Raw genomic sequence first — 72,089 nt, forward strand, 5'->3', positions numbered from 1 at the left:
ATTTTATATATCTCGTGAAGCCTGCAGGTTTTTTCACAAGAATGCAGCCCAGACCCGAGACCCCCACATAAATGTTCTATAGATACCAGATGATGTCTTAAGGGCCCTAGTGGACAAATCCTGGATTTCTATGCGTGGATAGCCCTAAGAATGATGTTAACTCCAAGCTTCTTGTAATGGTCTTTCTGCTCGAACATGCATGTTTTTGATCAGTAAATTGTTGATGTTATCTTGCAAGATAAGTGAAATCTTTGGATAGTTGATATTTTAGTTAAGAAATGGCTTAAAGGTATTACACACAAACTTACAGGGAAACATTTCAATTCTGGTCTTGTACAATCCAACATTTTGGTTTGGTTCTCTGTTCACCTAGGTGCTTAAGCAATTCACATCAGCCAGTGATGTTCTGTTTCTATCTTTTTTTCCTCTTTCTATGTCACTTTCTGTCTTTTTCTCTCTTTCCTGAAGAGTCTATACCAGCAGCAAGATGACTTGCCCATCATGCCAGTAGACACTTATGGTTATAGTGTCCGTGAGTTATCATTACACCACTGAGATAAATCAGAAAGATTGTGCAATATAAATTGTCTGCCTGTCAGACAGAAAAATGGTTGGATTATAAAATAGGCAGCTGATTCGCTATCCCCAAAATGAATTTATATCCCTGGGTTTCTACTTTTTACTTTGTTCTTTCTATCACTCCCTTGTTCTGTCTATCTTTCTCTTCACATCTTTACAAATTTGATTTGTTCTCTCCATCTTTCTATTTCTCTCTCTGCTTCACTTCTTTCTATCTACATTACAAACATCATGAAAGGCAATGTCATTACACATGTAACACAGAACCATTTTACAGAAGACATACACAGATTGATTAGACAGGTTTTATATCTGCTTTAAGCACTACACAGGGAAATAGCAGATTCTCCATTATCAGTACAGACCTTCAAGCTCTCACTGTCCCATGTTGAGGTTTATGTAACTTACTATGTATACCGATTACTACTATGACTGAATTCCAGTCTGTCAGCTCAGTAGCAATGATGGGGTCAAGATTAAACAATGAAAAGTAAACCTCTTAAGCTATCCTATAGGAGCTACGTACCATCTGTACAATTACAGAATTTTTACAGGATATGTGCACCATTTATGCCACTTCTGCATCCATCTGAGAACTTGGAAAATGAATGCCAGCCTCTCCATCATTAAAATATCTAATTCAGTAACTAAATATTAGCTCTGCTAAGCTGGACATGTCAGTTGATCTATTTACTGGAGAGAACAATGAAAATACAAAGAAAATTGAGTTGTTTTACCCAATTACACAGTACAAAAGGATAAAGTATACATTATATTAACCTTGTAAAAAAACTCAAACTAACTGATGTATGAATTGTTAACCATTAAATTTATATGCATCGTATTCATTTACACATCTATCACTTCTGCCAATCCTTTTGTGTTTTACTGCCTCTGAGTTACTTCTTTATATCCATTTAAGTCAGATTTAATTGTTAATTAAATTTAATTGTTAATTTGTCACATTTAATGTAAGTTTCAACATCCATCCATTGTTTTTTGTTTATCTATGTCCTTTCACAATGCTACACATTCTGCTACTTCTCTCTCCTGCAACCTATCTGCCTGTATTTATTCATCATTTTAGCCTTTCAAGCTAAAGTATCTAATTTTAGTTGTCTTTTGATTCACCTATTCATGTCGCTCCACTACCCTCTATCGATCTATTTTTCCCCCTTTTTTTTAATCTGCCACACTAAAACAAATCTCTGGATAGTTCAAAGATGCATGCTTAAAAGCTGTAACCTGCAGAAAAACAGTGAACACTTCAAATCACTTGTTAAAATAAGCTTGAACAAGATCATTTAGTATTCTATGATGAACAAACTATAAGCAAACACTAACTGCCATCAAGCCGCTAATATTGACTGATTAGGTGGGGAAAATTAAACCCCTTTCCTTACCTCTCGGAAGGACATGTTGAGTGCCAAGGAGAGATGCTTCTGGTGACTGATCTCACTCCAGAATATGTTTTCTGAGCTGTGTCTTTTAACAGAACCACAAGGGATCCTCAAAGAGCTCAAGAGTAATAGACACAAACTGGCAGGCCTATTGCTCTCAAAGGAAACAAATTAATCCATTTAATTTTCCAACCAACTTCCTCCTCCTCTGTCTGTAGCAGCCTTCCGTGTTGTAAGACGATGGCTTGTGCTGTGTTGGTCAATTCTGTTAAATTTCACCTAGTGTGGCTGAGGAGCTCCACTCCGACACAGCAGTCTCTGCCACATTTGCTGCAAGGAAGACAGTGGTCTGAGAAGGTGCAGAATTTGCTAGCCTCTGGTTTCTCTGGGCCATCTTCTCAGCCAGCTGAGCTTTTTGATTCTGTTCACCTCTTCCAATGCCCTTCTAAACAGACAACCTTCGGAGGTCACGGCTGTCAGTTCCTCAGGGTAGTGTCCTCGGCCCAACCATCTTCAGCTGCTTCATCAATGACCTTCCTTCCACCATAAGGTCAGAAGTGGGGATGTTCGCTGATGATTGCACAATGTTCAGCATCATTTGCGACTCCTCAGACACTGAAGCAATCCACGTCCAAATGTAGCAAGACCTGGACAATATCCAGGCTTGGGCTGACAAGCGGCAAGTAACATTCATGCCACACAAGTGTCAGGGAATGACCATCTCCAACAAGAGAGAATCCATCCATTGCCCCTTGATGTTCAATGGCATTACCATCACTGAATCCCCCACTATCAACATCCTGAGGGTTACCCATTGACCAGAAACTGAACTGGGCTAGTCATATAAATACAGTGGCTACAAGAGCAGGTCAGAGACTAGGAACCGTACGATGAGTAACCCACCTCCTGACTCCCCAAAGCCTGTCCACCATCTACAAGGCACAAGTCAGGAATGTGATGGAATACTCCCCACTTGCCTGGATGATTGCAGCTCCCACAACACTCAAGAAGCTTGACACCATCCAGGACAAAGCAGCCCACTTGATTGGCACCCCATCCACAAACATTCACTCCCTCCACTACCGATGCACAGTGGCATTGCAGGAAATCACCAAGGCTCCTTCAACAGCACCTTCCAAACCCACGACCACTACCGTCTAGAAGGACAAGGGCAGCAGTCAGATGGGAACACCACCATCTGGAAGTTCCCCTCCAAGTCACTCACCATCCTGATTTGGAAATATATCGCCGTTCCTTCACTGTCGCTGGGTCAAAATCCTGGAACTCCATCCCTAACAGCATTGTGGGTGTACCTACACCACATGGACTGCAGCGGTTCAAGAAGGCAGCTCACCACCACCTTCTCAAGGACAATTAGGAAAAACAAATTGTCTCCCAGTTGTCAGTGTCAATGTCCGGCATCTTCATATCTCACCTGCAGGTGTCCTTGTAGTGGAGGCATGGATGTCCAGGAGGTCGTGACCCAGTGGCCAGTTCACCGTACCAAAGGTCTTTGGGTGTATGGTCATCATCCATTCGATGAACAAGGTCGAGACAGCGCAGGCATCATTGGCTTAGCAATGAGTGTATGCTGATGGAATCAGCACACTCCAAGACCTCAGAGTTGGTGACCTTGTCCTGCTAAAAGATGTCAAGGATATATCTGAGACAGCAAAGATGGAAACCGTTCAGCCTTTTCTCCTGCCTAGAACATGTTGTGAGAGATCTTGTGGCACAGTGGTAGCCCCTGCCTCTGGGCCAGAAGCTCCAGATTGAAGTCACACCTCAGGACTTGATGGCCATGGAAGGTGCATGCATAACGTGGCCAAACAGGTTGATTATCAGCCTGTAAAATCTTCCAATACACCTGATGGCATGTGGTAAAGAGCAGGAGAGTTTCCTAGTCAGCCATCCTGCAGAAGGCAATGGCAGTACTTTGTCAAGCATAATCATGGGCCAATCCAATGGAAGTCCATGGTCACCAATGCTCTCTTAAGGCATGGCACCTGAGAAGGAGGAGGAGAATATATGTTGTCTGGGTCCCACCATTGTAGAAGAAAACGCTGAGGACACAGGCTTGGTAAATTCATATTTTGATGTTCTCAGTTAGGTTGCTGTTGTTCCACACTCTCTTACTCAGCTTGGACATAACAGCTTTTGCAATGCATGTGTTGTTAGATCGTTGGTGATTGTGGAGCCTAGATATGTGAAGCTACCAACAACGTCCAGCATCGTATTGTAAATGCTGATATATGGCGGTATGGCAACATCCTGGACCATGACATTTGTCTTCTTGATGCTGGTCAAACCAAACTCTTTACAGATGTGAGAGAGTCTGTCCATTTGCCGCTGAAGGTGTTCCTCAGTATGGGATGCTAGTGCAGCATAGTCAGTATAGAGCAACTCTCTGATGAGGACTTAGCACACCTTTGTCTTGGATCTCAGGCAAGCAAGGCTGAACAGCTTTCCATCAGTTTTAGTATGTAAATAGATACCCTCTGTCAATGACCTTTGCCCCATCCCCCATCCCCCAAGCTGTTAATCTGAATAGGATAGAAACGATTGCAGGACACAGATCAGCTAAATACTTTTATAACCTGTTAATGTTTAGGGTAACATTAGTGTAGCAGAAATTCTATACAGAGAGCACACAGTTGACAACATTTATTATAATTAACAGTGCAGTACGGAACTAGTAAGAAACAATGTAATGAAAAAGATCCTGGTTCACAAATCCACTAAGAACCTGGAAAAGGACAAGACTGGTGTAACTTTCTTCTCATCCCTTTGCTCTCCCATCAAACAGTCCTTTTCACATCTTTCCTTTTCCCACCAAAAAGATGCCACAATCTACAGTTCAGTCTCTGTCAACTCACACTCATGTCACTTCATCAAAGCAGCTTCCAAACCTTGCCAAGAACAGTGTCTGTATGTACAACAACTTTAGTGCCATCATCATTTTAAATACAGCTTATACCATGTGAATGTGCCCACTTCTTACTGTGTTTTCCCTTGGTGCCAGTGAATGATGTTTGCCCTAATCTAGTGCCCCTCCTAGATGTTACCTATGTGCTCTGTGTGCATGAGGTAGCTGGCTACTGCATTCCAATATGAGTCTCTTGGGTGGTCTTGATCTTATAACTCCTGAGTTGGACTTACTGTGGGCTGCACTGCTTGTCCCATTGCATGGGCACCCTGGTCCTCTGAGGGGCTTGGCAGGAGGTTAGATGTGTTGCTATCTTCACAGATAGCAGCATCATGTGAGCAAATTTCTGCTGTGCCACTAGTACTGGATCCTGGTTCTGCATGGACCATGACCTGCAGGAACGCAGGCCTAATGACATTGATCAGATGAGTGAAGCCATATGTGATACTTGTCCATATCCCATACCTACACATTTGGTGGTGAGAAGATACAGTAATCTGGCTCAAAAAGCAGAAGTCTGTGCAATGTGGCAGAAGCTTAAAAGAAGAAAGAACATGCATTTATATGCAATTTTAGAACATCGTAAAATGCTTCACAGCCAATCAATTATTTTGGAAGTGCATCATTGTTACTCTGTAGGTACGTTTGGCAGCTAATTTTGCACACAGCAAGCACCCACAAACAGTAATGTGACAATGACCAGATAATCTGTTTTAGCAATGTTGGTTGAGGGATAAATCTGCTCTTCTTCAAATAGTACTCTGGGATCTTTTACACATACCTGAGAGGATGGATGGGGCCTCAGTTTATCACCTTATCTGAAACATGGCACTTCTGACATGTGCTACCCTGGAACCTACAACCTTCTGAATCTGAGGTGAGGTGAGAGTGTTACCCACTGAGCTAAGGAGTTCCTGAATGATCACAGGGGCAATAGCTGCTGAGGTGCTTTGGCCACACCCATTACTGTCCTTGAACATGTGCTTCCAGAGCCTTTCACATGTAACCAGACATGCTAGTACACAGGCTGTCATAGCTTTCCTGTGCAAAGGAGAGATAGCTGAACAGGATGGTAAGGTTCCGTTGAGTGCAAAGATTCAAAGTAAGTACTCAAGTGGGCATCAGGGCTCTTCATGCCAACCCCATGGTTTTCATGACAAAGAAGGGTTTGCACAATGTTGAGATGATATCTGAGCATAGAAACATCATTATGAACATTAGTGACTGTCATCCAGGAAGCAGCCATGACATCTTTATTGTGTGGCATTTCATGGTGCCTGCAACAACAACAACTTGTATTTATATAGCACCTTTAATGTAATGAAACATCCCAAGGCGCTTCACAAGAGTATGACACTGAGTCACATAAGGAGATATTAGGTCAGTTGACCAAAAGTCTAGTCAAGGAGATATGTTTTAAGGAGTGTCTCAAAAGAGGAAAGTGAGGTGGAGGGGCGGAGACGTGTAGGAAGGGAATTCCAGAGCTTGGGTCCAAGGCAACTGAAGGCACAGCCACCAATGGTGGAGCAATTAAAATTGGGGATGCACAAAGGCCATAATTAGAGGAGCGCAGATATCTTGAAGGGTTGTTGGGTTGGAGGAGAGCACAGAAATAGGGAGGGACAAGACCATTAAGGGATTTGAAAACAAGGATGAGAATTTTAAAATCAAGTTGTTGATTGACTGGGAGCCAATGTAGGTCAGTGAGCACAGTGGGTGATAGGGGAACAGGACTTGGTGTGAGTTAAGACAAGAGCAGCAGAGTTTTGGATGACTTCAAGTTTCCTGAGGGTAGAATGTGGGAGACCAGCAGGACTGCATTGGAATAGTCAAGTCTAGAGGTAACAAAGGCATGAATGAGGGTTTCAGCAGCAGATAAGCTGAGGCAGGGGTGAAGCTGAGTGATGTTACGGAGGTGGAAATAAGCTGTCTCAGTGGTGATGCAAATATGAGGTCAGAAGCTCATCTCGGGATCAAAGGTGACACCAAGGTTGTGAACAATCATGCAACATTCTGTGTTCCCCAGCCAAATGTGCTCCAAAATCTTTGGGAAATCCTTCCCTGCACTTGTAGTCTGTTCAAAACAGGGGGCGGAGGGCAGGGGTGGGGTGCTTAGATTGCAAAGTTCGGTGCGAGCTGCCTGCAACCTCCCCGAGACACGTGTACAGCCCCAATTTTATTGTGATTGCAAAATGAGTGTTAATGTTCGTGATATTGGCAATACCTTAAAATGGAACTTAAAGCAAAGAGATCACTCATTCCCCAAGCTTCTCAGTTTGAGGTGGCTGAGTGAGTCATGATTAAGATGAGAAGTCTTGAACAGGGGAAATTGTGTTAAAATGTAGATTTAAAGCCAAATATTGAATTAATGCTCTGTTTTCTTCAACCAAAAGCAAGCAACAAGCAGCCATCGCCTCCTTTGAAGTACACAAATACATGATCAGTGTTTGATCTGCCCTGTGCTGAATCACATGGTTCTAATGAAGTACAGCAAAGCCTGCAATGTGAATGGAGCTCAAAAATAAAGGCTTACATTGCAAGGATTAGGTACTGTCTTAGAAACTCTATTTAATTACAATTATATGAATTTGTATTTGTCGATAACCTCTATGTATGTTATAATAAGAGCAGATACAGTGAGTAAAGGCACACTCCGATTTTCAGGAGATGTGAGATCTGCTTGTGGGAGTGACTGTTGACATTGAACCAAGGGATCCAGAAATGTAACACTTCCATTCATGAATTAGCTGTGCAGTTTGACACTACCTTTCAGCAAACGTAATGCAATTCAAATGTTTTTTTCTAACCTGTTACCAATTTAAATGAGTTTGCCAATAACACTTCACTTTAAATCTCTTTTCCCTTACAAACTGACGGGTCTAATTAAGGTTCCTGATTATTATTGAATAATAATTAGCTATACAAACAATTTTCACATAATATGACAGAAACTAATTCTGGCTGGAACTGAGTGTGTACCCACCTATTCCTAACCAGAGTGATCATATGGAGATAAATTGGGATAATTTCTCAAACTGAAACTTCTCCCCTATAGACTTTCATTCCCTTTTTAAGTTTATAATTCTGATATATTTGGACACAGGATACGGTGCTGAGGTGAACGAGCTGTGTGATAATTACAGAAGAGGTTCAAATTAGTTTGTGATATCACTGTCTGTGAGAAGAGATGCTAGGCACTGTGCTAGTTTTCAGTCAGGGTCGATGGGCAGGGATAAAAGCATTTTGAGGACAAAGGAAAAGGAGTTGAAGGTCTGTACAAATTGTTTTCACTATGTTTGTAGCCTTCTGAAGTACTGTACCATTGAATGTCATGTTGTCATGGTGACAAGGTATTTTCATTTCAAAGCACAGGAGAAGCTCCTTCTCTCACAAACTGCAGTTACCCTGGCAACTGTTGTCCACCTTTTTTTTAAATTGAGATTTAGAGAAATATCCACTGAATTTACAAGGGAGAGAAAGCACTGCTTTATGAATAGCAACCCTAAATTGGCAAGCTCATTTAATAAACATGAGCATCAAATAAAGACTTGAAGTATCATGGTATCAGAAGCTATGCTCAGGTTTAACATTCAGCCAACCAAGGGCCCCTTCAATTACTTGGATGTGATAATTAGACACAGACTGCGAATTGGCAACTGCAGGGAAGGTGAGCTCCTTCATTGTGCCCTTCACTGACTGACAGTAGTACATTTCATTAAAGACTCATGAGCAGTTTTAGACTTCTGTTCCAAATCAAGTCCGCTATTGCTCCTTCATGTTTCTCATTATCCTTCTACTTAAGGCCATTTGTTTCCATGAATCCTCATTAGGTGAGCGAGGGTGAGTCATAGCTTATTACTAGATTAAACTATCCGCCTAATGTACAATAGTTTGAAAACATGAAAACACATAACTTAGTCCTCTTTATGGTATTAACTAGAATTACCATATTTTGCCAAGTTCAAAAATGAACAAACAGATTAGGAGGGGGCGGACTGAGATCTTGGCTTAAGGTCTGAGGTTTGCTTTGTGCTGAGGAAAAGTCATTGAAAACATTACCAGTTTTAACAAATAGCCACTCCCCTCGCATCATAATACACAGAAGTAAGTGGAAACATAAGGTCTGTACTAAAGGATTAAACAGGAAATGCTGAAAGCACTCACGGTCAGGCAGCATCTGTGGAGAGAAATGGAGTTTATGTTTCAGAGCCATTTTTTGTTTATCTGTCCATTACTACCCCCTTTTGGCTTGCACCATCATCCCATTGGAGTTCTGATGAAGGATCGTTGACCTGGAATGTGTACTGTTTCTTTTTCCCACAGACACTGTCTGGCCTGTTGAGTATTTCCAACATTTTCTGTTTATATTTCAAATTTCCAGCATTCACTGTATTTGCCTTTGTTCTATTTTAAAGAGCCTTGGAATTTTTTTAAAAATAGGCATCATATAAATTTCATGTGGTGGTTAAAAAGATGATTTTTGGTCCATTTACATTTCTTGATAGCCCATTAAAAACTGAACTGTCCAGCCCATATTAGATGGTGGCACTCCTATGAGAAAGGTGTTGTGACATCAAAGATTTACTTACAACATAATAAGAGATACATTATTGAATATGTGATACTTGATGCACGTTACAAATCTCAGCTATTATTGTTAATTTGTGTGGTGGGAAGTCTAAAATATACTGCACATTCATTCCATGGTCACTGTCACTATTAGGCATTCATCTTGGAAAGCAGCACTTGAGATTTTTTTTTTCCATTAAATTTATACATCTTTTCAAATGGTGAGAAAACAACCTCCCTGTTTGAGACATTTTAGAAAAGGTTTCCAAAAGTGAAATTGAAATAGAAAAAAGGGTTACATGTTGATTATGGCTTATTTCAATCCTACTTTTGATTAATATTTCTAAAGCACAGAAGGAAACCATGAGAACAAACTCTCAGTGTGGAGCTACCTACCCTCATCGTGGGCTATTTTTAAAACTACGCTCCGCTTTAGAACACAGACCACAAGAGTCTAGCATTTTGTCCGTTGGCTACAGTGATTGCCTCATGATACAGAACCTGAAAAATGGAGACGCCAAGATTTAGAGAATTACAGAATGGTTACAGCACTGAAGGAACCAATTCCACCCACTGTGTCCATGCTGGCTCTCTGCAATAGCAACTCACCTAGTCCCACTCCCCCACCCTCTCTCTGTAGCCCTGCAAATCTTTTCTCTTCAGATAATTATCCAATTCTCTTTTGAAAGCCACTATTGAATTGCCTCCAGCAGACTCTCAGGCAGTGCATTCCAGATCCTAAACACTCACTTCATAAATGTCACCTCAAGTCACCTTTGGTTCTTTTGCCACTCACCTTAAATCTTGTTCTTGATCCTTCTGCCAACAGGAACAGTTTCTCTCTATCTACTCTGACCAGACCCCCCTCATGATTTTGAAAACCTCTATCAAATCTCCTCTCAACCTTCTCTAAGGTGAAGAGCTTCTCTGTCCTTGCAACTGAAGTCTCTTATCCTTGGAACCATTCTTGTAAATCCTTTATGCACCCTCTCTAATGCCTTCACATCCTTCCTAAAGTGTGGTGCCCAGAACTGGACACAATACTCCAGTTGAGGCTGAACCAGTGTTTTATAAAGGTTCGTCATAACTTCCTTGCTTTTGTACTCTATGGGCCGGATTTTCGCTACTGAGATGGTTAGCTCGATTTAAAAGGCCCCATTACATGCAATTTTCACTCTGGGAAGGCAAGTGAGGGATTGAGTCGGGCCCACTGACCCTGCCACAGAGGCAGGCCAGTGCTGAAGCAGGCTGGTTAGAAGGCCTGCCTTGGTTTTCTGAGACTTCAGCCTTGTATAAAAGGCTCTTAGACCCTGTAGGCCTCACCCACCTCTCCCAATCCCCCTAATACCCCCATGTCCCCTCCATAGCCCATCATACCCCCCATGCTTTCTCATACACCCATGCTACCTCTATGTGCCCTCTTATCCTCCATGACATCTCCATGTCACTCACCCAGTATCCACCATGGGCAGACCTCGTGGAGATGAAAAAATTTAAACTAACAATCTCTCACTCATGCACACTTGATACTGAAAACTCAGCCAAACATTCAAAATGGGCTCAGCTGTAATAACAACCCTTGGAAAATGTCAACAATGCAGTCCATTGAAACTCTGGGAACAGATGGCTAATAGTTTTTCTAAGCTATACCAGATGGCCTGTGAATCAATGCACTCCAGGAGCAGATGTCTGCTTTTTTACTCCAACTGAAAGCTGTAGCCTGTTTTTTGACTTTTTCACTTTTGAAGGGCTGGGGATTTAAATAACTTCCAATCATGGCACCTAAACAGACCTTATTGCCCTTTAAGCGGGTAAATCCGTCAATCCCACATTGCAAGTTAAGGCCCTTAGAACAGATAAAATGGGGTCTGTTTGAACTTAGCACTAATTTTGAATGGCCCTGCTGAGTTTGGGTTTCCCACCTATGTAATTCACACCCTGCCCCTTTCCCCTGCAAGTAAAAATGGGATCTCCCAGAAATGGGGGTGGGACTTCTGCATTCAGGTCCCACCCACCATTTTTAAAGGTCTCTGGAGTCAGCCCAGCTCTGTGAAAATCTGGCTTTGAGCATCTATTTATAAAGCTCAGGATCCCAAATGCTTTATTAACTGCTTTCAAAATGTGCCCTGCCAACTTCAGTAATTTGTGCAGATATACCCAGGGTGTCTCTGCTTTTGCACCCATTTAGAATTGTGCCCTTTATATTGTCTCCCCCCATTCTTCCTACCAAAATGAATCATTTCACACTTCTCTGTATTAAATTTCTTTTGCCACTTGTCCACCAGCCTAAGTCCTCTTGACGTCCATCACTATTCTCCTCACATTTCACAATACTTCCAAGTTTTGTGTCATCTGCAAATTTTGAAATTATGTCCTATACACCAAAGTCCAGGTCATTAATATGGGAAACCCACTGTATACATTCTTCCAGTCCAAAAAACAACTTCACCACCACTCTCTGTTTCCTGTCACTCAGCCAATTACTAATCTATGCTGCTATTGTCCCTTTTATTCTATGAGCCCTAACATTGCCATCAAGCATATTATGTTGCACTTATCAAATGCCTTTTGGAACTCCATGTGCACCACATCAACCGCATTACCCTCATCAACCCTTTCTGTTACCTCATCAAAAACTTCAATCAAGTTGGTTAAACATGATTTGCCCTTAACAAATCCATGCTGGCTTTCCTTATTTAATCAATATTTGTCCAAGTGACCATTAATTTTCTTCTGAATTATCATTTCTAAAAGCTTTTCAACACCAAGGTTAAACTGACTAGACCTTTGTTGCTGGGCTTATCCTTACACTATTTTTTGAACAAAGGTGCAACAATTACAATTCTTCAGTCCTTTGGCACCACCCATGTATCTAAGGAGAATTGGAAGATTATGGTCAGTGCCTCTGCAAAATCCAGCCTTTCTTCTCTCCGTATCCTCGGATGCATCTGATCTGGTCGTTCTGACTTATCAACTTTTAAGTACATTCAGCCTTTCTAATACCTCCGCTAGCCCACCTAGTGTCTCAATTACCTCCTCTTTCACTATGATTTTGAAAGCTGCTTCTTCCTTGGTAAAGATAAATGTAAAGCATTCATTTAGTACCTCAGTCATGCCCTCTGCCTCTATGCATAAATTTAATTTTTGGTCCCTAATTGACTCCACTCCTCCATTTGCCACCCTTTCACTATTTGTCTGTCAATGTTTGGCTTCCATTTTATATTAGCTGACAGTCTCATCTCATACTCTCTCTTTGCTTCTCTTATTTTTCACTTCCCCTCTGAACTTTCTATATTCAGCCTAGTTGTCCCTTGTATTATCATCCTGACATCTATCATATGCACCCTTTTTCTGCCTAATCTTACTCTCTATCTCTTTCATCATCCAGGGAGCTCTGGCTTTTTGTCTTACCTTTCCCCCTCATGGGAATGTACCTCGACTGTGCCCAAACCAAATCCTCTTTGAAGGAAGCTCATTGTTCCATCACAGTTTTACCTTCCAATCTTTGATTCGAACTTACCTGGGCCAGATCCATTCTGACCCCATTGAAATTGGCTCTCTCCCAATTAATTATCTTTACTTTGGATTGGTCCTTGTTCTTTTTCACAGCTAACTTAAATCTTATGATACAATGATCACTGTCCCCTAAATGTTCCCCTACTGACACTTGATCTACTAGATCCACCTCACTCCCTAGAACCAGATGCAGCAATGTCTCCCCCTTTGCCGGACTGGAAACATACTGACCGTGACAATTCTCTTGAACATTTGTTAACCTTAAAACAGAGGTGAAAGTTTACTTTACAACGTGAAGTGGCTATAATATAAAACTGTCTCTTTACTGGTGTCCATGCTGCTTCCACAGCTATGTTATGTGCTGACTGTTGTCATGGAGCTGATTCTCAGCATCAGCATCTGAAATGCAAGGCCACCATTATGAACAATGAATGGTAACTATCACTCACAGATCTGCTGTGCTGGCTGAGCTTTGAGTTCCAGCATGAACAAGATCAGCAAAATCCCAGTGTTTTTAACCACCTCTTGATAAACTCAGTGTTTATCCCCCTTTTGCAAACAGAACAAAGAAAAGTTTTTAAAAATCGCATCAGCTAAATCCAGACACACCACTTTCCTCTGACCCTGTGTGTCATCCCCATTGTTCTGACAGCTCTGATTTCTGGAATGATTTTTTTTCCCCTCTCTGCTTAAAGTCCACTGCATTTTTATTTTCTTTCCAACTAGTTTGCTGACTCAGAGAAAGAAAAACAATTGATCCGCTGCGTGTTCAAACAGTTTCTAACAAAAGAAAGGTCTCTGAAAGATTGTTTCCTAAATCGTGCCATGTGCCACTTGTCACATTATATTAAAATCAACATTTTGTCCAGTATGCTGACCCTATGTCATTGGAGTACTCTTAGGTTGCACAGAATTACCGTTAAAGTCACTATATTAATAGTGAGGGATTGTCAAACCCTCAACACTAGGACTGTTTCATGGGCTGAGTTATATTACACATTTTGCAAGAATTCAAAGCTGTTTCAGCTTTGCATCAACATTGATTTATCCATGAAAGTTAGGCTGATAGTCTGAGGCATCAAAAAGAGGTATTTGGACATCATATTGGCTTACTAGTTGAATTCCCAGACTAGTCCTACACACAAAGAGTGGTTACTAGAGGGCTGCTAGTATCAACTGAGCCATATCCAGCAAGAGTGGGGTGAAAACTGGGAGGAAAATATTAAACAGATGACATAGAAAAGTATAGAGGGGAAGAAATGAAATAATAAGAGAGAACAGTAAGTAAACTTGCATTATTCTCCAAGGCACCCTCATTCATCTTTAATGTCATGCATATTCTCCAGATAATTATCCATTCATGTTTATCTGAATGTTTATCTGAGGACCTGATTTCTACGGAAAGCCTGGCTTCACTTTCTTTACATTTGTTTCATTTATTAATTATTAGATTAACAGCTGTTTCTGTCATGAACCACTTGTCAGAGACAGGAAAAACATTTACAAGAAACATGTGTTGCAGACATTTGTTAGTGCTGCTCTGCAGTTTCCCAACCACCAAACATTTTCTCGATTTACATGCAACTTCAAAATTTGATTCAATTCCAAATTGCTTCCCAAAGCAAGCTTAACGTGGAACTGAAATCAGCCCTGAGCTGTATAATGAGTCCCCCAGTAGTATTGACCAGGAGAGTCTCACATTCAATCCCTGGTCTGTGCTGAGATAGCTGATCGGCAATGAAAGTGTACAAGTGCTCCATAGAAAACATAATCTACTATTCCCATTCCTGATCCCTGTTGAGAAATCCACATGTGGACATGGATCCAGAATCGGACTCAGCTGTGATAGAACCACGGTTAAATCATTTGCCAACACTGTGTCCAGTGATTGTTGGTAGCCTATTCATCGCTTGTGTTTACCTCCCTGAATATGTACTCGTAACTACAAAAAGAAAATTGGAACTATTTCTTCTGAGCCACATGATCTTATTCTGGATTCTCTCCTCACTTCTTTGAATGAGAAAGAGAGGACTGTTTTCCATCATTGCTTGACAGAAACAAAAGTGGAGAGTAACATGAAAGTTGGTGGCAAACTATGATATAATGAGAAACCCTTAGTTTTGAGAGTTTCATGGAATCATCCAGCCCAGGAGGAGGCCATTCAGCCTACTCTGCTTGCCATGGCTCTCTGAAAGAGCTCCAATTGTCCCACACACATTTAATTGTTGACTTTATATCCTGTCAGGACCCCTTTATCCTGTCCTTTTCCTCATTCAACATAAGGTTCAAAACAGACCAGAGTCTATGGAGATAGCTGGTGAAAGTGTCTGAATCCCTTGGACTTTGAAAGCTCTAGCGCTTTCCACCCTTCAAAAACACTGACTGAAATACCTTATAAAATTGTACTGTAATCCAGTGTTTTTACATACATGCCAACCATTGGTGTTTCCGAATTTGCTGAATCAGTGTGCAATGGGCACCTTGCTGCTGTATACAGTGGGTGAGGGTTCTCATGAGAACAGGAGTTCCTGTTTACAGTATGCAGCAGCTGGAAGCACTTCACAGGAGGACTAAGATCAAAGCATGCTAAGGGGATATGGATGTCGATAGAGAAGGGAGCAGAAACTGGGAGCAATGTTATGAGAGGAAGAGGTGAGAATCTGGAAATGGTGCTTTTGAGCTGTGGGAGAATTTTGTAAGACACTTTAGCTACCATCAGTGACAAGTAGGGTCAAGTTGCTTTCCTAGTTTTCTGCCAGTATTTTTTAATCAACTATGGTCATGACTGGTTTCTGACAAAGGATCTACACTCAAAAAGGAGTTAAATGTTTAAGAACATGAAGGATTTAGATTGTGTAAATAAAGAGAAACCGTTTCCAATGACTGAAGGGTCAATAATCAGAGAGCACAGATTTAAGGTGATTGTAAAAGAATCAGAGGCGATGTGAGGAAAAACTTTTTTTAATGCAATGAGTGATTAGGATTTGGATGGCACTGCCCGAGTGGATGGTGGAGACAGATTCAATTGTAGCCTTCAAAAGGGAATTAGATAAATACTTGAAGGAGAAAAAAAATTGCAGCACATAGGGAAAGAGCCAGGGAGTTGGACAAACTGGATTATTCTTCGAAAGAGCCAGCGCAGATTCAGTGGGCAGAATGGCCTCCTTCTGTGCTGTCCAATTATATGGTTCCAACTGCATTGTAGAAGTTGGTGTTATCACCAAGGAGAACAGCTGTTAAAAGTCAAGAATCAGAGTGTATCCCCTACAATGACGAAACCAATCTTCTAGTCAAAACAATTACCTCCAACTGAAACTTTGCTTAAACTCCATTGCCAAGCAGCAAATGAAAAATCCATAGTTGTGCTGTCGACCTCAACAAATTTCCTGGGGTAATCTCAATATAAATATTTTTGCTTGTGCTGGGGGTTGGAAAATCTCTGTTGCTGCAGGAGTCTGGTCCCTAAAGTTGCTTAAAGGGACCATCCTCCTCTAAGGCAGAATATAAACATCTGGTCTCTGCCAGGTCTGGCACAAGATGTCAGCAGGTAAATGCAAATTAATCACCCTCTCAGAGGTGCCTCTTCAATTTTACAAAGGTCTCTGGTTGTCCTAACAATATGGGACACCTGTTGTATTACAGGTATTCCACTGGACTGGCTGGCTATAAATAATACTCCAGAGGTTACAAGTAGAGGAGGAAGAACCCAACATTGCAACACAACCACTCATTCCTCACTGAATGACTACCAACATTTTCCTACCAATGACATGGATTCACTATGTAGCTGTGATTAGGTTCCAGGGTATTGATGAAACAATATAGATGATCCAACTTCTCTAGAATATTTGTGCTGCAGATAGAAATGCAGTCCTGGTCACATTCACCTCACCATAATACTTCTATTGTTGTTTTGCTGATAAAATAAGATAGATACTAAAGTACAGTATTAAGCACCATCATTGGTATCATAACAATAGAAGTTTCCACAAATGTGAAAGTCTGTTAGAGAAATTAAGGGGCTAACATTCTATTTATTAAATATCTTAATCATAAATTTTCATACATATGTTGCAGCTTAATACAGGCATAATTATGTCCTTTTTCAACCTTAATTCTTAGATACAGAGTTTATTTAATACACCATGTAGTTAATACACTGTGGTACTTGAAATGTTACTGTGGGATAACAGGTTACTGTGAAATCTTTCTAAAGTTGGCAAATACCTCTGTTAAAACCAAGATCTCACTTTGTAATTTCAAGGCAGACAGCTGACTAATGATAAAAGATGCGAAAAATGGCCGACAGCTACCAGTGTATTCCAACATCAGGTTTCTGATCGGTAGAAGCACATCGCACAAATACATACAATGGACCCAGGGGAAACCTCTAATCTACAACACAGAGCAGAGGTTATTCTGTGGTAAATATCTGATCATCTTCATAGTAGCACATTTATGGGAGATAGTATTGAGATAGATACAGATACAGCTTTTTTTTAAAATCTTATTTAATAGTCAATTAAAAACATTAGCCACTTTTTACAATCATATATTCTCATGTAAATAATTGAAACAAATTTCTGTTAGACAGTTACTCAAAATTATACACACAACCATTTATACTAACTATTGAATATTGAAAAACGTAAGTTAGTACCGAGGGTGTTGGCAACACCCAGGTTGTAAAAAAGAAACAGGGCAGAGACCAGAGAGTTAAAAAAAAATTGTGAACAGCACCATCTTCTGGCAACCCAACTTCCCGTTCCATTTCAAAATGTGTAGAGATTGTAATTAAGTGTGCGGACGATTCCTATGTAAAAGATCCAATTGGCTACGAGAAACAAAACATGGCCAAACCTCAGCAGGATGCAGAGACAAGTCCTGATAGCATGATTGATAACTGCAATCACTTTATGTCCAGAACTATTATAAAATTTGTTGTATTTAGGAGAAAATAAATTGGTTGGAGGTTAAATGAAATCCTAATACACGTTGCAGAGGCGAGAGAGGGAGGGTTAACTAGCTACTGATGGCTGGTCTTCACCCTAAAGTACAATCTCCCCATGTAAAATGGATTTGCAATCATTCATGATCCTTGGAAACAGCCAAGAATACCATCTGTTTGAAATTCATGTGCTGCCTTGTGTTGCCACTTTGATCAGGTATCTTTCTCAAACTAATCTTGCTGCTTTTATCAGAGGGACCTGAAGTTACAGTATAAGTAATGCACACAAGAATTTGCCTTGAGATACAGTAGGCCAGAGAGTCATGAAATAGGATAAAGTAGTATGTACAGTACAATAGCAGGTCATTCAGTTCAAAAGGCCATGTGTGTTTTACTCCACGGGCCATACTGTAAAGATATATCATGTTATACAATGGACTGCTACCCATCAGTGCAGTAATGAGGTGTTTTGATTGAACCAATACAAGTTAAGGAGTTCCGTTAAATCAGGGCTCTGTGATGGCTGGTTAAATGTGTTGGGTTTTGAGCTTTGGAGATATGCAGAAATGATGCTTTAAAATGTCTGCTGTCATGCTTACAGCTGCTTGGCTATGTTGAGTTTCTTTTTCTGTCACCACATCCAGGCTTAACCAATCACACACAAAGAACAGATACCAGACACACATAGGCAAGCAGCTGAACACTACAGAATGGAAGTTTGATTGTTGTTTTGTGTTGAATTAGTTGCAGCTTGGGTAGTGGTGGGACCACCATATTGGTCTGAGCTGCCCCTCAGCCAAGTTGGCGGGGTGGGGGGTGTGGCGGCAAGGAAATCAACCAGTGTTTCCACTTGACTCTTGTTGGAAAGAGCACATGTGAAGTTCAGGTGAGAGAGTGCAGCTGGGTTCAGATGTGAAACCATAGCCAAATAACCCACCAACATTTACCCGTGAGAATCACACCTCAGCAAAGATCACTTGGGCGAGGTTCTAAATTTCAGGAATCCCAGCAAAGGTCAGCACTTTTTGGAGTGATTATTAGAAAATAAACTATTGAGCAGAATTTTATGATAAAAGCAAAATACTGCAGATGCTGGAAATCTGAAACAAAAACAGAAAATGCTGGAAAAACCCAGCAGGTCTGACAGCATCTGTGGAGAGAGAAACAGAGTTAACGTTTCATAAGGGTCATACGGACTCAAAACGTCAACTCTGTTTCTCTCTCCACAGACGCTGTGAGACCTACTGAGTTTTTCCAGCATTTTCTGTTTTGGACCAGAAATTTACGTTCTGCCACTGGTGCGTTTCCAGGCCGGGGGTGGGGGGTAAAATTTGATGTCTCTTTATAGTGACCATCGATTAGTGCAGGTGCAATGATATAAACTAAGTTTCACTTTGTGTTCTTTGTTAAATACATCCCATTTCAAAGGAAACACAAAAGTATTCACAATAAAGCTTTATTTGCATAGTAGTTACATATACAAAAATGTACAAGGCATACAAAATGTTTAATAGACCAGTATAGCCATAATGGACTACAAAGGCACTCATTAAACATTTAAAGATTAAAGATAAACTTCACAGATACATTGCCAGATTTAGCTGAGACATTTACAGTAAAGTATTATAATTTTATGGAAAATCTGAATGTTTCAATTAAGAAATTCTAAATCTAAAATACAATAGTGATTCAGACTACTGTGTAGTTTTCCTTGTAAGGCAAAGATTAAAACCAAAAACAGAATATCCAGGATTGGAATGGTTCGCCTACAGAAACTAGTTAAAGTTAAAAATAGGAGCTGGAGTGGCTCAGTGAGTAGCTGCCTCTGAGCCAGAAGGCCTCAGGCCCAAATCCTGCTCCTGGTTGGTTATGAAAGAACCCAGCCACTGGTGCAGGCAGGCCAATGTGTAATGGTGCCAGACCCCAGCCTGGATAAATGGGAGGATTAGCAGCAGGAAGGGTATCTGGCTGTAAAATCAACCACTAAATCTAAAAATGATGGTTGATATGAAGGGTAATCAACCAGCATTGAGGTGACCCCATGTAATATGGAAAAAGCTGAAGGAGGAGCCAACCATTTAAAGTTAAAAATAATTAAGTGGGGCTTGAATTTGTTGTGTAACTTGTAGGGTTCTATAAGTGCCTAACCAGTATCAAGGGATGAACTCAGGACCCAAATATTTTCTGCCTAAAAAGTGTAGTGGAACAGTTTTACTGATATTCAAATTCAGGTCATTTGCTTATCAGTAAATTATTAACTGGAATTGTCAAGTATTAAAACTCAACCCTGGCTGAGAGGAAAGCGTTTTGATGTTCCTTTCAACGGGGAACAGGAAACCAAGACATCACTAAATTTGTGTCAGGCCATATTTCCTTAATGAAGATTAGCACTGGTGAAAATATGATGCCCCATAGTAGGTTGCAGCGACACCAAACAATAGAGAGATGTAGGACAGGTACTTTTAAAAAAATTCGTAAGCATGGTTTAGTGGCGGCACAAAAGACAAATTCTGGTTAGATCTTAAAAGTTGAACACTCCTGTTTGAATCTGATTCAACTCTAAATGACTTTGGGAACTATATTAACAGGTTATTTTACATTTGGCCAGCAATCCAACTTACAGATAAATTTTTACATCTTTGGGACAGTTAGAAAAAATAATCTTGTCCTTATACCGCAGGATCAGTCATGTGACTGATATACACTTATATACACTTCAGGTCTTCAGTTGGAAAACTGCCAATACCTTCCCTTAATTGTGTGGCAGTAGTCATATTGTTGCCACCCCTGCTTTCTGTTTACAGAGAATATTACATTTAACTGATACAATTCAAGATTGTGAAACTGCAAGAGTTCCGTGATGTTTAAACAAGCAACTCCAAAAAATTTGCAGTAACATTTCTTAAATATTGCTGAAAAGAGAGACATGTTGCTGAAGCATTTCCTCTTGCAATCATCAGGATAAACACAAGAATACCAAATTTCAAACGATCACATATATTTTAGGAGAAAAGGGTGCTGATTGGTTGGCAAGTTGACCTTTGGGGAGCCTGTAGTTTCCCGTTGCTTTCTCCATGGCAACATCTTGGCCAGAGTTGACTTGCTAACCAATCAGCACCCTTTTCTCCAGTAATATAAACTGTTGTGATCTTTTGAAATTTGGCATTCTTGTGTTTGTCCGGATGAGTACAAGACAAAAGGTTTCAGCGATATTCAAGGAACATTTCTAATCTTATCTTTTTCACATCACAAATTTGAGAAAATAAAGCCCCACAAAAAGATCTGAACCAACTGGTTAAAGTGTTAGTGTTAACTATGAGAGTACAGGCATTAGGAGTAGTTTATTCTGTCATCTTTGGCTAGAGACCTTTAAAAGGATAGCAGGACAAAAAAGAAATTAATGCTGGAACTCACAATCAAAAGCGAAAGTCTTCAATGTCAGAGAGCGCATCATTTCTGATGAAAGTGAAAATGTATTTTAAATATTAGACAATTTCTACAGTGATGAAACTGACCATAAGACAGCAGGTTATGCCACTAGGATACTTGTGCTAATTAGGTAGTTTATATAGTTGATTGATCACAAAATGTTCCCTTCTACAAGTGGGACAACTTGAGTATTGCGTAGATAAAGCACAGCTTTTCTGTTTTAGCAAGGAATCACCACGGATATTGAAAAGCAGCTATCCTACTGGTAATATACCCAGAAGCACAGTCAATCAAGATCTTGAAGCGTCCACAACTAAACCTATCTCCTCACCAGAATTAGAGGCATTGATACAGATGAAGAAAAGGAACGAAAATACTGAACTTCATAACAATGGGGTAGGACTTGTTTGCTCCTCATAAACAGACAACAGAAATTGTTGTTGGAGACACTTCTGGCTGATGATGTAGCTCGATTGGGACAAAGTGCTGCAGAGCAGAAATACAGTGTTAGAATCCAAGACAATACCAATTAAAAAGCTTCTGGGGTCAGTTTCAGGCTGCAAAGAAATCTGAAAGGCTATGAAAAATGGAATGAAAATCAACTGCCCCTTCCAGCTAGACTCTTGTAATACACCTATCTGTTCAATGGATGATGATGTAGGTAGCTGGAAAGTTTTGTAAAGTTATTCAAATTTTAAAGGAGGATGAAAGGCAACCTTGTCTTAAAGAAGTGCTGACACAGATTTTTGCTCTGGTTCCTTTAGCACCAGAGACCAATTTTAATTTGAGCCAGTTACACAGGCGCTGTGAAAAAAAATACAAAAATAGTTTGGAGGGGCATGTACATATTGTTGAATGGTTCCAACACAACCAACTGTGCTTACAGTCCAAAACTGAATATCCACGATAAAAAGTAGCATCTTTGCTTCACTCATTTTGGTCTCAGCCAATTTGAAAAAGATTAAAATGGAATTTGAGATGTGGAAGCTCTTCCATTTCCCATGGGGGCTTTTATCTCATTTTCTGAAAGCTATGTATTTATATCAATGTTTTAGAAATATTTTGGTCAACTTGTAACTGTTGCTGAAGTATGTTTGTACAAGTCACAAATCTAGATTGATATGTTCTAATCACAAATGTTATTGTACGGAAGATTGACCTTTCCCTTCCCAGGAACAAAATTCACACTTGATCAAGGGATAAAAGATGCAGAAATTCCTATTTGGCAGTGGTATTACTCACCATAACTTCTTGTTGCTCAAGTATCTTGGCTACTGGATTGGTGCAGTTTCTTTCCCTATTTATTCTCTTCTCAGGTGACTGGAAGGCATGGGCAAGACAGCAGGAAACCTCTTCGTCCAAAAATGCCTCCTGGGAAGGCTTTCGACATCCAGGAAGAACCTGGCTAAACCTCTGCTTCATGCTGGTCCAGAGCAGGGTACTTCTGTCTGGAGGTCAGAAGAGGCAGTTTTGAAAATTCACAGTGCAAATCTTTTGGTACTCAAATATTTTCCAAAAAATCTAGAATCAACTGTTTTTTGGTGAATGAATACTTGTACCCGAGTGGGATATTTTTTGTTTTCAATAGTATCCACAACTTGCCCTTTTATATTTCCCTGGGGGAAGAACCATTTCTCAATTGGACCCATGAACAGATTTTACAATTCATAAATAAAAGTAGTGTGATCAAACTGCAGTAGTTATTCATTGATCAACGATCAACTTTTCTCAGTTGATAACACTCCCATCTCCAAGTCAGAAAGTTGCGCGTTCAAGCGCCAGTCCAGGAGTCAATCTAGGCTTGTACTCGATTGCAGTACAGACACAGCTGGAGATACCGTGATAAATGAAATGTTAAACCAAGGCTCCATCCGCCTGTTTGGGTGGAGTTTAAAGATTCATTAAAACGTCCTGGCTAAAATTTCACCCTCAATCAGCTCCACGAAAACAGCACAGCTGGTTATTCATGTTATTGTTATCATAGGATCTTACTTTGTGCAAAATGATGTTCTATGGTTACCTACATAACAGCATTGTTCGCACTTGAAAAGTAATTCTTTGTATGTGAAGCATTTTGAGATATTGGCGAGATGTACAATAAGGTGCTACACAAATGCAAGTCTTTATCCTTTTAAAAAATGCTGCTTTTGCAGGTGATATGGAATGTTTTAAATAATTCCAGACACCTAGAGGGACTTGTGTTCCTCTTTAGAGATCTAGCTGTTGGAATGAACATTCCAGTTTCTGCTGGACACTTTTAGTTCAGAGACTAAACAGGGATTCAAATCAAATGGGATGAGTGCTATGTATTTCACTCTAAAATAGACACTGTAAATTCTCACAGTGATGGATATTGCAATGTGATTTATTTCAATATCGTTATTTATGTGGAACTCCCAATCACTTTGTAATTTTAATCTTTAATCACTTAGAATTGAAACATTTTCACTAGCTTTATAACCAACTATCAAACTAACAATGAAACTCTAACAGCACAAGTCATTTAATTTAAATTCTAAGTTTAAAAGGATTTTCAATGTGGAAGGCAGGTGCTGAAGGAAGGAGAATCGATTTAATCGGCAAGGTTGTCCAAGACCATAAATAGAGAGTTGCTGTCTACCTTAATAACATGGCATTTCTCATCCTGTCCCATTTGATGCCCATGATGTTCCGAATGCGTCTCATGTGGAACCTCTTCAACTGCTTAATATGTCTGGAGTAGTCCATGTCACACAGGCATATAGGAGGGTAGATATTACGACAGCTTTGTACACAGCAAGTTTTGTTGTAAGTTTGTTACCTTGTTTAAACCAGTCTCATGCATAAACGAGCAAATGCTAAGTTTGCTCTGACAATTCTATTTGCCACCTTGCTGAGGAGATTATACTGTAATAATACCATACAACAATCCTTTCATTATAAAAGCTACCTAACTTCCCAAATCTACATATATAAATGATTCTATGATAAATAGCTCACCTCTGCTTCCACTACAAAAGGGGGATTGGAATTTCAACCCTTGGGCAGTTGTGTACAAGCGTGAAGAGCTATGGAAAATGGGTGTGGGCAATGTGTCCATCATATTCAAAGCCAGCTCAGTAGAAGGAAGCAACATCTCGGACTGGCAGGCAATGGTAGGAAAACTATTTACAGCTCCAGAAACACTGTTAGTCTGTATTGAACAGTCCACAGGCTTAAGTGCTGGCTTGGAAGTCAGGGCTGTACAATGTGAAGGAAGAACATGTTCTTCAGCTTCTTGCTGTTTCAAGGCTGTGGCAATTGGTCTGCTTTTCAAGACGGCACCAGCCAAATTGAGATGTTCTTCCAGGAAGACAGGTGCATTTGCTTCACAGCCATTTTCTATGAGCGTCTCTTCAATCACCTTTACCTCCTGCATCTCTTTCTGAAGCTGTTGTGAAAGAAGTTCAATGTTCTGTAAAATATATTAAAAAAAAAATCACAACATCTCAAGAACCTGGAGGAAATGAAACTTATTGATGATGTAGTACTCCACTCTTAAATCATGAATCGCAAAGGAAGATGCAGAGACAGTGAAAACTCAGCCATGTCATTGTGAGGAGTGGAGAGAGAAGTATTGGCAAAGAGTTGAGCAGCTCTTCTGCCTGTTTTTTTAGCCAGGAAACAGAAGCAGAAGAGGAATATTAGCAGTAGAAATTAAAAACAAGAGAATACTAAAAAAAAAAACACTCTTGTTAGTCCTAGTACCTTAGGTTGAGAGAATTATAAATTAATTACAATAACTATTAGTTCACAGTTTTTAAAAAATAAGGATGCTGGAGGAGAGACGGGGAACAGACAGAGTTCCACTTTTTTCTTTCTTTCCCCACCCACCTGCCATATGAAATTGGGGGGAAAAGGGAAGGAAGTTAATGAGCCTGTGAAAGGAGCAAGGATTTATAACACTCAAGTGATACAAAGTCAACAAAATGCTCTATATTGTAACTACTATTTAAATTACAGCCATTAAACGCTGGTTCTTGTACCTTTAGCTTTACCAGTTTTAAATCAACCAGGCTCGGATCCTGCTTGGACTTTGGTCTTTCCAATTCTTCCTTTAAGCTTGGCGTCTCTGTTGCTTTCTCTACTTCATTTGGATCTTCTGAATCATTAAAAAGACGAAGTACTATCTGATCCTAAAATAGAGAATGTCATACGCATTATATATGCAGTGCAAAATCTCATCACACCTTTACTTTGATGTTATTATTCACAACTTAATGTGCACACTACTAGAGAATTGGGAAACACTGGCGGCAGTCCCAGAGAGTGCACCTCCTAGCGACAGACGATGGAACAACACTGAAGGTAACAGTGTTAGCTGTGGTTTAGTAGGTAATATTCCTGCCTGAGTTACCAGGTTTTGAATTCAAGCCCCTAGCCTGAGTATAAAAATCTACGCTAGCACACCAATGGAGTACTGAGGGAGTGCTGCACTGCTGGAGGTGCTATCTTTCAGATGAGACATTAAACCAAGACTTCACCTGCCTGCTCAGATAGATGTAAAAGATCCTGTGGCACTATTTTGAAGAAGAGCAGGGGTGTTCTCCCCAGTGTCCTGGCCAATATTTAACCCTCAATCAACATCATAAAAGACAGGTTATCACATTGTTATTTGTGGGAGCTTGCTGTGCACAAATTAGCTGCCATGCTTCCTATAATGCAACAATAACTACAAAACTAACTTCAAAAGTACTTCTTCAAGGGGAAACAATGGCTTGATGTTCAGTGGTGGGGGTCATGGTCCAGGGAGAGGTAGGAGGAAGTGTCTGCGAGTTGACGCTCAGCCTCTGCGAGGTAGAGGTCAGTGCGCCAGACAACAACAGCACCACCCTTGTCAGCGGGTTTGATGACAATGTTAGGGTTGGACCTGAGAGAACGGAGTGCAGTAAGTTCAGAGAGAGACAGATTAGAGTGGGTGAGAGGAGCAGAGAAATTGAGACGACTAATGTCACGCCGACAGTTCTCGATGAAAAGATCAAGAGAAGGTAAGAATCCAGAGGGAGGGTCCAGGTGGAGGGAGAATATTGGAGGTGGGTAAAAGGATCTGTTGAACGGGGCGAGGACTCCTGCCCAAAGAAGTGAGCACGGAGACAAAGACGGCGGAAGAAGAGTTCAGCATCGTGCCGAGCCCGAAATTCATTGAGATGAGGGCGTAAGGGTATGAAACTAAGTCCTTTGCTGAGCACTGAACGTTCAGCGTCGGAGAGGGGAAGGTCAGGGGGTATAGTGAATACACAGCCGGGGCTGGGATTGGAAGATGGGATGGGGACAGAGGGACAGACAGGGGTGGAGGGTCCTAGATGGGTGATGGTGTCGATGAGTTGTTGGAGCTTGCGTTCCTTAGCACTTGAGAGAAAAAGTTTCTTGTTGAGGCGTCGGATGAAACGAAGAATAAAATGAAACTGGGGCACGCGCAGCTTAGAAAAAGGGTGCGGGCGGTGCTGCTGGAGGGAGAGGTCGAGTGTGTTCATATGGCGGCGCATGGCACTGAGTGTGTATCTCAGAATGCGACGGGAACAGCAGTCCGAGAAACGTTTTATGTCCCGGAGATACCTGTAATCCTGGGTGGATTCGAAACAAGAGGGATGGAATTTCAGTTGAAATCCACGTGGGGTAAGCCAGAGATGGAGACAGTCACTGAGAAAGGAAATATGGCTGTGAAAGCGGGTTTTAGTAAAAAAGTACTTCATTGGTTGTAAAGTGCTTCAAGATGTCTGGTTGTGAAAAATACTATATAAATGCACGTCTTTCTTTTTCTTTTCAGCTTTGATTTCTTGTGTTTACAAGACTACTTAAAAGTTGTAATTAAGACAGTTAACAATCTAGAATATCAGGAGGTCCACCTAATTTGAAATAAAAATAGGCAACTAATGTGGCCGCTCCTCTTTAATTTTGAGAATGGCAATTTGTACATTTTGTTTGAGAAGTGACCAGCTATTTGGACAATGGTGGTTTAGCATGATATTTAGCAGCCTTACGGATACAAGTTGTTGTTGAATATAACAAATTTAATAGAGAAAAACTTTGAGGCACTTTACAAAGGGAGAGAAAAAGGAATGGATTCCAAGCCACAATAGGAGAGTTAGAACAGGTGACTGACAGCTTGGCCAAAAAGATAGGTTTTAAGACAGTTCTTTCAACCCCCAGTGACATAAATTCTTGTTGTACAGGAGTGGTTAAATTGGTAATGTGCTACATAACAGAGATAAGGTCTCACTATCCTTCACCCACCATTGGCAGATATTCACCGTCCTTTACATGGTTCGAGGCACTATCTTCATCTGTTTTGCTCTTAAGAGAGTGAATATTTGACCAATTCACAGGTTTGTAAGTGGAAACCTGTAGGAATGAATAAAGTTAGTTTGACAAAAGAATCTAGACCAGATTTCTGAATAACACATACATACAGGAGATGGGACACAACAAATTAGTATGAATTTTCAAATCTATTAAGAATATTAGTAGCAACAGGAAAACATTTAACTACTCATTTTGAAGTCAAACCGACATTGTGATTTTTAGTCACATCATTAAGCATGAACACTAATTTTGAACCAGTAATGACCTCCTTTTGAACCTCTAATGGCAATTAAAGATCAAATTCTTTATTAAGTTTCTGAGCCCACATGGTCACTAAATATTCATGATTGGTGGCAGCATTTGAGTACGCAGTATTTTAGAATTTAATTGATTTTACTTCAATAAACTTGTTCTGAACTGAGTTTACAATTATGCTGTAAATGCAATTCAACTAACAATTAATGCAGTGTTCAATGGAAAACACCACTCATTTTACTTAACACAATTAACTGTCAAAAAGAGTTAAAATTTAGACGGTACACTTGAACATGAACTCCTATTTTATTTCCAGCAAGTTGCTTTATTCACCCCAACCGCTTTCTTGTAAAGATGGTAACTCATGCTGATGTATTGTTTTCACTTCTGCAGTACCTCACCTAAATGTGGATTCTTTATATGTGACCCCAGACTGCAAGTGTCAGCAGGCTAGTCATCTTATTTTTTGGGAGTGGGACCACACGTATATTTGTGTTCTAACCCAGTCTGTGCTGGGTTAGCTGATCTTAGCCACAGCACTCAAAGAGACACTTTAATTGGCCTCAGTTGGCCTGGGTAGGAAAAGAAAAATAGAGAAAGGAAGAAGAATGAATCAGTGTGGCTGTGATAAGACTTCCCTACCCTCCCCAACGCACCACAACCCTGCCCCACATACACAAGTGACAATCAAAAGGCTTGAACAGTTGACACTAGGTGAGGGTGAAGATAAGAAATTAGCAGGAAGAGAAAGAAAAGACATACCTTAACCTTAAGATTGAATGCTTATTAATATACAAAGTTTCCAATTTCCTCGGATAGGACATTTTCAGTTACTAATTTATTGTACAAATCTACTACCTTTTGATCATCGATGCTCAAAATGATTTCTATGAAATCTAATACACAAACCACCAGTTCAAATACAACCTTGGATGTGTACTGACCACACTTGTTGGGGGAGCTGGCATATATCTTGGATGCCATAGGTTTTGAGATGATGGAGCCCGAGTACTGCTGAAGTGATGGTTAGGTGGTCGTAACACTCTGTTGGGTGTTTGCATTTCTAGGTCTGAAAAAGAAGTTTTCACAATATTAGTTTCATCTCAGGGCGATACAAATATTGACATGTCTGTGGCACAATACGTTCATATCGCCACAGCAGAATTCAATAAAAATCTGGAATTAAAAGTCTAATGATGACCATTGTCAATTGTCATAAAAACCCATTTGGTTCACCAATGTCCTTTAGGGAAGAAAATCTGCTGTGACATGTGACTCCAGACCCACAGCAATGTGGTTGGCTCTTAAAAATGCCCTCTGAACAAGGGGAATTATGGATGGGCAATAAATGCTGGCCTAGCCAGTGTCGCCCACATCCCATGCATGAATAAAAAAAAACAAAAACTACATTCCTGAATTGCCTCCACCATCTTTGGCTCAGCCAAACTGTTTGCAACCTCTGCGTCTTATTTGATGCTGAACTGAGATTTCATCCTCTCCATCAAAGTCCACCTACTTCCACTTCCACCTGTCTACCAGCCGCCTCCCCTCCCCGCCCCCCACCACCCCCCCCATCGGCCTCAGCTCATTTGCTGCTGAAATGCTCATCCATGTTCCAGACACAACAGATCGGCCTCCTATCTTGCACACTCAATAAACTTAGCTTAAGCTCATTTAAAACACTGCTTTCCATATCCTAACTTGCACCAAGTCTAGTTTGTGAAATGTAGTTACTTTGAATGTTGATATGTATCCTGCTTAGAGTTGAATTACTGGTGGGTACTAAACAGAATTCTGCTGAGCAATTCCTGGCCATTCTGCAAAAGGTAAAAAATGAATGGGGAGTCACCGCTAGGTCACTCATTTGACTCCTAACATTCAGTTAAGGACAGCGCTGGGATCAGGTCACCCTACGTGCTGCGTCATTATCACATCGCTGTTTGTGGAAACTTGCTGTGCAAAAAACGGCTGCTGTATTTCTCAACATTACAACAGCAACTACACTTCAAGAGTGCTTCATTGGCTGTGACTGAGACGTCCCAAGGTCTTGAAAGGCGCAATATAAATACAAGTTTTTTTTCTATCTACCTTTGGCATCTGGTTTCAAAGTGCCAGGACCTCCAGCAGAAACAAATGTGGAAGCAACAGAGCTATAGGATTCACAAGCTCTATCCATCTGAAGAGAGAGATGAAGAAAACGTTATGTTCTAGACTATTCAGATTTTAAGTGGGGAGGGAGAAATATACACAAAGAGAGAGAAAAATGGCCAAATTAGGAGATTGGGTAAATTTGGCAATGGGGATTAAGATTTTAATAGTACCATTTTGACCTGGTAACTTCGCTTGCACAGCTGCCATTAATCTATCTCAGTTTCTTTGAACCAGGCTGAACTGAAACAAGAGGTGCATTTGTAGAATAGCTGGAATGGGGGAAAAACAATCCTCATTCCATATATGCTTTTCCTTCCTTCTCCAACTTCTTCCTTAAATAAAATGTTTTACAATTCCCACAGTTTAATTCTTCAACATGCGAAAAAATTATTCAGTGTTAGGAAGCCAAAATTAATTTGCCTGTTCATTGAGAATATTGCCCATATACTTTGCAAATCGATTGTTCATACACATCATACACTGTTTCCCCTACTTTGCATCTGCCATCGGATCACCTAGGATGCAAAGCTTGAGTATGCGTAGTCTAGGACTGTGCTTCAAACCCAATCTCAGAATTGTACATCCGTTATCCCAAAGCAACAGGATCTGACTGTCTCTATTTTCTTTCATGAAACGACCCATAAATCCCAAGTAATCAGTTAGTGAGGACACAAAGCAAAAGATTGATAAATAGGAGCTATTAGTTCAAAGGAGATTTCACAAAACCCAAGTTTGCCAGAACTTGAAACGGTTAATTTAATTGAGAGACAAATGATTCAGGAACAGGGATGTCTTTCTGCAATTGTACAGGGCCTTGGTGAGACCACACCTGGAATATTATGAGCAGTGTTGGTTTCCTTATCTGAGGATGTACTTGCTATAGAGGGAGTGCAGCGAAGGTTTACCCGACTGATTCCTGGGATGGCGGGACTGACATATGAGGAGAGATTGAGTCGTTTAGGATTATATTCGCTGGAGTTCAGAAGAATGAGGGGGGATCTCATAGAAACCTATAAAATTCTAACAGGACTAGACAGGGTAGATGTAGGAAGGATGTTCCCGATGGTGGGGGAGTCCAGAACCAGGGGTCACAGTCTGAGGATATGGGGTAGACCATTTAGGACTGAGATGAGAAATTTCTTCACCCAGAGAGTGGTGAGCCTGTGGAATTCATTACCACAGAAAGTAGTTGAGACCAAAACATTGTATATTTTCAAGAAGGAGTTAGATATAGCTCTTGGGGCAAAAGGTATCAAAGGGTATGGGGAGAAAGCGGGAGCAGGCTATTGAGTTGGATGATCAGCCATGATCATAATGAATGGTGGAGCAGGCTCGAAGGGCCGAATGGCCTACTCCTGCTCCTAGTTTCTATGTTTCTATCTAATAGGCAAGTAGTAAAACAGTTGCTCTAGTATGGAATTTTTCACTTCATGGTCTGACTCACTCCTGCTGCATTCTAAGTTTGTATCTCCTATAGGGTGAGCAAGTAGAGACAGTGGGGTTAAAGAAATAAATGACTATAATTTCTCCCTCCTTTGGTGATCCTGTGCCACTTGATGGCCAAGATGGTCAACCTTATTCCTAGTCACTTCATGATTAGCTACTGGGAGGGAAAGAACGCCTCTAACACCTTAAGAGTGAAAAGATACCTGGCTTCCCAAATAGTTTGACTGAGATTGCATCTAATATGAATAGCTTCATTTAATAAAGAACTTTACACTGTAAACAGCCACCAACTAGATTAGATATCCCTGTGTTTTGGGGATTGGGGGTGGAGGGTGAAGGGAAGGAAGTAAAGAAAAGAAATTTATAATTCACAAAGCAATCTCACCATCTCAGCACATTGCTCTAGTGAGCCTGGTTGTTGGGGCGGGGGGTGCATGGTGGAAAAGAAATGTTTGCACAAACTATAGTCCTGCTCATTTGTAAAGAATACCAAGACACTTCATACGCTATCACCACTATCCAGAGACATATACAGACCAAGTTGAAGTCCAGGCCATCAGGTTTACATCTGGCTGATTTCTGGGCTGAGAAATGCTGTCTACTGCTAACTTGGTTATATAGTTTGATTGGCTGAAGAATGCTGCTTGGAGAACTTATTTCAGTACCTGTGCCTGAAAGGGAAAGCAAATGGCAAAGTATTAAATCTTTCAAAGCTAAAATAGTAAGTACCAGAAAACACAGAAAATGAATGTACTTTTGCAGTAATTTTTGAACACTTCATAATTTGTAGTGTCATAGAGATTGAACAAAGTCGGGAAGCACAAAGGTACGTAGAATCAAAATACATTAAGTACCTTGGGAAAAATAAAAAAAGACTGGTCTATAGCAGAAAATTAATTCTACGTTAACATAATTTGGGCTTTTGTCTGCAGTCAAGTCAAAATGAGTGAAAGTTTGAAGCTGGTGGCCTGACTGACACCTTGCCCAAATTATGTTATACAACTAGTAAAGGAGCAGGGCTGGAAAACGACTTCACTGATCAAAAAAGTTGCATTCTCTGTTACGGGTGTGGTCTTCATTCTTTCAAAAGTGAAAACTACAAACAAATGCTACGCAGGAGGGAAAAACATGTCCAAAAATAGAGTAGGTCCCTATTCAGTGGGGAAAAAAATCCATAGATACTTTGCCACAGTACATTTGATTCAGTGAATCTGCGTCAATGACATTCTCAAGGTACCTTGAGAACATAATCATCTGCTATAGCTTTCCAGCATCCAAGGGCCCAGAATACTACCTTGTTCAGCTCTCTATTTTTCCCCCACTATTTTGAGTGAAGGTCACATTGGAAAAGGAAGATAGCCTTAGAATCATATATTTTAACTGACTGAAAAGCTATTCACTGAGTTAAAATCAGGCCCATAGTAATAAATATCTGCACTGAGGAGAACTCCAAGTCCAGAAGAGATTCCCTACTGGTACCCCTTGTTTTTCTGAGATACGCCTCCGTTGTGAGACTATGCAGGAGTTGGTCAACATAGATGGGTACTAGATTCCTAAGTGCCAGAATAATGAGTTCACCCTTCCTAATTCCAAATAGAATTCACATTCTTACCAGTCTGGGAAGTTGGTTGGTATTAAAAGGCTAACAATGGAAGGAGCAAGCACAGTGATTTTCTACCAGTGATGCTGTGAATGCGTGTACCAAACCAGTTTCAGAAATGAAGGGCAAGTCTATAAACTGCCATCTGCACATTACACACCACATGTTCTCAAAGAGTCCATGTCCCAGAATACATAGTATATAGAAAGTTAACAGCTTGTCTCCTGCATTTACAAAAGATGCATCAATTGGAAAGTTTGTCAGTCAAAACTGGCCCCAACTGGGTATAGAGCATTAGGGGAATCTTTACAATTACCAGGCTGGAGACAGTAACATAAAGGCACTGATATCACCATCTATGCAAGAAGATTGGGGCATGTCAGTCCTAGCATCAGGCCGCACCACAGTATAACCAGAGGCCTCAGCACCTTCTCTACAACTGTGGTTCATTGTAGAACACTGGTTAACTAATGCTTCTTTTCTGGGTTACATCTAAGAGTAATCCCTAACTGAACCAGATTATTCTTCATGCAGAGATATAGGTGTACTTCTTGAAATGATCAAAACTATCGATTTGAAAGAAGTGCTTGGACGTTTTTATAAATAGGATAGGAAGACAAGATGGAAAAAATCAATTTAAGAATACAAACTACATTTTTGTACATGAGTTTTGTACATAGGCTTTCTCCTATGCAGATAGACAAGTCAAGACAAAACGGGAGAAGAAAACTAAGGAGATGGTTCAAGATAAAGCCATGTGTACAATGGACTGTCATTCCGCATCCAAAGTGCCAAGTTTTACACATGGAATATGGCAATTCTTTACAGCAGGTTACCTCTGGTACCCAGTTTAGCAATGCAGGAGGCACGGCCCCAGGCAAGGGGTAGAGTGGGACGATTGCAGGGCATGTATGATGATCTTCCCATCTGCAAGAAGGGAAAATAAAACAAGGAAATATTACAGTGGTTATACAAATTCTCCGCCACATCTATAGAAAATATAATAGCAGGAAAACAAGCCACTGGATCCAGAAAAATATAATTTTGTAGCAGTTCAAAATTTTGCAAACTTCACTGTTGGCAGGTACCATAGACTGTTGGCAGGTACCATAGACTGTTGGCATGCTCCGCATGCAGTTAATGCACAGCATGCCTATCGAAACATGAACAGTTACACAAAAAAAGGGCGCTGTCTTAGTAGTTTTGTAAATGTTTAAAGGTTATTAGTATACCTCATGTGGCGTTGCTCACATTGAGTGAGACAATTGCTTCTTTTATCCCATGTACCATATATTATTAAATTTATCATTTAAAGAGGTTGCAATAAAAACATAATTTGACTTATTCACAGTATTTAGTCAGTGTTAATGGGATTTTCAGACCTAAGTTCCATGACTGCATGTATATTTGTATTTAACGTGTTGATATGGAGAGGATTAGATTATAAAATAATTTATTATCGTGCTGGTATATTTTAGGGTTTATTGGGGACAGAAACAATGATGGTTCAAAATAAAGATCAAAGGTGATTGGCTTGTAGGATATGGGGGTGGGGAGAGAAAGAGAATGAGAAACATTGTGTGTTTAAATTATTAATGTGTGTATTCAGTAGCCAGCAGTTGTTTGTTGAACTGACATCACAGGAGAAAAAGTTGCAGGAATATAGGGAAGAACAGGAGTGTGGGACCAACTGGACTGCGCTTTGAAAGAGCCAGTGCGGACTCAATGGGCCAAATTCTGTGTTTCTGTCTTTCTATGCTGTACTATTCTAATGATTCATAGCTGTTTTCCAGATTGAATTATGTTTCAGGTATGGGAATCTGGCTTCCCAAAACCTAGTGCCATGTGTATAAGTTCCTGCAATTGATCTTGCCACATATTGACTGGTCACTTGTAAATAGTAAATAAAATTACAGCTGTCTGTAATCATGGAGTTGGCTGATAGAAGAAAACTTCCAAAGAAAAATACATGATATGAATTTGGAAATTTTGGATGTGATAAATTCCATTAGCTCAGACCTCAACTCCCACTTTCTCTTCCACAGGAAGTGATGGCAATCTAAAATGAGTGAGCAGTGGTTCTGGGAGGGGGAAAATAGAGAGGTGGGATGGGTTGGTGCTTCTGGTGGGGACCTTCCTTCAGAAGACCATGCTGGCAGGGCAACCTTCGCATCAACCTGCTTTCTTCTGCAAGACTCCTGTGCCACTGAGGCCTGCTCCGTTCACATAAGAAGGTGCTTGTTGATGGGGTGGTGGAAGAGTGAATCAAGGCATCGTGGAGAGAGGTAGGAAAACTTGTTTGGTGATGGAATTGTGTTAGAGGTGGTGCAAAATGCAAGGCTGGCAACATAGGAAGTGAGGACAATAGTGACCTTGATTTTTTTCCCCCCAAAACAGCTGTCTGCATTACTGTAGTTTTAATATCATAATAAACTAATGTAAGGTGTATAACATTTATCAAAAATCAGACTGTTTTGTAGATTTTATCTAATACAATGTTGGAACGTCTTCCAAGGATCTTAAAACCACCTGGAAAAGGGAAATAAAACAAGTTTATTAAAACAGTTGTTAGCAGGGAAGCACACTTACATTCTGCTGTTTGTCAATTGCCACTTGCTCATGTGCAATTGGAGGGTTAACCCTCAAGAAAACACTCAGTTGAGTCAAGATTCTTCTAACGTTGAAATTAGAGTTTACAGTGCAGATGTCAGACAAAAATGATTCTGGTTCACAATGGGAATTGAGGGGGGTTGATGGATCCAAATCCAGACCTCTCATGAGCTATCTATAGGGTCTTGCAAAGTCAAAGTTTTTAGCAGTTTTAATGGAAATATTAGGTCTACTTGATTACTAGATTTGCATAACCTCAGACATTGGGTCAAGATTTAAAAAAAAAACACAGGATTCTTCAAATATGGTTCACACAGCTTGGAATTCATGGTGAGGAACCATTGAGACATAGCCCCTCAAGATCTGCGGTTCAAGTTGCTTTACTTTCTCATTACTGCATCAACAGCCTCGCCAAAAAGCAGTTCAGTGCTTTTCAGACAATCTGCAGTAAATGTTGTTTACACAACAAAATAAATTGACCTGAATGCTGGATTACTTAAAACAGGCATCAATATTTCAAGAAAGGGAGAAACTGTTCTCACTGGCGGATGGGTCAAGAACCAGAGGACACTGATTTAAGGCGGTTGGCAAAAGAAGCGACGGTGACATGAGGAAATTTTTTTTTTAAAACTCAGCAAGTGGTTAGGATCTGCAATGCACTGCCTGAGTGTGGTGGGGGCAGATTCAATCGTTGATTTCAAGAGAATTCGATCATTATCAGAAGCGAAAAAAATTGCAGGGCTGCAGGGATGAGGTGAAAAGGGAAGGAAAGGGGCTCGTGTGGAGCATAAACACCAGCACAGACTTGTTGGGCCGAATGACCTGTTTCTTTGCTGTACATTCCATGTAATTCCACGTAATTCTTCCCCATTTGGCACACACCCTTCGTAGTTAAATTGAATGCAAGGGAGAAAAAGCCACGGCTCAGGGACTCCCACTTGTGCCGCTCGGTACTGTTGGAATTTAGATAGCTAAAAATGCAGCTTTTCAGCACAAAACACCAGGAAAACTGCATGTTGCCTATCTGAAGTTGTTTTGTATCAGAGTTATTGGGAGCCAACTGGGAAGAACACTAGACCACAGTGATGTCTGTGCCTCAAGATACTTGAAGATCCCAATGAGCCAAGCTGGCTGATCAATCATTGAAGTAATATGAGCTGTCTGACTCAGCCATCAGGTTATGGAGCATGTCACAAGATTGTCTCTATTTCAATCTCCCATAAACAATTTCAAAGGAAATATTTTTCTTGAAGGAATGTAGTTGCCAGTTGATCATTAGACACTGACAAAAAGAACTTATTTATGTACAGCGCTTTTCACGATCTCAGGATGTCCTAAAGCACCCAACAGCCAATTAAGTACTTTTGAAGGGCAGCCCCTGTTGTAATGTAGAAAACATGGCAGCCAATTTGCACACAGGGAGATCCCACAACAAAGTGTTTTAGTGACAAGTACAGGATGTAGTTCACGAGGTGGATAGCATGCATCAGAAACTCCTCTTGATCAGCACAAAAGACCATAACATTTGTAATTAATAGCACATGCCCTTGAATACAGCCTGGGTACATCTCATATCCCAGGAGATGGCAATTACACAAATTGGAGACACAGGAAAAGTGCTCAACTCTGCAACCCAAACAAGGTAGACACCAAGAGCTGAATATACCAGCTTCTTGGTAATGCCTTTCAGCACACATCATCCTAAGTCACCTCATCAGCTATATGACAGATGACCCTCCTCTGTGTAAAGATGAATCAAAGCTTGTGATATGCTAGCCACTTCAGTGTTCTAAATGGCAAAGTTCAATGCCTTATATCAGGCCTATTCTACCAACTCCTTAATACAAGGCTCATTTGGATTGACAGTCATGCCTACCATTAGCTCGACTCTTTTGAGAGAGCCTTAGCTCCCTCTAACAGTTTCCCTTTCCCCAAAAATCTGCTTCACAGCTTGGTCTTGGATCTTGTACAAAAGCCAAAAGAAGCAGCATGCTCTGAACAACGGTGTAATATAGTACAGTAGTGCACAAGTTTGGCAGAGATGCACAAAGATTACAGTAAGTCCTCACTTAAAGTGATAGTTGCGTTTCTAAAAATCACGACTTTAAGCAATTCAGATTTTCCCATTAAAATCAATGTAAAAGCTGTAGTTAGGTCCTACAGAACCTTTCTCATCAGAAAAATAAATAAAACAATATACCCTTTAAGCTGAAATACTTTACATTGCTAAATTCCTATATCGGTAAATGAAATAACTTTTGAAATAACAAATTTTAAAATATGAAAGAAATATGTTAACTTCCTGCTCCCAACTGATCCTGCTTGCCACCAAACCCGCTTCTCAAACCTCCCGCTCGTCACACATCCCGCTCTCTGACCTTCTTGATCACCACGGACCCTTCCTCTCACTAACCCTCCAACTTGCTGCTTTTCCCATTCCCCAACCCATCCTCTTGCTGCCGACCCTCTGGCTTGTTGCCTTTCCCATTCCCCAAGCCACCTACTTGCTGCCCACCCCTCGACTTGTGACCTCTACCGCTCCCTGGCTCACCCTGTCGCCAAACCTCCCACTCCCAGGCTCTCCCTCTCTTGAAGGTCCAGATCCAATCCAAAGCCAGAGCTCCGGGGTTGTGAAAGTGCGGGTCCTTAAGTGCGGTGCAGAGGAGCCGAGCTGGGCCTATTATAATTGATGTTTTTTTTTAAAAATCACTCCCGCTCACCACTTCCCTCTCCTGAACACTCACTGTGATCAAGGGCTTGGAGCTGAGCAGCGAAAGGCAGGAGGAACAGCTTTGACTTAAGTCTTTGACTCAAATCACTTAAAAAAAAAAGTGCCAGCGTTGGGACTCTGGGGGCATGATTGCAGTGAGGACTGTTGGAAATGTGTGCAGCAGACAGCGATATTGTGCAAAAGTAAGCTCATTCCTGGCTTCAGATACTATTGTGCACATTAAAAAAGAAATCGGCCGGGATTTTCCAGCCCTGTCATGGTGGGACCTGCTACAGGAGATTTGGCGACCCAATCAACAGTCCATTGACTTTCAGCGGGATCGGACAATCCCGGCGGTGGGTGGGGCTGGAAAATCCCACCTATCAGTTATAACAGTCCCAGCTCAGCACTTCTGCATGGTCAGGACCCACACTTTCACAATACTGGAGCTCTGGCTTCAGATTGGACCTGGGTCTGGACCTAGGACCTTCCTTGAATGGGAATTCAGGTTCAGGAATAGGGAAGCACGAGCGGAAGAGTCGGGGAGTGGGAGATTCGACGAGAGCAAGGTCCGGCAAGAGGGTGAGTCAGGGAGCGGCAGAGGGTTGGCACAAAGAGGGTGGGTTAGGGAGCGGGAGAGGCCGTTCCAATATGGCGCCAATTGGGTCACGCAGCTTTATGACAGACTGGCAGTAATGACTAAAACGAATCTCGCGACACTAAACGAGAATACAGGCTCCATTAACTGACTGAAGTTAAAGCGAGACATAATGGGGACTTACTGTAGGTGAGCAGCTCTGGTTTAAAATGTCAAAGTTCAAAAGAGGAGTGTTTTATTTTTTCCCTAAGACGACTTGGTAATCAGTGCAAGCATCAACTGAAGACAAAGGCCTATCATCGCCATAACATTTAAATTGCTTACAAACATAGGCTGTGCGATTTCTTGCAGCAATTATTTTTTGCATTCTTTTCAAAGTGACCTACCACATATGGGCTTTGCGCAGGATACTTGCAATGAAGTGCATTGTCCTTCACAGGGGCTCGCATTGCCATGCTAGGTTTGCCAGAGGGGTTGCTGAAAGTATTCTCGTCATCAAGAGTCGATGGGGCATTCCGCAGTGCCATACCATCGTTATTACCTACACCAAGAAAATCCAGACAATAAAATAAAACCTACAGCCATGGTCTCTTTACAGCTTCCAATCTAAACAATGTTTTCAGTTTGAAATAATTTCAAAGTTGTTAAAAATGCTCGATAGGGAAAATACCTGGATTTAGGTTAGACGGCTTATAATTTTGGACATTCGTTTTCATAGATAGTGTGTGTGCCAGGCTGAGTTTGCCATTGATAACATTAAAAGCATTAATTCCAACATTCGATAGGATGCTCTGCAGAGCTATTGGATTACTCTCAAAATCTTCATCACTATTGCCTACAATTGTACAGAAAAATAGTTATTTTAGATCTCCTCTGATGGAAACACTACACACAATGTTACATCACCTTAAAAATGTAGTATATGAGCACAACGCCACATGTTGTAATTCAAGAGGCTCAAAAGAATATCAAACTCACTGCCTACATAGGAACATAATATAAAACAGTTAGGAACACATTTTGTCCCTTTGTTGGGAGAATTCCAATGTGCATAACTTACATTGTAAAATTATTACAGAATATATGAATCTGCAGCATAAATGGCCATTTGTATAAATAATCTAATTTTATCCAGATGTTTGTGAGTGGCAGAACCCTTATGTGCATCGACGGGCAGAGGGATCTGGTCACCACAGGTTACTGAAAGTGGCAATGCAGGTGGATAAGGTAGTCAGGAAGGCATATGGCATGCTTGCCTTCATTGGCAGGGGTATTGAGTATAAAAGCTGGGAAGTCATGCTGCAGCTGTATAGAACCTTGGTTAGGCCACACTTGGAATATTGCGTGCAATTCTGGTCGCCACATTACCAGAAGGATATGGAGGCATTGGAGAGGGTGCAGAGGAGGTTTACCAGGATGCTGCCTGGTCTGGAGGTTATTAGCTATGAGGAGAGGTTGGAGAAACTCGGATTGTTCTCACCAGAGCGATGGAGATTGAGGGGCGACTTGATAGAAGTTTACAAAATTATGAATGGCATGGACAGAGTAGATAGTCAGAAGCTTTTTCCCAGGGTGGAAGAGTCAATTACTAGGGGACATAGATTTAAGGTGAGAGGAGAAAACTATAGAGGAGATGTGCGGGGCAAGTTTTTTACGCATAGGGTAGTGAGTGTCTGGAATTCGCTGCCAGAGGTGGTGGTGGAAGTAGGTACGATAGTGGTGTTTAAGAGGCAGCTTGACAAATACATGAATAGGATGGGAATAGAGGGATACGGACCCCGGAAGTGCAAAATGTTTTCATTGACGGGCAATATGATCGGCACAGGCTTGGAGGGCCGAAGGGCCTGTTCCTGTGCTGTACTTTTCTTTGTTCTTTGTTCTTGTTCTTGAATTGGAAAATTTGTAGATTTTAAAATAGCTGGGGTTAAACATGGAAACCGATACCTTCTAAGTTATAAAATGGCAGATTCAGCATGTGGAAATCGACCTGTAAAATATGCTTGCTGCAAACAACTTTGCAAATGTTCATATGCTTGATGATGATGGGAGCTGCTCCTAATCTCACATCATTTAAAGAAAATAAGAAATTCCATAATAAATGCAAAAGGGAAATGCACGTGGGAAACAACAGTATTCAGATGATGAACAGATTTTACATTTGGTGAATTATTCAGCATTTAAAAGAAGTTTAAAAGAACATGAAAAATGTCCAATGACATACAGCACAGCTCTAGATCTGATGATGTATTCAAACTCCATCAGAAACATGAAATTTGTCATACATGCACAATATCACTTTTTGAGGGTCCACCAAAGAGGATTGTTTGATTGAAAGTAGTTTTAGTCTTTACACATTGGTTAAATTATTTTCCACCTATGGAAGTAATGGGAGGACACAATGAATATTTCACCGATTCTCCATACCGTGATTAGGGATTGTTAGCCAAGACATGTTATGATACCCCACACATGGCAGTGAATTGGAAAATTTGGGTTCACAGAAGATTTTTTGCAGATGGAAACTGGCATCCATCTGTGAATGAAGAATAAGTCCGAGCTAACATGGTGTTCCATCTTTGTGAAAATCTGAGCTGAGGGACCACTTGACTTGTATTTCACTAATCTGTTTGCACCACTTTTCAAGAATATCTACCATAGGAGCAGAAGTTGCATGCAGCCAAACAAAGCAGCAGGGCATTGCACATAGGCAGTGAACAAAATGCCGCAATTTTACCAGTAAGCCCGCCTTGAGCAAATCTGCCATAAATCTCAGTCATTCCACCTGGAGGCAGTGAATGAATGAAACACTTTTGCAGTCACTGATGTAATGCAAAAAAACACAGTAGCCAAGTTGCATACAGCAACGTGATAACGACCAGGTAATCTGTTTCTGGTAATGTCGGTTGAGAGAGAAATATTGGCCAGGATAGAGGAGAACTCCCTACTGTTCTTTGAAATAGTGCCACAGGCTCTCTCAGGTCCACGTGAGAGAGCAGACAGGGACTTGGTTTAACCTCTCACCAAAAGATGGCACCTCCGCCAATGCAGTACTCCCACAGTCACTCTGTGCACTGGAGTATCAGCCTAGATTTTGTGCTCAAGTCTCTGGAGTGGAATTTGCACCTACAACCTTCTGACTCAAGAGGCGAGAGTGTTACCCACGGAGCTTCAGCTAACACCATACCTACATAAAGGCTCCAAGGTCAATATCCAAGGATGTGTGGCACTAATGGGCATGAGTAAAGTCTACAGTTCCTGTTTGCAGCAATAACCCAATGGACCCTGTGGCAGCTTCACTGGAATCTGCTGCAGACTCCCACCTAAGCAGTGGCCAGACACCAATGGGTGCTTCCACCTCAACAGGAACACTGACTGCAGCTCTGGTGACAGTAGGGCAGAGAACAGCTATCACCCTGCAGACCAACTTCCAGACCATGGCAGCTGCAATGCAGGCTGTTGTATCTCAGGAATTTCAGGATCTGATAGCTGTCATCAGCTCAGCCATCCCATAGATCAGTGGGCACTCAGATCAGGGGGCCAGTGGAATGGCAATAGCTGGAGTCCACCTACCTGATACTGTCACAGCAGCACATGCCAGGCCTTCCCTCTCAGAGCAGGCCATTGGAACATGAGAGGTGAGGCCAGGCTGCCCAGGAATAAGGTCCATAGATGCAAATGAGTCAGCTGCCATCAAAAGAAGGCCAGCCATCTTCATGTCCCATGACTCTTCTGTAGAGGATGAGAAGGTCAACCACCTCTTGTGATCCTGCCCTCAGGTTAACCAAGAGAAGCACAGTGTTAAGAAAGAGTAGGTTGGCTTCAGTTCACTTTGGACTTCATTGTAATAAAATAGAACGTGCACTGATGATGCACTTCGTTCCTCGTGGAATTTAGACTCCTGCTGGAAAGGATGCAGTTATTTGGAGCTGATTTATTCACTCAGGAGATGATTACTAACATGGTCACCTAGGGTTGAGTTCTTGTCACAATGTAGGATAAGAAACTTGAGGAAACGTTCTTTTATTTGAAGGAATAAGAGGTGGTGGTATGGCACTAGTGCCAAGGATAGACTGTATTACATAGAAGATTTCAGTAATGAGATGTGCTCGGATGGCCCTTGCAGTAAATGCTGCCCAATTCTCCTTTGCTCCACATTGTGCTGCTCTTCCAGCATAATGACATAACGTGCCATATCTGCACCTGAGAAACCCTCACTGTGGGAAGGAGAGTGAAAATTTCCTGGTGGTCTCATCCTAACAGAAGCAAGTCCAGGTGAATTCTTGATTTAACTTACCTCAAGTGCTTTGAGTGTAAAAGCAGGAAACTGGGTGCTGCAGTGCCAATGGCCCTCATTTTAATACAGTACAGTGTCTCAAATGCAGCTGTCCAAAAACCGGAGCTGTCCGAAAACCAGGCATTTTTATCATGTGCCATATATCAATTTTAATTGAAAAATATATTTTAAAAAAAAACTTACCTGGACAATTTGGCTAGGCACTACATTGGCGCAGTGTGGGGCCTGATTAGTTATCAGCTTTGCTGCTTTGCGTGCTGATCTATTCCCACGGTCCAAGCAACCCTTGATCCCTCCCTACCCGGCTTGGCCCAGATCACCCATGGCCCGAATCAAACCGACCCGAAATCCAGAAAGATCTGAATCCGGTATGGCCTCAGTCCCAAGGTTGCTGGTTTTGAGACACTGTTCCTGCATATGAAAACTAGGTCAATTGGGATTTGGCTGACACATTGTGGGAAGGGCCAAAAAGCCCACGGGAATTAGTATGTGGGAAAAAGATCAAGTGTGAGGCAGAAACTCGCATAAACATCATCTGCCCCATTTTCCTGCCTTGTCCCGATTATGCACTGAAATTATGTCAAAATGGCATGGAAATTCTTCACTAGATCTTTTACTATCTAAATTTCTTTACTCACTGTACAAGTGGTTTTATCGTGTTCTCTTTGGTTAGTTATCTGTGCAAAGCATGCCAATTACATCTTGAATTCAAAGATTTCAAGTGAACATCCCAAACCATGGTATTGCATTTGTTTTGGGGCATTTTACTATTTATTATAAATACAGAAAAGTTTGTAGAGAACGAGTCACAAGTTTTCAAGTTTCAGACAATGTTCAACTCATCTAGTTCCCAGGACTACATTGCAGTCCATGAGACTGAAAGACTTGAAATGGGATCGACATTCTGACAACAGAAGTCAATCTTTGATCTGGATTGAAATGAAGTGTTAACACCCCCTCCATTTTAATCTATATTATTATTCTAAATACAAGTTTACAGCCTACAATTTTACAATCTTGCTCCATCTTTCCATTTACCACAAGAATGGATCTTATGCTTAAACTCACCATTAACCTTGAACCATTTTTCCCTTTTCTCCTGCAGAACAGAAAGAGAAAATGGCCACACCTTCAGTCAAGTAAGAAGGGAACAACACTGACAATTACCAGAAAGCAGCAGCTCTGCTTTTCCTAAAGGCAGCTGCACGGTTAATGCCACTTTTATCTTTTACTAAAGATGTGTTTTGTGACTCAAGGGAGGTCACAGGCATAGGGATAGGGTAAAGCTTCCATAGTTCTTCTCTCCACACTACCAACATATGTGATTTTAGCAATGTTTTAACATAGAGAGACAAGCAATCTGCACATTTTAGTCAAACTGGGCTTTGGTTTTGTATATTTGGGTCGATTGGGTCAACTGGCTCACATTCACTCATCTAAAACAGAACATTGATTGCACATGCCCCCACACGCATTCTACCCTCTTCAAGATTGCATCGAAGGATTTATTCCAAGCACCTGTATTTGGTTTAATGTTCTCATTCTGTACGATCTCTATTTTTGCTTTTTCTGGTGGCGAAGGCAGTTTGATCTCAGGTGCTGAGCTCTGGATGTAGAAGCTCTTAGTTTTACTTGGAGTGGCATTTGCCTGCCAAGGAACAAAGCTGGAGACAGATAAGAATAGTGAAACTACATTATTACCATAAGCACTAAACCATAAGACAGACCAGAAATTCAAGATCATTGAATACTATTGATGACTTGAGGATTCAACACTTAAAAATACTTTTCATACAATAACCAACTAGGGGAGATTAGAACAATATGAGTTGGTAGTATAAATTTAGAACGATTTCAGTGTTGAGTAAACACAATCTTAATAAGTGTATAATGCTGGTGGCTTTAAACAAATTCAAGAAGATTTGATATATACATCACCTCTTTCCCAATTGCATAATTAGAAAACAATGGATTCCATTCTCCAACTATTAGCTAAGGAACAGGTTACCAGCTCAGGCTCACTTGTAAAAATAAAGGAGGTTAATTGAAAATCCTTCAAGTAATGTCTCAGTCAATAAATCAAGAAAAAAAACAGAGGTAAATCCTGCAGGCTGGGGAACAGGTATCAACCATGATCAATCTCCAAGACTTTTTACAGCAGATGACAGTTCCTATTTGTATTTTCACAAAATTATATTGCTCTAATAGTTTGTGAATTGGCACTTTGTCTCTTGTTAGCCACATTTCAGCTAGCCTGTGCAGTGAGTAGATGGTAATTAACCATAGTCCACAAGGGACCATAGGAATCTCTCTGTTAGAGAGAGGCAAGTGGTTATATACATATGATAAAAACAAAAAACTACTGCGGATGCTGGAAATCCAAAACAAAAACAGAATTACCTGGAAAAACTCAGCAGGTCTGGCAGCATCGGTGGAGAAGAAAAGAGTTGACGTTTCAGATCCACACGACCCTTCAACAGAACTGAAGTATTGTTAGGAGAGGGGTGAAATATAAGCTGGTTTAAGGTGGGGGGCGGGGGGAGAGAAGTTGAGGGTGGGGTGGTTGTAGGGACAAGCAAGCAGTGATAGGAGCAGATAATCAAAAGATGTCACAGACAAAAGGATCAAAGAGGTGTTGAAGGTGGTGATATTATCTAAGAAAAGTGCTAATTAAGAATGGATGGCAGGACACTCAAGGTACAGCTCTAGTGGGGATGGGGTGGAAAGATTGACAAGGTATTAGTTGTAGATTTAAAAATAATGGAAATAGGTGGGAAAAGAAAAATCTATATAAATTATTGAAAACAATAAAAAAACAAAAGGAAGGGGGAGGAAACGGGGTGGGGATGGGGGGAGGGGGAGTTTAAGATCTAAAGTTGTTGAATTCAATATTCAGCCCGGAAGGCTGTAAGGTGCCTAGTCGGAAGATGAGGTGCTGTTCCTCCAGTTTGCGTTGGGCTTCACTGGAACAATGCAGCAAGCCAAGGACAGACAAGTGGGCAAGAGAGCAGGGTGGAGTGTTAAAATGGCAAGCGACAGGGAGGTTTGGGTCTTTCTTGCGGACAGACCGCAGGTGTTCTGCAAAGCGGTCGCCCAGTTTGCGTTTGGTCTCTCCAATGTAGAGGAGACCGCATTGGGAGCAACGAATGCAGTAGATTAAGTTAGGGGAAATGCAAGTGAAATGCTGCTTCACTTGAAAGGAGTGTTTGGGCCCTTGGACGGTGAGGAGAGAGGAAGTGAAGGGGCAGGTGTTGCATCTTCTGCGTGGGCATGGGGAGGTGCCATAGGTGGGGGTTGAGGAGTAGGTGGTGATGGAGGAGTGGACCAGGGTGTCCCGGAGGGAACAATCCCTACGGAATGCCGCCGGGGGGGGTGAAGGGAAGATGTGTTTGGTGGTGGCATCATGCTGGAGTTGGCGGAAATGGCGGAGGATGATCCTTTGAATGCGGAGGCTGGTGGGGTGATAAGTGAGGACAAGGGGGACCCTGTCATGTTTCTGGGTGGGAGGAGAAGGCGTGAGGGCGGATGCGCGGGAGATGGGCCGGACATGGTTGAGGGCCCTGTCAACGACCGTGGGTGGAAAACCTCGGTTAAGGAAGAAGGAGGACATGTCAGAGGAACTGTTTTTGAAGGTAGCGTCATCAGAACAGATGCGACGGAGGCGAAGGAACCGAGAGAATGGGATGGAGTCCTTACAGGAAGCGGGGTGTGAGGAGCTGTAGTCGAGGTAGCTGTGGGAGTCGGTAGGCTTGTAATGGATATTGGTGGACAGTCTATCATCAGAAATTGAGACAGAGAGGTCAAGGAAGGGAAGAGAAGTGTCAGAGACGGACCATGTGAAAATGATGGAGGGGTGGAGATTGGAAGCAAAATTAATAAATTTTTCCAGGTCTCAACGAGAGCATGAAGCAGCACTGAAGTAATCATCGATGTACCGGAGAAAGAGTTGTGGGAGGGGGCCGGAGTAGGACTGGAACAAGGAATGTTCCACATACCCCATAAAGAGACAGGCTTAGCTGGGGCCCATGCGGGTACCCATAGCCACACCTTTTATTTGGAGGAAGTGAGAGGAGTTAAAGGAGAAATTGTTCAGTGTGAGAACAAGTTCAGCCAGACGGAGGATAGTGGTGGATGGGGATTGTTCGGGCCTCTGTTCAAGGAAGAAGCTAAGGGCCCTCAGACCATCCAGGTGGGGGATGGAGGTGTAGAGGGATTGGACGTCCATGGTGAAGAGGAAGCAGTTGGGGCCAGGGAACTGGAAATTGTTGATGTGACGTAAGGTGTCAGAGGAATCACGGATGTAAGTGGGAAGGGACTGGACAAGGGGAGAGAGAAGGGAGTCAAGATAACGAGAAATGAGTTCCGTGGGGCAGGAACAGGCTGACATGATCGGTCTGCCAGGACAGTTCCGTTTGTGGATTTTGGGTAGGAAGTAGAAGCGGGCCGTCTGAGGTTGGGCGACTATCAGGTTGGAAGCTGTGGGAGGAAGATCTCCAGAGGAGATGAGGTCAGTGACAGTCCTGGAAACAATGGCTTGATGTTCCGTGGTGGGGTCATGGTCCAGGGAGAGGTAGGAGGAAGTGTCTGCGAGTTGACGCTCAGCCTCCACGAGGTAGAGGTCAATGCCTCTCTTGTGGCCACCCTTGTCAGCGGGTTTGATGATAATGTTGGGGTTGGACCTGAGAGAACGGAGTGCAGTAAGTTCAGAGAGAGACAGATTAGAATGGGTGAGAGGAGCAGAGAAATTGAGACGGCTAATGTCACGCCGACAGTTCTCAATGAAAAGATCAAGAGAAGGTAAGAATCCAGAGGGAGGGGTCCAGGTGGAGGGAGAATATTGGAGGTGGGTAAAAGGATCCGTTGAACGGGGAGAGGACTCCTGCCCAAAGAAGTGAGCACGGAGACGAAGATGGCGGATTGACAGGCACCATTTCACATCAAGTGTGGGGCAAGGCAAGGAGGCTGCCCTCCATGAACTACCACAGCCAGTCCAGGGATTGAACCTGCACCATTGGCGTCATCGTGCACCACCCTCTAGCCAACCGAGCTAACTGACCCCCACGATGAGTAGAAGTATCTGGAAGAAGAACAATATGTCACAGTGCAACATTCCAGCCATTTCATCACCAGCCAGCCTTGTACATCATTTTACACCTTAACCTCACTTAAAAAAGTGAGCATACATAATTAGTAAAAAAATCTTTTATGAAACTCCGATTCGTTATCCAACTTTATATAGGTTCCTTTATATTTGATTTACTTTACCAGCCCTTTTCCTTCTTTCACAATGGGGGCAGGAAGAGAGCGAAACTAATTTTATACTTACTAATTTTCTTTGTTCACCACCTCACTCTGGTCAAGTTTCAGGGTTGCAATGCTAGGAGCCAAGTCTCTGCACTCTTGGTGAGCTGGGTTCTGGGTTGGTTTTGATTCAACTGCAGCCTGATCTTTAGCTGCCATCACACACTTGGCATGAACTGGATAACTTTCCTCGGATTCAGCTGACTCTTTCCTGGTTACCACAGAAATCACTTGTATATTTTGATCTGTGCTCATCAACGGAGTTGACTTGGATCCTCTGGATGTTCCAAAGTTAAACGGAACTGGCTGGGTGCAGGCCTTTTTGGCAATTGCTTGTTTCTAAAATGATATAAAACAATAATATCCAAGATGTGATCAACTGCCTTTGGAATAAAAACATTCAAATTAAAACATGACAAACAAAGACACTGGCAACGCAAGTTTACTCAATTCAGTGCTGTTTAGCAAGAAATGAATGATTCAATTTGTCAATTTCAGACTCAGTCAGGCACATGTTAAGCAATCAAAATTGGGGAGGAACTTCCCATCATTAATGGACAGTGATATTTTCTGAAATAGTCTTGAAATCTAGTAAAGAAATATGTGGCTTGGACTGGAGTAGAGCTAACTCAGGAAAACAGTTTTGAGAGCTGGAGGAGAGCATCTAGTTATAAAGGTTCTGAAATGTGTTGAATTAGCTACATTGCGATGAACTCTTTTTAGAGTAAAATCTAAAATGTCTCATTTTACAAGGTTTTGTTTAGGAATCATTTTTCTGAAAAGCGAGACATGGTGCCAAAGCTCTTCATCTTGCACTCCTCAGGACAAATGCAAGAATGCCAGATTTCAAATGATCACAATAATAATATTCAGCAATATTCAAGTTCTGTACTACAAAACAACTGTTGGAATCATTTCTTGTTTGTACTAAATTCAACCTAGTGAATCAGAACAATGAACACAAGCCAGCTCCATGTCAACTTAATTACTGTAAAACACTGCAAATTTTTAAAATTACCTGAAAAGCATGGGGTGCAGCAATTCACAAAACAATAAAAAAAAGTCCTAAATGATATCCCTTGCCATCTTTGTTCAGTTAGCTAACCCAGCTAGGATAGTGTTGGGTGTGCTACGTTGCATCTCCATATCTGGGGGCTGATGGAGGATGGAGAGACATGACAGGGCTCCCACTCCTGCTGGAAAGTGTGCGTGCAGGTATCAACACCAGGATAGGATTGGCTATGATTGTTTTTTCCTCCCCATGTCCAAACAACTTCCTACCCCTGCTTAGCTTCACACTTAAATGGCTACCTACTTGAGGGATCAGAAGGATATTGGCAGCCATGGAACCTCTAGCTATCATGAGCCTTGAGGATAAAATTGGTAAAAAGGAAGCTTTTCCTGACTGCATGGTACAAGTCATAGGTCTGACCAATACACTGGATTTTTACAATTCTCTTCTGATCACAACAGAAGAAGCAATTAGTCTGAGAGGCAGATTAAATTCTATAACTGGTTTTATTAATGACTGAAGTCCCTTTTGAGATCATTACAGTTTGCAACTATGCATGACCAAAATTCATTCACACCGCTTCCGTGTATTAGTGTCTCTTGGTTACCCAACTAGGAAGGCGCAAAACATTTGCCTAATAGGTGCTTTGAGATTAGTACTTTAACAATTTTATTTTGAATTGATGCCAAAACATAGCACTTAATCTCACAATATGGTATTCAATTAACTGATGGGTGTTTTAGAAAATCTTGTAGTTGAAGAGAGCTACATGAAATTTTATAAGCCAGTACCTGTGGTAGTCTACAGCACCTCAAGTTCAATTTCTGCTGATGTTTGGCTTGTGAAATCAAATTACATGGTTTGAAATGTAGTAACATTGCTTTCATTTATGGAGGCTGAGTAACTTAGTTGGTTAAAAAAAGACATAGAAAGACTTGCACTTATATAGCACTTTTCACGAACACCTCAAAGTGCTTTACAGCCAAAGTATTTTTTGAAATGTAGTCACTGTTGTAATGTATGAAATGCGGCAGATAATTTGCACTCAGCAAACTCCCGCCATTAGCAATGTGAGAATCTGTTTTAGTGATGGTGATTGAGGATAAAGGTTGGCCAGGACACTGGGGATGACTCTGCTGCTTTTTGAAATAGTGGCATGAGATCTTTTACATCCATCTGAGCGGGTAGACGGAGGTCTCGGTTTAACATCTCATTCGAAAGACGGCACCTCTGACAGTGCAATGCTCCCTCAATACTGCACTGGAGTGTCAGCCTTGATTCTTGTGCTCAAGCATTGGAACTTGAACCCACAACTTTGTGATTCACAGGCAAATGTGCTATCAACTGAGCCACAGCTGACACAGACTATCTATTCACTTCTGACCCAACCTGCCTTGGAGATGAAGATCCACCTAAAGTTGTATGGGAGTTTGAGGCAATGTACACCTTGCTTCTATTGGATATAGACAAGAGCATAAAAGTTCTATAACAATCTCACTAAGCGGTCACAACCGGAAGGATGATTGGTGTGTGATATTCACATAGGTGTATAAGAGGCACATCATTCTGGATTTGGTCTGGGAGTGCTCAATCACAACACGCTGAAGTCAAAGTGGAATTATAATTATCATTCCCAGGTCCGATAGCCCTCACTTTGAACACAAAATGAAAAATATATACAGAAATGGCATATCCAGAATACATTTCCCAAGACAACATATAGTGAAATAAACTACGATCATTGCTGGTTTGGTCACATGGATCAATTACAGTACAGCCAGTGCCACAGAAAAGCTTGCTGAAAGAGGGATGCAATTACCTGCATTTTCATGCTTCTTTGGGGTAGCTTTCCCAGTTTTGCCTTTATGGTGGGGATCTACACCCACCAAGAGTACATTGGGTGATGTGTGTGCCTGGATTCCCAAACAGTTGTTCAGGTGATAGGTGCTCTCAACAAACGTAGTTCCACACCAGGAGCACCAAGTCATAAAATTATCTCTCATTTGTATACAAAATGAACAGGTTGGAGCGCCTGAAGTTTGGGATAACGCCAAGAGATTGTTCAAGTTTTGCTACTACAGAACAGTGTGACCAGAACCCCTCAGAGTGACTGATTGCCAAAATTCAATGATCCCTCAGGTTCAGGAGATGATCATTCAATCTTTTCTCTTAGGCACAATTGGGTAACTAAAGTAAAAATTAATTCATCAAGAGGTTAATTTTCCTTTTCATTATGTTTACAGAACAGAAACAGGGCCGGAATTTTCCAGCTCCATTGCTGTCGGGCATCAGGGTGGGCGGGAACAATATGCTGGGAAGGCCAAAAATCGGTTTTACACCGTCATGAAACCAGTTTGCGATCATCCGCTCCACCCATCAATGGCAGGCCGTGTTTCCCACCACCGCACGTTGGGAACGTTATTTTAATACATTTGCATCTAATTATAAGTCCTGCTTGCTGGAATCATCCCCCCACAGAGTGGGGCAGAGGTGGGTGGGGTTTCAGACAGTCAATGAACGCACTATACACTGGCGATCCAAGTGGTGGCCAGCACTCTTCTGTATGCATGAAAGTGCCTTCAGACTTAACCAAGAGAGGTTCTTGGGACATATATGCTAACTCACATGTCTCTCTCTCTTTGATTCTAGAGGAAGAGAACATCATGGAGCCTGGTGAGTTAGTGGTATGCCTCATGGCTTACAGGGAGCAGAGAAGAAGGAGAAGAGTGCGACGGAGGCTCGACTTGGCAAAGGGAGGACCACTTCCCTCAAGTGGAAGGTGAGGGGCAGCCTGCTGCACATGCAGCTGAAGATCCACAGAGAGCCATCTGTAGGCACTTCGCTAGACCCAGGGTCTATAGACGGCGTCTGTCATTCCTGCATATGACTGAGAACCGGTATCGCCGAAAACTGCACATGTCTAGGGAACTGGTTGGTCACATATGCCACCTGCTGCAGGATTTGGCACCACTGGGCATGCAGGGCATCCACTGCCAGTGGCCGTGAAAGTGACCATGGCACTCAATTTTTACATCAATGGCTCCATCCAGGGCTGAACAGGTGACCTGTGCAGGATCTCGCAAGCCTCCACGCACAAGTGTATTGAGGAGGTCACGGACGCCATCTTCACGAAGGCACAGAACTTTGTGCATTTCACCCGGGATCAGCAAAGCCAGGAAGAGCACTGGAATTTGCACAGATCTCTGGTCTTCCACAGGTGCAGGGTGCCATCAACTGCACTCACGTGATGCTTAGATCTTCATGGTAACAAGCAGTCAACTATGTCAACCGCAAGGGCTTCCACTCGCTGAATGTTCAGCTGGTGTGCGACCACCACAAACTCATCCTGCAGGTCTGTGCACGGTTCCCAGGGAGCGTCCATGACTCCTACATCTTTAGCAGGTCTCAGATCCCTGACATCTTCCAGGGTGCACAGAGGCTGCAGGGTTGGCTCCTCGAAGACAAGAGCTACCCACAGAGGATATGGCTGATGATGCCTATGCAGCAGCCTCAGACTGCAGCACAGTGACAGTACAACGGAGCTCAAGCTGTGACCTGGCGCCTGGACTACTGACAGCCTGAGGTGATGGCAGGGCGGGAAAATCAGAGGCCGCCCTGCCAGCGGTCTGGCGTATTTCCCAGGAATGCATTATTAATGAGGCGGGATGCGCCGGGAATGGGATTATATGGTGTGAAAAGCCTAAATTGCTGCCGGCGGGCAAAACGTCCTTTTTCCTGCCCGTTACCGCACTTTGTGCAAATCTGGGATGATTCCGCCCAGGGTGTTTAGCCCAATAGGTCTATGCCATAGGTTGCCAGATCTAAACACTAAACTATTCTACTAACTGATCAACCTGAAACTTTAATTGTTTCTCTTTCCATAGATGTAGCCTGACCTGAGTTTTTCCAGCATTTTCTGCTTTCAATAGGTCATGTTTCACATGAGCCTCCTCCCACTCCTCTTCATCTAATTCTATCAGCATATCCTCTATTCCTTTCTCCCTCACATGGTTAGCTAGCTTCTCCTTAGATCCGTCTATGCTATTCGCCTCAACTACTCCTTGTGGCAATGAGTTCCACGTTCTCATCACTCCCTAAATAAATAGGTTTCTCTTGAATTTTCCTATTAGATTTATTGGTGACTATGTTATATTGATGAATCCCCTACTTCTAGTCTCTCCCATGTGTAAACATCTTCTCTACTTCTACCCTATCAAATGCTTTCAATAGCTTAAAGGCCTCTATCAGCTCACCCCTTAAGTCTTCTCTTTTCTAGAGAAAAGAGTCCTAACCTGTTTAATCTGTACAGAAACATCTCTCACTGTCCTGATATTGCAATGCAGAATTTTGCCCAATCTTATATTAAAGGTCAGCAAGCTCTCCGATGCATAGCAATGCCATGTGTGCTGGATAACAACCTTACCTTCTGGAATTTTTGATCCCAATTTTGATGCAACTTTTTGAAGTCTGGAACAGATTTTATTTTCAACTTTTTCACTGGTATAGGTAGTCTACTGCCACTCATAGCAGGTCCTTTCTCTGGTCTCACTAATCTTGGACGGTTTTCTTTGTTGGCCACAGTTGGCTTTATGGGTCGAGCCTTTTGAGTGAGACATTCATTTCTGCCAAGAAACCAAACAATTATTTTGTGTGCCGTGTTATGTGGTGTATTACGTGGCGTACAATATCAAAGCAAAACGATGGTAAATTACTTTTCTATCTGGTAACAAGTAGTGTACTGAAACTAATCACGTGTATGTGTACCCACAGCATTCACGGATGTTTAATCAAGATAGTAGTTGATGATTGGAGAGGTGTTGCACAGGTTTTTGCCTGGAAGGCCAACAAGGCATCTGGGTGTCTTAGGCATCAATCCCATTGGTCTCTTTCCTGCCACTTGATTGGTCAAGACTACAGAATGGACACACAGTTGCCAGATCTAAACACTAAGCTATTCTACTAACTGATCGACCTGAAACTTTAATTGTTTCTCTTTCCATAGATGCAGCCTGACCTGAGTTTTTCCAGCATTTTCTGCTTTCATTTCTCATCTTACAGACTTGCATTTTCTTCATCACCCACCCTCCCTCAGGAAACTCCTCCAAGAAACAGTGGCTTGATGCCAAGCTTCTGTCGATGCTGCTCTTAAATAGACTTTAAAAGGCACACAAGCCAGCACTCTGACAGAAGCTCCCTCTACCATCCCTATCAGTACCTCCCGGAGCACTTAAGTTTGAGAGCTAAGCCCAAGCACACAATTTGTGTAACAAATCACAATGCCTTTGTGTCAGAACTTAAATGATAATGAAGCAAGGTTAGATTTTACAGAGGGAAGGCACAATATGCTTACTGTTTAAATGGCCATCTTGGTGTCAATACTTCCCTGCGGGGTCTCCCCAGTTTCAGTTATTTTCCACGTTACCATGAGTGATACACAGTAGATAAGGTATAAAAGCGAATAGGGTTGACCTGAACGGTGGGATGTTGTCCTCGCCATCTCTGGCCAGGAGCTATCTGAATATAAAGATGGGTCACTCGCTTCCCTATCGGCCCTACTGGATATCCTCACCTGGGGACTATCGAATCCGACGCTCCCCTCACGGTAGCGGCGGCCATTCTCGGTGAATTATTTTTTTTTTTTGCAAGTAAGGCCTCTGCACAACTCCTCCTCCAACTTTACTTATTTCTGATCGTAGCCCTTTGTTCTGCCTTTGCCAGCCGATCTCGCTTTTACTCCAATCCAGGCAGCTCGCTCCCTCCGTGGCGATATTGAATTTTCCTGTCCAGTTCGTAAAAAAATAGTGAGTGTTCGATTGGTCCGTTCCTCCGCCGAACCATCCAATCAGTCACCGCGGAGCAAAAACATCACCGGGGCAACCTGCAAGATCTCGCCCGTTCTTGCGAGACTTCGTGCGAGCTCCAGCTTGCGACAGAGCGCGAGAGCGGAGTCTGCGCGAGTTCTGTTTAAGGCTTTCCTTGACAGGTGGGCACCAGAGTTTTCCGTATGTAGTGCATACAGGGAATGATAATATTATTTAATTCAATACCATTTTCTTTGTGTTTTAATTATAATGTGGATTATTGTTTGTGCCCCTTTAATTTTGATTGCTCATTAAAGTTGGTACCAGAGGAGAGTAGGAGGAGTCTGTTGCAGTAGGTAGGTAGTCACCTGCCCCAGTCTTTTATCCAGATGTTTTACAGTATTTTCGTTTCATTTAGGGTACAGTAGATTTACACAAGACCAATGAGGGGAGGTAGTTCTGCGCAGCAGAGCATCCAACAGCATTTGAATGATTTAATCTGCTACTATACTGGCAATCCAGATGACCTAGGTCCACGAACCAGTACCCCATGTTTGCATTACTAAATTTGTGTCGCCTGTCATAAAAAGATGGGTCTACAATTCTGGCGTTCGGATAAGAGTGTGGAACTGCAGTGTACATACAGGGTGCCAGATCACAGAATTGGACCAAAATGGTTTAAGATTGTCACCTCCTCTGCTTTTCCTGCAAGTTTATTCTATGTGTTGATCACCCTCTGTTTGACTCAAGAACTTTGTATATTTTCCCAATTATAAATTGCCAACCCTCCAGGATTGTCCTGGAATCTCCAGGAATTAAAGATTAGTTTCCCAGACATTGCTGTGAGCAACCTAGGACAAAAATCAGAGGGACATTGAAAAAAAAGCTTTTTTTCTTTTCATTTTCTTTGAACATTCTCAGTTGTTATAGAAATATTGAAAATAGTTAAAATGCATTTTGACTGACGGTCATGAATCATACAATCTGGTAAGGAAGTGTCTGTTCACTTTCCAGGTGACAAAGGAGGGCTTCATGCGTTGGCCAACCAATGACAAGAGTGTGGAGCTGGGTCAGTTGGAAATGGGGTGGTCCATGTGATTAAATTTTGAATACTACCTCCAACCAAACTTGGCAAACCTATTTCCCATAAGAGAGAAAGGAATAGAAGGATATGGTGATGGGATTAGATGAAGTGGGAAGAGAGGAAGCTCATCTGGAGCATAAACACTGGTAGTTGGGCCAAATGCCCTGTTTCTGTGTTGTAAACTCTATGAAAAAAAATTATAGTACCAGTAGTGATTGATCTCACCATTGCTATTGTTGTGCCATAAACTCTGTCTTTGTGTCTTCTTTAGATATATGCAATGCAATTTCTCTTAGTTCAAGCCTTTAGGTTTTTTGCACCTGGACACTTTGTCCCCTAAACCTGCTGATTTTTCTATTGAATTAAAAGGTTGTGAGGATTGTACCCAGCAGATTTTACCATTAGGGGGCAGTAGAAACCTGTGTAACCATTTCACAGTCCCTCTGAACCCTTCGAGTGCTGAAAAAGTGTCACAGTTTTCAATGGGCACATCTCTTTTCATTCTGTCAGGCTGGTTTTCTGTAACATTGCCTTACTTAGCCATCTCACTATCTGTACATTCTTCTAGCTTTTTGCCACCATTTCATTCTGATGCTTCTCCAATACAGCTTATACATAAGCTGGACAAGAAAGCCCAGGGTCAAAGAATCCTTTCTTTCAAACACTCCTTTCAAGTAAAGCAGCATTTCACTTGCACTTCCCTCAATTTAGTCCACTGCATTCGCTGCTCCCAATGTGGTCTCCTCTACATTGGAGAGACCAAACGCAAACTGGGTGACCGCTTTGCAGAACACCTTCGGTCTGTTCGCAAGCATGACCCAGACCTCCCTGTCGCTTGCCATTTCAACACTCCACCCTGCTCTCATGCTCACATGTCCATCCTTGGCCTGCTGCAATGTTCCAGTGAAGCTCAACGCAAACTGGAGGAACAGCATCTCATCTTCTGATTAGGCACTTTACAGCGTTCTGGACTTAACGTTGAGTTCAACAACTTCAGACCGTGAACTCTCTCCTCCATCCCCACCCCTTTTTTATCCCCTTTTTTCTAATAATTATTATACATTTTTTTTAATATATATTTTTCTTTTCCCACCTATTTCCATTATTGTTTTTACAATTTATTTCCATATTGTTTTACCCCCACTTTTTAGCCTACTTTGATCCCCTCCCCCACCCCACCCCCACAAGGGCTATTTGTCACTTGCTCATCCTGCCTTCTATCCTTCATGTCACCATTAGTACATCCTTTAGCTAATATCACCACCGTCAACACCCCTTTGACCTTTTGTTTATGACATCTTTGACAATCTCTCCTTTGCCTCCACCTATCACTGGCCCTCTATCCGGCTTCACCTGTCCAACTCCCCTTAAATGGCTTATATTTCATCACATTTCTATTTCTCTTTAGTTCTGATGAAGAGTCATATGGACTTGAAACGTTAACTCTGCATTCCTCTCCACAGATGCTGTCAGACCTGCTGAGATTTTCCAGCTATTTTTGTTTTTGTCAAAGAGTCCTTGTTGTTTGCTTCACCCTTAATTACTCACCTCCCTCAGGAAATGAAGTAAGTTGGATAGTGTTCATGGGAAAAAGAAACAAATTGGACATGATCTATGGAACAAATAGGCTTGATGAGTAAAAGGAGGTGAATTTCTTCAGGACTTTGATATTTCCGCCATCCTGACTTCAGCTGATGCCTTGCATGCGTGTGTAAAAAAAGGTTTCCACCGAACTTTCACTGTAGTTACGGCAGCGTAGTTGGAGAAGCCTCAAGGAAATTCATTCCCACCATCTTTTCAAATACTGAAATATTCACATAGAAAGACTTGCATTTATATAGCATCTTTAGCATCTTTTAGGGTGCCCAAAGCCAATGAAGTACTTTTTGATGTGTAGTCACTGTTGTAATGTAGGAGACGCAACGCATAGCAAGCTCCCACAAACAGCAATGTGATAACGACCAGATCATCTGTTTTTAGGGTGTTGGTTGAGGGATAAATATTGGCTAGGATAGCTCCCCTGCTTTACTTCAAAATAGTGCCAAGGATTATTTTTTTTTATTTGCATTTGCCAGGGAGGGCAGATGGGGCCTCAGTTTAATGTCTCATGTAAAAGACAGTTTAATGTCTCATGTAAAAGACCTCTGACAGTGTAGCACTTCTCAGCACTGCACTGGGAATGTTAACCTATATACTATGTGTGGTCAAACTCTCTGGAGTGGAACTTGAACCCACAATTTTCTGACTCTCAGGGAAGAGTGCTACAACTGAAATTTTCTTTTGAGTGCCCTTCAAGTATTTGCAGTGGAGACTGGCTTTCAGGAGCATGTGCTTTGTGTATTCCTGACATTGCCATCTGTGCGTCTCCTAAATTCTAATCCTGTGATTGTCAGGTACATAGGAAAAAAACAGGAGAGCTCACTGCCATTGAGTGCATAAAGGACGATTTGCTGCAAATTGCCCTTTGCTATTTAAAAAGCAACTTAAGTATTTTAATAGATAGTCACCATCCTGACTTGGAACTATATTGCCATCCTTCACTGTCGTTGAGTCAAAATCCTGGAATTCCCTCCCTAACAGCACTGTGGGTGTACCTACACCATGTGGACTGCAGTAATGCTACATAGGCGATATTGAATCAGCTGCCTGTTCTACACCCTGTCTTGAATCCCTTTGCAAAGAGAATTGGGCAATGTGCCAATTCACTGTCACTTGTTTTGTGCTACTGTCCAACATGGTTTTATACCTTTCGGAGTGCTCACCACACTCCACCCTGAAAGTGGTATTGCAGGGAGATCCTACATTATCAGATTTCTTTACTGAACAGTTGCATGTTAGAATCATTGTAGTTTAGCAACACAGGGTGAGGAATTTGGCTCATTATGCCTGTTACAGCACTGTGCTAGAACAGTCCAAATGTGATTTCCAGTGCCCCATTCTTTCTCCTAATTCATATTTCTTATTTATGTACTGAGAAAATATCACTGCAACATCTTCTGTGTATTGGAGAGGGAACAATAGGGACATAGAGTACAAAAGCAAGGAAGTTATAGTAAACCTTTGGAAAATATTAATTCAGCCTCAACTGGAGTATAGTGTCCAATTCTGGGCACCACGCTTTAGGAAGGATGTGAAGGCTTTAGAGGGGATGAAGAAAAAATTCACGAGAATGGTTTCATGGCTGAGGGACTTCAGTTATGTAGATAGATTGGAGAAACTGGGGCTGTTTTCCTTTGACAAGAGAAAGTTGAGAGGAGAGTTGATAGAGGTGTTCAAAATTATGAGGGATCTGGTGTTATGATCCGGTACTAGTAACTTTTTGTTTAAAGTAGACAAAGTTTGAAATCTCAGTTACCCATGAAGAGAATAAAGCCACAAGATTACATGGTTGAAAATGAACAAAATAAACTTTACTATACAAAATCAGAAAAATAAAGCACTCTACAATATCTCTCTTATACCCTAACATTCAGAATTATCATGAGGTAAATATGAATTAATAGGCAAACTGTCTCCGTGATGACATGGTCTTCAGGGTTCGCTGAATGCTTTTAAATTAATTTAGCACTATCAAAACAAAACAGCTGTTTGGACTGCGTTTCTTTGCAAGCAGTGTAGACATTGCATCTCCAGCTAAGTCAGGCCACTTGCTGTTTTATGGGTCTTACCTTTCTAGCTGTTAACCCCTTTAGTCAACATGCCCTCAACCTTTAAGTGTAATAGACTCCAAGCTGCTTTAGTTGCATTTATTCCATTTTCTACAGTTAAACTTTAATCTTCCCAAAACTAAACATTACCTCCAAAATATTAACATGAACCATGAACTAGATATTCGTCACACTGTACAGAGTAGATAGGGATTAACTATTCCCATTGGTGTAAGGATCGAGAACCAGAGGACACCGATTTAAGGTGATTGGGAAAAGAAGGAACAGTGACATGAGGAAAAACCTTTTTACACAGTGAGTGGTTAGGATCTTGAAAGCACTGCCTGAGCATGGTGGAGGCAGACTCAATCGTGGCTTTAAGAATAGAATTGGATCATTATCTGAAGAGAAAAAAATTCGCAGGGCTATGGAGAAAAGGCAGGGGAGTGGGACTGGGTGAATTGCTCTTGCAGAGAGTTGTCATGGACACACTGGGCCTAACATCCTCCTGTGCTGCAACCTTTCTATGATTCATGCATGAGCTTCTATAGAACATGTGTTTTGAAAGTGGGTGCCAATGTATCCCTTAGATCAACAAGAGGGAATCCACAAGGTCACCAGATTTCTGCTGGTTTGCAGGTACTATATGCTGCGAGCAGTGTCTTGAGAATTCCATATTCTTCTACTTTTCTGTATTGGCTGAATTATTTGTGTCACTTCTGAGGCTGCTTGCTAGTTTAAAAAAAAACTTGCAGCAATGGTAGGGTCATTTCCCTTTGTGCAGCTGATGCTGCCTTTCAGAAGTTAGGATGGGTCCCTGGGAGTTTTAACATGAAAATAGAAAATAGAAGACAACTTTTTGCAACTCTCAAATTAGTCATATGCAGCCCAGTGGAATTTTGACTGGTGAGGTGTGGAAGACAGACTCCTGGTCTCCTCCCCACTGCTTTTAGCTCATGAGCACCTCCTTGTGGATCATCTAACAGCAGCAAACATTTTCTGGAGAGTGAAAAGCTGTTTAGGACGTCTCACCTTGACCAAGGATAATAATAAAAACAAAGATCTGGAGAGGTAAATGGTGGGGGGGGGGGGGGGGCGGCGGTGGCAGCGGGTGTAGGCAGACAGACAAAAAATGGAGGGGCAAATGTACATTTGGCAAAAGGGGGGTGATTAGTTTGTAAAATACTTCTGGTGCAACTTTTGAAGAAAAAAATCCATTGAATTTGTTTCTATTCAATCTGCGCAAATAGTGATGAAAGGAAGTATTAAATCCAGGTGTAAGAGAAAGCAGAAGGCTGCACATATTTTGTTACAGAGATGATTTATGCAGTGGATTTGAAAAATATTGACAGTTTGGTAAGAGACTCCTACTTGCAGGGAGGATTGACCTGTGTGTGACAAGCCTGCACATTGATTTTTTTTTCTGAATAATTCCATAAAGTTATTCCTCAGACACTCGCCCAGCAAGGATGTGGATGAAGAAATGTGAGTCGTCAGTCAAACCTGTGCACTTTTTAATAAGATCCCAGGATGGCCTGACACGCAGTCCATGTAAAATAGAATCTATCAATTTATTTCAACAGCAGGTACAGGCAGCACAGCTGAAATACAAATGAGGTGCTGCTTAAAAAAGGGGCCTGAATCAGGGATAAACACAGTCTTTTGACAGCTTCTTGCCTACTCCTTAGACACTGGGGGAAAAGCATTCTTTTCAGATCCCACTCCTAGCTGCTGTTGCACAGTAAGACATTCATATGTGTTCCTCAAAATGCACCAATATTTATGACAGGGAACAGTTAGTATCTAATACGTGTTAGGGACCTGTTGGGGACCCAAGGAATACAATACGGTGTTGGATATTTATGATTTCTTCCCATTAGATATTTCCGTTGTATGTAAATAGAAATTGTGAATTTGAAGAGAAAATAATAATAAACCTCAGGATGGGAACTGGCACTTAGTAAAATTCCAGGTCTGTTAACATGGAGATTGGACTATTTTAATTGCCTAATTTAGATCTAGATCGATTGTTTATGTAGATAAAGAGAGAAAACACTGGCTTTCAATTTCATAAAGTTCAGCAGATTTTCTAAAAGGAATGGATGTGATTCTGTAATATTTATTGCTCACACACCTCATAATATAAATGCATGATTCCTTTGTATTTGGGAATGATAAAGAAAGAAGCTAAGTGACAAATCATTCGAGCCCCATCTTTTGGTCAATAATTTAAATGGCAGTGCATTCCTTCTAACATCAATTGTAACTTGCCAAAAAAAAAAATCAATCTTAAAGGAGTCTCCTCATTAGTCTTCTCCCCTCCCCTTTTATAAATCACAGCATTAAAGAGCTTAATTTCATGACATAGGAGGGGCAGATCATTTGGCTCATTGAGATTGCTCCTCCATTTTGTTAGCCATATCTTTGTTGAGATTTTTTTGTGTTGAAAATTTTTCCTTTACATACAATTAATACTGGTTATTCCATCAAAAGGGAAAATAGCATGGAGCAGCTACTGACCTCATCAGAGTGAAACAACAGAGTTTAAATGGTGAAAAGTGTTGAAACACCTGGCCCTGATTATTGTATCTGCTAATGTTGATTTAATTCCTATGAACCATGAGGACAAGTCAGATCTCCCGACAAAAGCTCTGAACTAATTTTTAAAATTAAGAAATGCAACACAACACCTTGGACCATCATTGATTGCTATAGCACACCAATGTATGATTTGTACTCACTGTTAGCAGAAAGCATGTGGCTTACCTGCTTAACCACAAATTATTGCGTGGTACAGGGAGATCAAGGGAAAGAGAGATGAGAAAATTTATTTGAACAATAATTAATGGAAAGTTAATTCTTTGATTTTCAAGAAGGGTCTTCTATGGCAAGATACGCTTTTTAAGAAGGATTTGAATTGTGGGGCGGGGGCAGTTAGAGAACCAAATTCTTGAAAAAGTCAAGCTGAAACAAGAAGTTGAAGAGATATTGTACCTATTTTCTGAAGGCTTTCAAGTGTTGCTCTTATTAACTTTTGCAAATTTGCAGCAGCAGATGTGATTGGTGATGTGTTGATGCCATTATGTGCTATTTCCTGTTCACAAATCTGATAAAGTGTCACAAGAAGACAATGCCCCATTAAAATTCAGTGTTTCATTTTGGTAAAAGCTGTTGCTACTAGCTCACACTAACATTTTTTTTCTCAGTGGTTTCCTCCAGTAGCTCCAGTTTTCTTAGGAGGAACTGGGGTGTTGAGGGGGTGCGGTTTGTAGGAAATGGGGAATTGCATGATAAATGAGACTTAAACCAACAGTGGACAGTGCAGAACCCTCGAGCTCCAATGTGGTTGCTCACAAGGGGTAGGATACATGGAACTACATAGCATTTGCATAAAAACAGGTCATTCAGCTCAACAGATCTATGCCTGTGTTTATTGCTATGCTCTCTTCACCTAACCCTATCAGCACATTCTTCAATTCTTTTCTCCTTCATGTGTTAATCAAGCTTCCCCTTAAATGTATCTACGCAATTTGCCTCAACTGCTCCCACATTCTAACCACTCTCTGGTTAAAGAAGTTTCTCCTGAATTCCCTATTGGATTTATTAGTGACTATCTTATATGTATGACCCCCAGCCTGGGTTTCCTTACCAGTGGAAACATTGTCTGTCCTATCAAACCTTTCCATAATTTTAAAGACCTCTGTTAGGTCAGCCCTCCTCCGTCCTTTTTGAATAGTACTTGACTCTCCTGAACTCTATTCTGCGCTGCTCCTGCACTTCATCCATGATAATAACAGAATGATAAGCCCACAAGAAATATCTACCCAAATGTGCTGGAAATTGCTGTCATTTTCTATTTTTGTTATAACTGAGTTTTTTTACTGGTCTACAAATTGATTTTTTTTTGCGTGGAAACAAGGATTGAAATTTAACTTTCATTTTGCAAGTCAAGCAAGTTTGAGAGCAGATATTTGAAGGAAAGCAGTGAAAATCAGCTGGACATTAAAACCAATTAGTCCAGCAGGTATCCGACCTTCCTTCCCTAAAGGGCTTTAGTGAACCAGATGGGTTTTTACAACAATCAGCAATGGTTTCATGGTCATCATCAGACTTTTAATTCCAGATTCAAAGTTCACTATCTGCTGTGGTGGGATTTGAACCCAGGTCCCCAGAGCATTACCCTGAGTCTCTGAATTACCAGTCTAGTGACAATACCACTATGCCACTGCCTCTCCTCCAGTCTTTGTTCTAATCTGCTGACAATCTCTGACAACTCTGCCTGATGTTTTCCTGCCCATCTCTGCATCTTCAACATTTCTCTCAGGCCTGATTCCAGACGCTCATCATCAGACTCAGACTCTGCAGGGGCCTGGTCTCCAGCAGTCCTCTGAATGGCAGATACCTCGGCTGACACTGCCTCCGCCTGCTGTGGATACGTGTCCATAAGGCGATCACCGATAGTGACCCCAAGACTACTCTAGAACTAGGACCCACCGAAGTGCGTGTATCTGCGCTGGTGGAGGGTGCAAGTGAACGCAGTGATGGGTTTCATCAGATGCTTCCTCATGATCCTCATCTGAGGTGGTCTGGGGGCTGGGGCTGAGATGCTGGCTGGTGGTCTCCCTCCTTTTCTTGCTGGTGGATGGAATAGAGAAAAGAAATAATTAGTGATTGACTGGATTATAAGTCACATTGTCATTGTCCATGTGTATACTGGATGGACCCTCACTGGCTTTTTAGGGGAGGCCGATCTTGCCTTCCGCACAGGAGCGATCCCGATCCTCCAGCGAGTTCTGCTGTCTGTTCCTTGTAGTGGGAGAGTGCCCTCAACTGCGCATCCCCCCCTCCAGTCTGGGATAAAGAAGAACAAAGAACAAAGAAAAGTACAGCACAGGAACAGGCCCTTTGGCCCTCCAAGCCTGCGCCGATCATATTGCCCGTCACCTAAAACATTTTGCACTTCCGGGGTCCGTAACCCTCTATTCCCATCCTATTCATGTATTTGTCAAGCTGCCTCTTAAACACCACTATCGTACCTGCTTCCACCACCTCCTCTGGCAGCGAATTTCAGACACTTACTACCCTCTGCGTAAAAAACTTGCCCCGCACATCTCCTCTATAGTTTTCTCCTCTCACCTTAAATCTATGTCCCCTCGTAATTGACTCTTCCACCCTGGGAAAAAGCTTCTGACTATCTACTCTGTCATGCCACTCATAATTTTGTAAACTTCTATCAAGTCGCCCCTCAATCTCCGTCGCTCTGGTGAGAACAATCCGAGTTTCTCCAACCTCTCCTCATAGCTAATAACCTCCAGACCAGGCAGCAACCTGGTAAACCTCTGCACCCTCTCCAACGCCCCCATATCCTTCTGGTAATGTGGCGACCAGAATTGCATGCAATATTCCAAGTGTGGCCTAACCAAGGTTCTAAACAGCTGCAGCATGACTTCCCAGCTTTTATACTCAATACCCCTGCCAATGAAGGCAAACATGCCATATGCCTTCCTGACTACCTTATCCACCTGCGTTGCCACTTTCAGTGACCTGTGGACCTGTACACCCAGATCCCTCTGCCCATCGATGCACTTAAGGGTTCTGCCATTTACTGTATAATTCCTGCCTGTATTAGACCTTCCCAAATACATTACCTTGCATTTATCCGGATTAAACTCCATCTGCCATTTCTCCGCCCAAGTCTCCAACCAATCTATATCCCGTTGTATCCTTTGACAATCCTCTTCAATATCTGCAACTCCTCCAACCTTAGTGTCGTCTGCATAGGATCTCTCCCTCTTGTTGTGGAAAATCTTGTCCTGCATAAAAACAGATGGATTGACTGTGAGCACCACGGATGAAAGAGCAGCTCAGAAGCATGCATGTCTGTTGTGTGTGCTGAGTCCTCCCCAGTAAAGGATGAAAATGCCACTTGTGCAGGATCTTACAGGAGGTGGTGATGTTAAAGTGGCTGTTAGACAATCAGTGCTGATGTCCCATCTGCTGTCTGTGACATCCCTGTGGACTGTAACCCTTAGACTGCCTAGTGCCCTTATGAGAGTGAGAGTTTGGAGTGAGGAGAAGGTTAATTTCCTCTGACGCAGTGGATCAGATAATTCATCCTTTTTTGGCATGGTCAGGTGGGTGGATCTCCACTCCCACTCCAAGGAGAGGACCTCCCGTCTGTCCTGGACGGCCCGGAGGAGTCTCTCCAGGAAGGCCTTGCTGAACCGTGGAGCCGAGGGTTTCGGTCTTTCAGGCGCCATGGTGAGCCTGAATGACACAACACCTGGGCTGCAGAAAGTGAATGTGTGTTTGGGTGCCATTAATATGGCGCCAGGACCTTTGACCCCATGAGGTAACAGTGGGGCAGACGAATCACTGCCTGAGATTCGATGAACTCCTTGCTGATACATAAATAATGAGCTGAAATTGGAAGAAATGGCGTGAGAACCCACCCCGCCACCCAGTGGGAATCATGCTGAATTTCCCACCCGCCACCGCACTTAGTCTCTGGAATGGAAAATTCTGCCCAATGACTACATTTCAAAACTATTGTATTGGCTGTGAAGTGTTTTGTATGCCCTGAAGTTGTGGAAGGTGCTTTTTAAATGCAAGCCTTTCTTTCTTAGGGCTACACTGTTTTAAATCAGGATATCCAAAGAGCCTAGAGAGATATGGATGGATAGGGTGCAAACCCTTTTCTGGGCGTGCTACTGGGTTTGAACATTATTCTTGTGGTATTTGGAACAGGTGGTAGTGGTGCAAAAGCCACCCTCCTCACATCGTCTCTCTCCTATCTCCTGTTTATCCCTCTTCTGGTGGTGTTGTAGAGTTGATATTGGGGAGGAGGAAGAGTGTCTTTTTGTATAGGCCCCCAGGAAGAAGATCTAGACTGTGTGTAGTAGGCAAAGGTTGTACATCACTGGCTTCAGTTGTCTCATTGGCATGTGGTCCAGTTTTATGGTGGTGAGACTTCACCACAGCAGCAGAATGCATCTTTTCACTTCTAGTAGTAATAATTGTGCTAGCTGATGCATCATACATGGGACTGGATAGGATTCAAATTCTAGGCACAGCCATTGCAGCATCTTGCACAGTTAACCAGAAGTGTTTGGAGGTAGAACCAGATGAACTGTTGAGCTGTACCAGTCTGACTATATCCTCTTTAACATTCATCGGACAGAGAGGGGTAGGATCCGTGGAGCTTGTGTGGGTGTAGTATGTTTGGTGTATGAATTTGAGTTGGCCACATTGCATTGTGCAGACTCGTTTTCAAATTTTCCTCCATTTTCTAATAACCTGGGTCTTGCTCCCAGCTTCTTCTAAGATTTCTGCAGTTTATTGGCATAGATTGTGTGTTTGTGGGAGTGCTTTGTTGTGCTAGACTGAGGAGATTGCTAGCAATCCTGGGGAGGTGTATGTAGGGTAGGTTGTACAAGGACAGAGGTTACAGTGGAATTAATTAAGAAGGGATACTCATTTCAGACCCTATGTAATTGTTCCCATAACCTTTATTACTGCAAATTTCATAGGATTTGGCCTTTGCTTGCCAATATTTGTAAATCTTATAATGTTCTGACAGTCTGATTATAGGAGGATTTCATAAGTACCTGGAAACATCTATATACAAAGGTCAAATAATGAAATATTTCTACATCTCCTAATGCTAACAGTATAAAGGTGACAGTGAATAATATTGTAAGGTGCTGGTTGGGACTCCAATATTTTACTATCATTAAGTGCACCTGAATCTCTGTATTACTCATAGCATAATACATAATTTTAAACATGCTGCATCACCACATTAATGCAATTTCAATATTCAATTATACTTTATAAAGTAAGACTAGTATTCTGATAATATTTTAGTAACATGGTTTGGCTGGACTGACATTAAAAGTGAAGCAGCCTGAAAAACCAGGAATTAGAACCTAGAGAGGAAATGATGCATTCCAAACAATTGGGCATTTTGTTGCAGGAAAAATGTAAAGAGAACAGTTCAGTGGCAGCAAGTAGGAGAGGGGTCACAACCAGGTTATAGGGAGTTGGATTTAGACATTTTTGAGGGAAGATGCAAGCTAAGATTATTTTAGACAGCTCCCTCAGAAAACTTTGGCTTTTTGACACTCTGATAGAGTTTTGAATCAGCAATTGTCCTTAAATGAATAACAGTTTGCATTTATACAGCACCTTTAATGTGGTAAAATATCCCAAGGCGCTTCACAGAGGAGCCTCTCGTGCATTCCTGATTTCTTTTGCCTCATCGTTGGCGGCCGTGCCTTCAGCGTGTTAGGCCCTAAGCTCTGGCATTCCCTCCTTAAGTCTCTGCGCCCCTCTGTCTCTGTCTTCTCCTTTAAGATGCTGCTTAACACTGACCTCTGACCAAGTTTTTGGTCACCCATTCTAATATCTTATGTGGCTTGGTGTCAAACTTTTTCTAATTGCTACAATACAAGAACTATGCTCACCCTTTTAGAGTGCAGCCTGTAGACCAACACACCAAATTGATTCGTATGCAGGTGCAGTTTATACAGATGACCTGAGCACCTTGCTTGTGTATCCACACTGTAGTTCTTAGAAAGGTACTTTGGCGTCTCTTTATCAGCAGATTTGCATTCCTGAACCTCCTGTTTTGTTGCCGCTCCCTGTTAGAGCCTCTATCTGAGCACCATTATTTCCCTACTTAATAAGTGGCTAGGGCAAAAAATATATAAATATAAAATATAAATGCTCCTTTTTTTGGATTGTTGCATATTTGGTCTTGTGATGGAGCATCTGGTTTCTGATTGTTTACTGTGGGAGCCAGGGTCAGGGGGAAGGGGGTGAGGAGAGTAAGGGATTGGAAACAATCTTTGGTAGATAGTGTGCATCAACTTTCCCTTATCTGGGGGATGGTTATGATCCCTGGTGATCTCGTGATAGAAAACATGTGGACATACATTGGAGTCAAGTGAGGCAAGGACCTCTGCAGGTAGTTCCTGAAGGCATAGCATGGCCTTTTATACCCCCTTTACCCAACTTTATAGTGAATCAAAATTGGCACCATGAATGTGACCAGAAAGTCCAGGGCTATGTACCTCTGATACTTCAGTGGGCATGCAATACTGGCTGGCTAGGCAAATGAAGTTAGATCTTGAGATTCAGCTTGCAAATTCTGAATTTAAAAAACAAGAAGATATACGCCAAAGAGGAAAACATGAATTTTACACCAAGCCCAGCAGAATGTGTCATTCTTCACTTTCATTGAACAGTGACCCTCAGAACCAATAGTCATTTTTCTTTTTAAAAACTGTCTTCAATGCTTCATTGACTGCTATCTACAAGGGAATGCCTACAGCCAAGTAAACTGCTAAAATGGTGTTACAGGAACCTCTCATGTTCCTGGAACTTCCTAGAATTCACTAAAAGTTTCTGTCTCAAATGTAACCACTGGCCTCTGTATCCCTGGGGTAGGAATGGTAAAGAAAAACGACAATCTAGCAGCCTGGGTGCCTATTCTTGACACTATCCTGCAACGCCTGCTGTGTCTAGATGTCAGGTGATTGAGGTTCAGCTGTGATGCCCTCCTAGGCTAAATAGCCTGCTCAAGAATCTAGGTCAGCCCCCTTAGATCGGTACCTTAGCTTACATTAGTGCTTTTAGGAGAAAACTGGAAAAGCGACATGTTCTGAGTCAGTGACGAACTGGTTAGATTTAATATTTTGTGCTGTTCCTCTGTCCCTTGTCCGTAAACTGACACTTCGATCTCGCAGACTAGTTTCGATTACCTAAAAGGCTTGGAGAGGAATTTTGCAGTTTTGTCTTTTCCCTAATTGGCCTGGGTTTTTTTCTTTTTTTTTGGCCTATCCCAACAGATTACATGGCTCCGTGGCTGGTGAATGTCTGTACCGTGATGCAGAAGATATCTTAACTATGTGGGACTGGCTGAATGGACCAGTGGGTCTTTTCCTGTCTCACTTTTCATATGTTTAATATTTTAAATTCTGTTCAGTCTCCTTTGTCTAGATTAATATTTAGAGCCATGTCACCATACCAAAATACAGAATTTTTTTCGGATCAACCGTTGTCTTTTGTGGTGCAAATGAAAGAAGCTCATTGCTCACTGGTACCACTGCTCACTGCCCTCCTTGCAGTTAGCTACATCTGGACCCCTGACCAGTTTAATGGAACTTATAGTCCAAATACTTCCTCACTTTTGCTGACATATCCTTTTGTTCTTTGTTTATAATATTTAATTGGAATTGTGCTGCATTTCCTGGAAATGATTCAAATCAGAACCAGGTTTGCTGACGGGAGCTCCATAAACCTAGCTGTTTGCAGCTGGATTAAGCTCAGCCATGTAAAGAGTTTAATATGTGGTAAAATTATTATATATTTCAAACTGCTCTGAAATATTTAATGATCTGGATTTGAAACTTGTTGAATTTTGACAAAATGAATAAAACTTTATGCCATTTTAAAAAATATATACCCACTGTTTCACTGTCTATTATATACTGAATGTGCTCTGTCACAATATATAACAACTCGCATTTATATAGCACCTTTAAAGTCATAAAACATCCCAAGGCACTTCACAGGAGTGTTATCAAACAAAATTTTACACCGAATCACATCTGCAGATATTAGGACTAGTGGCCGTAGGTTTGGTCGAAGCGGTAGGTATTCTGGAGTGTCTTGAATGAGGAGAGAGTAGAGGTTTACGGAGGAAATTCAAGAGCCTGGAGTCCAGGCAGCTGAAGGCACGGCCACCAATGGTGGAGCGATTAAAATCAGCAATGTGCAAGAAGCTAAAATTGGAGAGCGATCTCAGAGGGTTATAGGACTGGAGGAAATTTCAGAGATATGGAGGGGTGAGGCCATGGAGGCATTTGAAAACAAGGATGAGAATTTTAAAATTGTGATGTTGCCAGAGTGGGAGCCAATACAGGGTCAGTGGGGACAATGGGTTGAACAGGATTTTGTGCGTGTAAGGACACACACAGCAGAGGTTTGGCTCAAACTGAACTGTGAACTGTGATTAACAATCAATAAGTTGGCTGGGTTACTCCCCCCTCTCTCTATGTGTTTGTTACTCCCCTCTTTCTCTTTCTGTGCCTGTTATTCTTGCTCTAATCCTATGTCTCTATTTCTTACTCTCTGGCCTAGGGTTCTCCCTCTATCACTCTCCCTCTGAACAAGTGGCATTGATTTTTACAGCAGTGGCAGGGAAGGGAGTAGCAGGCAATGAACCAAGGTTGGGGACACTGCGAGCCTTAATGGCAGGGCCTTACTTGAATTAACCTTTCAGTGGACAGGAACTTGCAGAAGGAAGCTGCGACAAGCGACAACATTGAAATGGTCCCAGGCAAATATTGGATGGGAGGGGGTCGGGGGTGGGGGAAACCCTGGCCGCAGTTAGGAGTGGGGAATGGTTACGGGAACGGGGACAGGCACTGAAAGGCTCTAGCCAAGATCATGGCCAGGATTTTCCGGTCTCAGCCAAACTTGGGTGACTTTGGGTGGGAATTTCCAGAAGTGGGGAAAGACACTACAAAAACAATGGCTTCTGGAATTGACAGCAGTTTTGATTCATGTGCAGATTTTTTTCTCCATCCATTCTTCTGACATTAAGAACAAGCTTTATTGTTTCATTAATATATAGATAATATCACCACCTTCAACACCTCTTTGTTCTTTTGTCTGTGACATCTTTTGGTTATCTCCTCCTATCACTGCTTGCTTGTCCCTACAACCACACCCCCCCTTAAACCAGCTTATATTTCACCCCTTTCCTATTTCTACTTAGTTCTGTTGAAGGGTCATGAGGACTCTAAATGTCAACTTTATTCTTCTCCGCCGATGCTGCCAGACCTGCTGAGTTTTTCCAGGTATTTCTGTTTCTGTTTTTGTTTA

The 72,089-nt window shown here is 41.8% G+C and overlaps 2 protein-coding genes across 3 annotated transcripts in view; both read right to left on the reverse strand.

The window, feature by feature from the left end:
• The window catches only part of LOC144672713 (aquaporin-4), a 21,602-nt gene extending 19,605 nt beyond the window's left edge, over window positions 1–1,997 (reverse strand). The window contains exon 1 of the mRNA XM_078534651.1: window positions 1,983–1,997. Within this exon, the coding sequence (XP_078390777.1) occupies window positions 1,983–1,997 (15 nt within the window). The remainder of the gene's footprint in view (window positions 1–1,982) is intronic.
• Window positions 1,998–21,715: 19,718 nt separating this feature from the next.
• On the reverse strand, window positions 21,716–55,643 carry LOC144672700 (uncharacterized). Of its 2 annotated transcripts, XM_078534620.1 has the most exons (15): window positions 55,235–55,643; window positions 54,089–54,287; window positions 48,679–48,992; window positions 44,871–45,016; window positions 39,729–39,893; window positions 39,445–39,599; window positions 33,977–34,067; window positions 32,078–32,211; window positions 30,032–30,119; window positions 28,888–29,012; window positions 27,620–27,727; window positions 25,372–25,521; window positions 24,347–24,800; window positions 22,610–22,815; window positions 21,716–21,853 (listed from the first exon to the last, which is right to left on the reverse strand). In XM_078534620.1, the coding sequence occupies exons 1-15, from the start codon at window positions 55,279–55,281 to the stop codon at window positions 21,782–21,784; spliced, it is 2,454 nt and encodes an 817-aa protein (XP_078390746.1). In that variant the 5' UTR covers window positions 55,282–55,643; the 3' UTR covers window positions 21,716–21,781. The 2 variants fall into 2 exon arrangements, with proteins under 2 accessions (XP_078390746.1, XP_078390747.1); XM_078534621.1 differs by lacking the exon at window positions 27,620–27,727.
• Window positions 55,644–72,089: the final 16,446 nt, after the last annotated feature.

This window comes from Cetorhinus maximus, chromosome X, assembly GCF_964194155.1.
Source record: "Cetorhinus maximus chromosome X, sCetMax3.hap1.1, whole genome shotgun sequence".
Lineage (NCBI taxonomy): Eukaryota > Metazoa > Chordata > Chondrichthyes > Lamniformes > Cetorhinidae > Cetorhinus > Cetorhinus maximus.

Bases quoted from the DNA above. Each gene is read 5' to 3' on its own strand.
- LOC144672700 (XM_078534620.1), bottom strand. From the start codon at position 55,281: ATGGCCGCCGCTACCGTGAGGGGAGCGTCGGATTCGATAGTCCCCAG. The intron at 27,728-28,887 runs GTCAGTACACAT...TCATTCCTACAG, and splicing joins CAGCTCCCCCAACAAGTGTG to GTTTCCACTTACAAACCTGT. The intron at 22,816-24,346 runs GTGAGCTATTTA...TCTGACCTCCAG, and splicing joins CTTTTGTAGTGGAAGCAGAG to ACAGAAGTACCCTGCTCTGG.